This window comes from Pinus tabuliformis, chromosome 5_2 (assembly GCF_031772625.1).
Source record: "Pinus tabuliformis cultivar Carrire ecotype Pingquan chromosome 5_2, CPIR1, whole genome shotgun sequence".
Taxonomy (NCBI): domain Eukaryota; kingdom Viridiplantae; phylum Streptophyta; class Pinopsida; order Pinales; family Pinaceae; genus Pinus; species Pinus tabuliformis.
Window position 1 is genome coordinate 193,149,310 of NC_142306.1, and position 72,089 is coordinate 193,221,398.

A 72,089-nucleotide genomic window follows, 5' to 3' on the forward strand; every position below is an offset into this window, starting at 1 on the left:
CAGTAAGTTGTTTTTCACACCAGTGAATATAAAAAGGATTTTACAGTGGTAAATCTTTGTATCAGGTTTTAATGAATAGAATGTTTTATGGTGGTGAAATATTCTGTCTCTCAGTGAATTTTTTTAAGTCTTCTGTGCACAAAAGGATCATGGAGTAAAGTAAAACAGAGCATTGTCTCTGTGTGTGTTTGAATGTTTGGTTTTTGGTATTTTCCCCATCAAAAAATTCCCAACAGTGGTATCAGAGCCAGGTTTAGGCTCTTTAAAGAAGTTAAAGAAGCTGAAGGGAGAAGGTTGTTGCTGCAGCAAAACTTCTCAGGCAGACAGAAGACTCAGACATCAAAGGATTCAGGTATTTCAAAAGTTTTTTTTGTGTTGCTGAAGAAACAGTCAGCTGTTTTAAACACACAGTCAAGGAATGGCCAGCACAAGCACTGGTATGGGTTTGTTTAACACCCAGCTCCCACAGTTTAATGGGAAGAACTATGACTACTGGTCAATAACTATGACAGCCCTGCTTGCTTCCCAAGATTTATGGGAAATAGTTGAGGAAGGTTTTGAAGAACCAGCAGATGAAACTGAGTTCAATGCATTAACTCAGGGAGAGAAGGATCTGCTGAAGAACAATAGGAAGAAGGACTCAAAAGCCCGTGTGTTGTTGTATCTAGCAGTAGACCAGAGTATGTTTCCAAGGTTAGCAGCAGCTAAGACAGCCAATGAAGCATGGCAAACCCTTAAGACAGCCTATCAAGGCATGGAGAGAGTGAAGACAGCAAAGCTACAATTGCTGAGAAAGGATTTTGAGAACTTGAACATGAAGGAGTCAGATAACATTGACTCATTCTTCACTCATGTGATTGGTGTAATCACACAAATGAGAACTCATGGAGAAACCATTGAAGACAGAAGAATTGTGGAGAAAATATTGAGGGTCTTACCCTCAAGGTTTGATGCCATAGTCACCACCATTGAAGAGACAAAGGATCTCTCAAGCTATTCAGTTGATGAGCTGCATGCATCACTGATAACACATGAGCAGAGGTTGAGTAGGAATGAAAACTCATCTCTTGAGCAAGCCTTCAAGACCCAGATGTCCTTTGGAAGAGGCAGAGGTCAAGGCAGAGGAAACAAAAGAGGAAGAGGCAGAAGCCAGAATAGAGGTGGAAGGAACAACTCATCAAATGCACAAGGAAGAGGCAACAATCCAAATCAGAACCAAGGCCAAGGCAGCAGCCAACAAGGAGGACAACATCATGCTCAAGGACAAAGGTATGATAAATCTAATGTTCAATGCTATTATTGCAAAAAGTATGGACATTATGCTAGTGATTGTAGAAAGAAACAGCATGATATGAACAGTAGACAAAATGCAAATGTTACAAGAGAAAACAGCAGTCAAGAAAATGTCCTGTTAGCTTGTAACATGGCTGAAACACATAGTGAGGACATATGGTTTTTAGACTCAGGTTGCAGCAAGCATATGACCGGAAACATAGCCTTCTTTTCTGCCCTAGATAAAAATGTGAAATCAGAAGTCACACTAGGAACTGATAGTAAAGTGTCTGTTATGGGAAGAGGAGAAATAAAAATACTTTCAAAGCAAGGAGAAAGGAAAACCATAGCAGATGTATACTATGTCCCCGGAATGAGATGTAATCTCTTGAGTATTGGACAGCTTGTCCATAAGGGCTACAATGTTTTCTTTAAAAATGATGTGTGCACCATCATGGATATACCACCCAGCAAAAGATGCATTGCTGAAGTGAAGATGACAAGGAACAGGATGTTCCCTCTCCGGATCAGGGTAGACATGAAGAACAAAAGGGAAATGGCAGCAGTCACCGAAGAGGCCTTCCAAAGCGTGCCAAAGGATGAGAACTGGTTATGGCACTTGAGATTTGGGCATCTAAATTTTGGAGGTCTAAACTTATTGAGCAGAAAAGGAATGGTAAGAGGATTACCATTGATAGAGAAACCGGACAGCCTATGTGAAGGCTGCATTTTGGGAAAACAACATAGAGAAAGTTTTCCATCAGGGAAGAGTATAAGGGCAAAGACACCCTTAGAGATTATCCACTCAGATTTGTGTGGACCAATGCAAGCTCCATCATTAGCAGGCAGCCTATATTTCTTGACATTCATTGATGATTTTACAAGAAAGACTTGGATATATTTCCTCAAGAACAAAAGTGAAGTCTTTGAGAAATTCCAAAACTTCAAAGCATTTGTTGAAAACCAAAGCGGGCTGCACATTAAAGTTTTGAGAACTGATAGAGGAGGTGAATATATCTCCAAGGAATTCCTAAGATTTTGTAGAGAAAATGGAATTCATAAACAGTTTACAGCAAAGTACACTCCGCAGCAAAATGGAGTTGCTGAAAGGAAGAACAGGACCATCATGGATATGGCGAGGAGCATGTTGAAGGCAAAGCATTTGGCAAATGATTATTGGGCTGAAGCTGTACATTGTGCAGTTTATATATTGAACAGGTGTCCTACAAAAGCAGTCATGAACAAGGTGCCAGAAGAGGCATGGAGTGGGAGAAAACAAGGAGTCACCCACATGAGAGTTTTTGGGTGTGTGGCCTATGCACACATTCCGGATTAGCTAAGGAGGAAGTTGGACAGCAAAGGGGAGAAATGCATCTTCATTGGATACAGTGATGAATCCAAAGCCTACAGGCTGTACATTCCATCTACCAAGAAGTTCTTTGTCAGCAGGGATGTTCAATTCATAGAAGAGGAAGCTTGGGATGGAAGCATAGAGAAAACAGTCAATGTCAAGAACTGTTTGTCTCATGATGAAGATGAAGAGGAGGTGGCTGAAATGAATCCCCAAACAACAGCGCCAACACAAGGACAGCAAGGTACACCATTGAGGATCAATGAGAGTGCTTCTCCAAGCACACCACAAGGAGGAAATTCAAGTGCATCTTCAAGCACTTGCACACCAAGTGAACGAGGTAAGAAGTTTAGAAATCTAAGTGAAATTTATGAAGAAGGAATGAATTCCTTATTTGCCTTGTATTGTCATGTTGATGATCCTATTCATTTTGAAGAAGCTATTAAAGATAAGAAATGGATAGAAGCTATGGATGAGGAGATGAATGCCATAGAGAGAAACAAAACATGGGATTTGGTTGAGTTACCAAAAGGCAAAGAAGTCATTGGTGTGAAATGGGTCTACAAGACCAAGAGCAATGCTGAAGGCAAGATTGAAAGGCACAAGGCAAGGCTGGTTGTCAAAGGCTACAAGCAGCAGTATGGGAGAGATTATGAGGAGACTTTCGCCCCGGTTGCAAGAATGGAAACCGTGAGAGCAGTGCTGTCCATAGCAGCTCAAAACAAATGGAAAGTCTACCAAATGGACGTGAAGTCAGCATTCCTAAATGGAGTGTTAATGGAAGAGGTCTATGTGGAACAGCCTCTTGGATATGAGAAGAAAGGTGAAGAGCACAAAGTGTGCAAATTGAAGAAAGCTCTTTATGGGCTGAAGCAAGCGCCAAGAGCATGGTACAGCAGGATAGATTCATATCTATTGGATAATGAATTTGACAAGTGTGAAGGAGAACCCACAGTCTACATCAAGGAAAAGGATGGTAAGATTTTAATTGTTGTTTTGTATGTTGATGATGTGATTTTCACAGGTAATGATGATCAGCTCATTAAAAATTTTAAATCAGTCATGAAGGATGAATTTGAAATGACTGACATGGGTTTCTTGAGATACTTCTTAGGCATAGAAGTAGATCAAAATGAAAAAGGAATTTTTATATCTCAAGCAAGATATGTAAATCAAGTTTTGGACAGATTTAACATGCAAGAATGCAAGGCAGCCATCACTCCCACAGTAATGGGATTAAAACTCAGCAGAGAGGACAGCAGCAAGGATTTTGATCCTAGCTTGTATAAAAGTATTGTGGGCAGCCTTATGTATTTAACAGCAACTAGGCCTGATTTAATGTATGCTGTTAGTTTAATTTCCACGTTCATGGAGAGGCCGAAGGAGGCACATTGGCAGGCAGCAAAGAGAATTTTGAGGTATGTCAAAGGTACCAAAATGTTTGGAATTTTATATCATGCCTCAGAACATTCAGATTTGGTTGGATACACAGATAGCGATTGGGCTGGAAGTGTAGATGATCGGAAGAGCACTTCCGGTTATGTTTTTCATATGGGTTCAGGAGCCATTTCATGGGCTTCTAAGAAGCAGTCCATTGTAGCATTGTCTACAGCAGAGGCTGAATATGTGGCAGCTACAGCAGCAGCATGTCAAGCAGTGTGGATGAGAAGAATGTTGAGAAGCTTAGGCCAAGAGCAGGCAAAAGCGACAGTGATTTTTTGTGACAATAGCTCAGCTATTGCTTTGTCAAAGAATTCAGTGTTTCATAAGAGAACGAAACACATTGATACAAGGTTTCACTACATCAGAGAATTGGTGAACAATGGAGAAATTGTCTTGGAACATTGCAGGACTCAAGAACAGGTTGCGGACATCTTGACAAAGCCGCTGGATCAGAGAAGCTTTGAATTTTTAAGGAAGTGTCTAGGTATGACCGAATGCCCAGCTGTTGAAATTAAAGGGGAGTGTTGAAATCTAATTTCAATGTAGCCGTACGCTCCCCAAAACCGCCAGCAAAAACCACAAACCCGGTTTAAAGATTTCTCGGACCGCCTACCTACAGAGAATGGTTTTCGTACACAAGGGCCCGAGAAAATGTGGAGCCAACACGTGGTTCAGCCCTGACGTAACGCAACGTCATTTTCTCGGGGGTTAATGTTCAGCACTTGTTGGTCTTCCGATATTGCCCTCCACCGTCGGATGTGCTCCACCTTCTTCAACCGTTGATTGCCCGAAGCTGCTCCAAACCTGCATACGACAAACATTAAATTCATAGCGTGGAGTAAATCAAAGTTTTGTTGACCATACGTTTAATTAATGAAATGTCATAGTGGTAGGTAGTATATTGAAGTTTTCATATATTGCAGGTAAATCTTTTTTATGGAGGTATGGGCGCATATGCTCATTAATTAAGTTTCGTATGGGATATGGGCACGTTTTAATATTTTTTTATATTTACATACGGCATGTATTGAATGTAAAAAAAACGTATGTAATAAGTCTTTTATGTTTTGAGTGTTGACTTTTTTTTTGTAAGTGTTGCACACGGGAGGAAAAGAAATTAATTCTTCACAGCAGTGAAAAAGAATAATGGGGGCGGTAAAAGGAAAAACACACAGCAGTGTGTAAAAAGACAAGAACCAGGTGATGTAATTTTTGGAGTAACGAAAAACCATGTGTGGTTTTTTTTGCACAGAAGTGCATAAAGAAAATGTTGCAGTGAATTTTGTAAGCCTGTGTAATTTTGTTTTTCACAGCAGTAAACCTATGTAAATCTTTTTATTACAGCAGTAAGTTGTTTTTCACACCAGTGAATATAAAAAGGATTTTACAGTGGTAAATCTTTGTATCAGGTTTTAATGAATAGAATGTTTTATGGTGGTGAAATACTCTGTCTCTCAGTGAATTTTTTTAAGTCTTCTGTGCACAAAAGGATCATGGAGTAAAGTAAAACAGAGCATTGTCTCTGTGTGTGTTTGAATGTTTGGTTTTTGGTATTTTCCCCATCAAAAAATTCCCAACAAACTCAATATTGAATTGTTCACAACAAGTGAGTTTATTGTTAAACTTGTAACCATGTTATTATTGATTTTGAGTAGCGTGAGCACAATGTTTTTTCTATGAAATTCAAGTAAGAAACCAATAATTTTGGACTCTTTCTATAACCAGTGGAAAAGAAGCATATTAGTAATGGTCTATGGAGTAAAAGAAGGCATATATTATTTTCGTTCTAAAATAGAAAAGTGTGTCATGTTAGTTGATGGTTGGATGAGGGTTTATAACTTTCAATGGTGAGGACATTGTATATGTCAAGAGAGTAATGGGTTTGGCTAATCCATATATGATTCTTACAGAAGGATGGTGAATCATTTCTGAATAAACAATTTGATAGGCATGCATCTAATTACACATAATTTTTAAGATTTGTCTTTGTGTAAAAGATTATAATTTGGAATTGATTGTATGGTGTTTTGAATTTTTACAAGTTAATTTTTTTTTATTTTTTTTTTAAATTATAGTATATTTTTTATATTTTAATTAATAAAATATTATATATTTCTCATTATTTAAAAAAAAAATTATAAGTTTTAATATCTATTATTGAGAAAGCCCTTTGAATACTAAAACTATTCATACAATGATATAATTTTTATACTGAAAGTGAAGGTGTTTCTATGGGGGCTTTGGCCGGACAGATTTGACCAAATAAAACATTCAATTTTCATCCTCCTCCATCAAATCAATTTTTAGCACGTAGTAAGATTTCACCAGTCCCAAATTTCATCTCCGATCCCTGACTTCAGACTTCGGTTGTCTTGGGTTCGAGTCCTAGGATGTGTTCTCAGTCTTTCGTAGATTATCTTGGGTTCGAGTCCCAGGATCTGTTCTCAGTCTTAGTGCAACACCCCGCCGTTGCAGTGCAGCACTAGTGCACCAGATCTCCAGAGCTCCAACTCTGGGAAGAATTCCTTTTAATTGAGAATCTAAGAGAGTGGGAAACTGCTATATGAAAGAGGAATTGGTTTATCCCGAGATAATTTTGTCCTTGATTTTACCACCATTCTTTGAAGACAAAATAATGGCAATTCATTTCGTATTTCTTGTGGAGAAAGGAAGACGGCGTGACTGCATAATATCATGTACTTCTTTCAAGAACACAGAATGAAAATTCTTAACAATAAATCATTAAACCAATCATTGACTTAGTGTATAACCTTATTAATATGCATACCTTACATGGCCATCAAATTTCTGGCCAGGTTCATAGTTTCAACTTTCAGTGGCTCGCTTTAATGGCTCTGATTCACACAGCTCCATAATTCGTACTTCTATCACATCAGGTGTTAATACAGTTTGAATCTCAATGCCACCTCCTCGTTCACTATTTCAAATTGGCAATGGCGCCCAATTTTTTGAAATTAATTGAAATCCTAAACGATTTCAAACTGGCTGCGCAAATATTTTGTTATCACTGCTATGGTATCCGCTCTCATAGCAGCCTGGCCGAGGAGCGGAGCCAGTCCATACCCAGAGGTTTCATCAGCCACTCCCCGGATGGAATTGTCAGTCTCTTGCTTAAATAGCCGACGCCCCGGACTGAGAACACGTCGCCCACTGGCGATGACCAACCATTGACACTTTTGTCGGGATTCACTTCTCGGAGTGGCCCTGATTTCCGGACTTGCTCCTTCCAGTCTGCCCGCACCTTCCCGTCCCCGGACATGACTCTCACAAAGATCTCTGGTTCGAGTGGAGTGACAGGGAATGTATCGTTGCAAGCAAAGTGCGCGTAGAAGAATCGTATAAATGGAAGCAAAGTATAATTGGTACGCTTTCTCCATTTTCTTCTTTTTATAGTTTTAGAAAGGTAAGCGTTCTGCTTCTCTGTCCAGGCCATCATCGTCGGGGGATGCCCACAATTTTGAAAACTATCAACAGTTTGCAGTGTATGAAAATGTCTGTGATGCAAACCAGGATTATATGAATAGAGATTTTGTCAGCCAAGGCCTGCTATCTGACGCAGATTTTTCAAATGCTCAGGTTTTTTTTCTTTTCCTGCAAGCTTTTTGTGAAGGTAATGTAACTTACATGGGACTAGAAAATGTAAAAGACATTACCTTCACCATTAAGTAAGCTATTGTAATTATTGAAAAATGGGCTTTTTAGGTTTGTAGTTTTATATTTGATGGAGTCCCAGAGATTGGAAAACGTCGGTGGGATGTAACTGCTATTTGACGCAGATTTTTCTACTGCCTGAAACTGGAAAACGTAGGTGGGATGTAATTAAGCCCAGCGTTTTTTTATTTATGTATAGCAAGTATCATATTTTTTTATTTTTATTTTGACCAGTTTGGCAAACATTGCAGCATAATTTTCACCATTCTTGTATATTTGGTATATGCAGGTGAACGCCAAGAAACTTGAAAGATTTAGTTTGAAATGATATATCAATTTAATTGAGAATACATGGTACTTCTTTTTCGGAATCTTCGAAGGTGAGACACGAATTTAAAAAATATAATTTTCACCCGAGAATTTTACTTCACTCTTTCGGCGTTCCCTGTTTATCGCGATTCCCTCCCTTTATATTTGTATCCTAATTCTTTATCTCTGTGGATTAGATCATTTGAGTGCAGTCGAGTTTGGAGAATTCATATTAATCATATTCCTTTTAGTTAAGTGATTAAAAGTGAAGTATGTTTTAGTTAGAAAAATATTTTTCGTTTTACTGTTGTTTGTTTTCTTTTTATGGAGTAAAAAGGAAATTCCCAGAGAATGCATATCAAATAAAATAAAATGTCATTTGACTCATTTTATTTAAGTGGAATTTGGAAAATTTTAATGACATCATTTTTAAGTCAAGTAGTTCAAATCAAAGTGGCTATTAGTTTGGCATGCCCAACATAACAGTCTCCTATCATGTGTTTCATGCCATGTCATTTCTAACATGTCCTATAAGACTTTGGCATGCATTGACATACATTAGCACTTGGCACACATTGGAATTTGACATGTATTGGAACCTATTATTAGTGTGTCTAGCATGCCTCTTTTGAAAAATATATAGTGCTGACACCCTACACATCTTAGCATACCTTAGCCCCTTGCATGTCTTCGCATACCTTGGAACTATTTTGCACATGTCAACACACCTTGCAACTCCTTAACACACTTTGGCATCTCTTCGCATGCTCTCATATTCCCCAGCATGCCTTACCAGTGCTTAGCATACCTTGTCACTCCTTCCTTGGCATGACAACTAACACTCATTGACACACCCTAGTACACCCTCATATTCATTCACTTCCATGCATTTTTACCTAGTGTTCCCATGTGTTTTCCTAGTACTCCCAAACACGCCTTAGCATGCATTAGCACTCTCTAGCACACCTTAGCACTCTTCGCATGCCCTGCCACTTCATAGAATGCATAAAACTCCCTTATAAATTATGGCACTTGGAATGTTGATCTCGGTGGATATTGGTGGCCACCCACTTATCCCACCTAGACCTCTAATCCGTTTCATTTGTTTCCCTGTTTATTTCAGCATTTACTATTTCTAGCATTTTTTTCGGGTCCTAAACTTCTAGAGCAGTTTTGACCCCCTAAACGACTTTTTTTTAAGGTTTGTTATAGTCCCCTTGGCTAGGAGTCTATGGAAAATCCTATAGTACTCGAAGAGACCTTTCCAACAAGGTATCATACACGCCAAATCAAGATAATATGACCAAGTTATGAGCACAGGAAGTTGGCTGCCCAACTAACCCCAACAGGGCCTACAAACTCTTGGTCTTACATCTCCTGGGGTTAGGTTTTTGGTTTTTTAGGGTTTTCTCATGTTTTCCAATAATAAATAGGCCATTGAACCCCATTGTAACACATTTGAGAGGGATGTAACCACCACATCTCTTCTCATAGATAAGCTACCATTGCTCGAGCTAGTCTTATTTTCATTCTAATTGTAAGCATATTTTAGTATTTGATATTAATGAAATGAAGTGTTATTTTTGCTACATCTTTGTATTTATGGTTATATCTGTAATTTTTTGTGTTCCTATTTAAATTCGGATGAATGGTATCAGAGCGGTATGCTCTTTCTCTATTTTTCTTTGCATGTCCCCAACGAGATCAGGATATAAGGAGTTAAGGATTGAACTGGTGAAACCTTTGCAAGATGAGCCTCACAAATCCTGACGGCATCCCATGGTGTAAGAAAAGAAAGATAAGGGGGCAAGATATCCTATCAAAATCTTCCTCGAATAAGCCCTCGAGTGTTAGAGGAACTCGATGATACACAACTTTGCTCAGATCCTTCAGCGGCTACCCAAGGGCAACGCATCTACTTCTAGAAGCTACTCTGGAAGTGCCAAACCCTAGAAGGTACACGTTAACTGTGAAATTTCCATATTGAGGGTCAGATACATGTAGATGTTTTAGATAAATGGTTAAATCTGCTAAAAGGACATTTTTCTGTTCATGAATTTTCCGGCCAGGAAAAGATTAGTTTTCCTCTTCTCAAAGTCGCCACCATGTCAAGCACTCGTGGAAAACCTACTGTGAGTAGAAGGATGAAAGTACACCCTCCCTATTTTCATCCACACCCACTTGGGATTCATTTCGGGATGCCATAAGGGAGAAGTAATACCTTGTGGAGAGCTATGAGGAAAAATACATAATGTGGACCTATTGATGCCCCGAAAATCGTTGTATCAACATTGGGGGATGACCACCCGGTCCGGACCTTAATACAGCTCCTTTTCTGTTTGGGATGGTGGCTCTGACTGGATATAATGGGACTAGTTTCCAAGTAATGAATAAAAGGGGATGGATGAGTGATTGGTTTCTAATAAATGATAATGAATAGATGGCTTAATCTATCAGCAAAAATATAAGTGACTATTCTATCCTGGGAGGCTTCTATTCTCTTAATTGCAACTCTTGATGATCTCTGTTCATTGATAGGCATATAGATGACTCTACGCAATAAACATAGACATTCATTTACTTAATGATTACTTTGTTCAAGTAGTTGAACAAAGTGATTAACACAACATTGTTACACTTATCCTTTTATATTATCGATACATGTATGACAAAAGAAAAGCATGCTATAAACATCCAATAGTGGAAATTGTAAAGAATGTTGTTAAAAACACATGCATATATCCGATAATAGCAAGAGCGATCAAACAACAATTCACATAAACAGAATGAACTCAGACATAGATAGTAGTACCATATGAGCTGCAAATCACTCCCACTATCAATCACTATTTGAATTCCTTCTTCCGACGCAGAAATACTTTTAAACAAAAGTTGTAGTGCACATTCACATAAAAGCTTCATTATCAAAATTGGAATAATTGGCCCAGTCTTTATAAAAGAATATGCCTGAAGTACAGTAGTGCAACTTCAGGTTTAAGTCATATAAAAAAACTTACGACTCTTTCCAATGCATTGAAAGGGTCTATAAATACTTGACTAAAACTAACTAACTATGAAATTAAAATCCTACTTAATTGGTACAACTTGATTCGGAATATCTTTCTCTTAGCAATCTGGCAGTCGGTAGCAAGATTCATCACTTAGGCTGTTTGCCTTTAGACCTGAGCTGGCATATTGCAAGCATTGGTTCCACTTCTGGTGGTCGGTTGAGACGAGAATTGAGTTGGGCAGCATAGGTGGCATCTTGTATATCGGGAATGATACACCCGATTGCATCTGTGAGGCACTTGAGGGCGGTTGTCTGGCTATATGGTTTGACTAGGAACAACCAATAGGTGTCCCATGTCAAACTGTTAATTCCTGCAATTAATCTCCCATTTTTCTCCAGCTCTTGATTGTTGTGGGAAAAGTGTCTACTCAGAACGCCCCTATCCCACTAAGGTGTGATAGTGCCTTAGCAACAAACAAGGAAAACTACTTACGTATTCTTCTTTATGAATTGTAAACGAAGAGGAATAGGATGAACCAACCTGTGTCTTTCGCTAGTCCTTTGATCCAATTTCTCTTCTCTTTGACAGCTTCCAGCTACCTGCTCCCTTACTTGCCCAGCTTCACCAAGTTCCTGCAAGATCACAGAAGAGGAAAACTACACAAAGACATAGATTTACATTCATAAATAGCTTAGGATCATATTTAAGCTAAACATGCAAATATAACAAAACATCATTGATACACAAGCATGTAGGAGAAACTCAAATAGTTTTATTGATATAACAAGAAAATCCAAGAGGAGATACAACCAAATGAGTCCCGATCCAGCATCAACCTTCCAGCAAAGGAATCCCTTCTTTACCTCCAACAAAGCATAAATCACCCAATGTACTGATCTCAATCTCAAAACCAACAACAATTCTCTGCAATGTACAAAATTCCGGCCTCCTGGATCTCTGGGATGAGGGATCCATATATAGATGTATGCAGAGAGGATAAGTCAGCTTATGATTTGGCTTGTGGCCTCTCTCTGTCAGTTCTTGCTTCCACTTGGAGACTGAGAGCCCCTTACTCATCCTTGGTCGAACTCAGTGAGGCAAGTGTCATTGAGGAAGATTTTGGAAGCTTCCATTGTTTGTCCACCTCGCGGAATGACACTGCCATTTGTCATTTCCCGCTCTGCACACCTTGGTAGTGCATTTAGGTGCGTTGCAACGTACCTAGCTAGTGTACTTGGGTGCTATGCAACGTAGGTAGCTAGTGGAGCAGCTGAAATGATCCTGATTTGACTGATTCTGAGCAGTTTCTGGTGGAGAACTTCTGGGAGAAGCTGTAATTGGTTGACCTTGTTCCTCTAGGGGTAGGAACAACACTTTTAGGGACTTAGGATCCCTTGGTTTATGGACATTTCATGCTTAGAGCTGTAAGGCACAAAAATGTCTATAACAATTGCCCCCTTAAAATATGAGGCCGTTTATCGGGTGAAATGCTTTATTAGGGGGATCCGAAGTTCTTTCAATGCTGGGAGGAGACCTGTAATAAGATACAATACAATACATTATCTTCATAATGATTTCATGATGTAGCTGAGGCGGGCATTCCCATGCTCAGCTTTATAAATTCATTTTTATGTACACAGGACAGACAATCGTTTGATGGTAGACTGATGATTTTGATGAAGTCATCATCCTTTTGGTAGGATGATTATCCGTGCTGCAATGTTGTACATGTCAATGTTTTTATTTTTCCTGAATATATATCGCAGCTCAGATGGATGAAACTAGATCCGGGGTCTTCAATCTCGTCCGATCTTCACTCGAAGTACAAGTCGATCCATGTGAAAAATGTTTTGAAGTCGAACATGGAAAGACATCGGTTGATTACCAGTCAATGATATAAACTGTTAACAAGCGCGAGAGGAATCACCGATAAGGATGATGACCCTCAAGGTACTGCAGTACAATTCACGTGGTGTGAATAAAGGACTTGGCGTCGAACACCACGCAAAATCTTTCGGTCGAAGGTCATTGATGTATACCTGTCGCCGGAAGTGAGAAACTTGCCATTGAGGCATGCAAGCTTCAAAGTACTGAATGGGGTGTTCCTAGATCAACTTCTTGGATAATGAGCTGGTGTCGACAAGAAGCGATCCGTCAAAGGAGGGCCTTGATGAATCCCACATCAATGACACGGAACGGAGTAAATGATTTTGATGGAGGTGAAAACGATATGATGATATATGGTTCAGGATGGCGGTCATGAAGGAATGAAGTATAATGTATGGTAATGGATGGGACATGGGTGACTTCTCTGGATGACTTCTCTTAAACATGTCGGCGACACTTATGTGATGGATTGGTAGTATTTACCCCAAATGTGGATGGTATGGCGTGACCATGGTGATGTGACCGGTGAATGAAACAACCCAACCCGACTCAGGCACGGAGTGGAAGTGTCATGTTCAAGAGTGACTTGCTACCAATAAAGATTCTTTGAGTTTCTTCCCAATTTTTCCCCAGTCATTACTGACCAGTACCTCTTTATTTTTGTCAAGCTTGAGGAGGATAACATATGCTTGTTCTATAATTTTCCCTTCGGGCAAACCCATCGTTATGTTTTAACGAGCCTAGCGATAGTGAAACTCGTTCTCGTCTAAAGACAAGTTCGTCGCTATTAATATTTTTAACGAGTCTAACGACAAAGATAACTCGGTCCTTTTCATTTTTAGAGAGTCTGAAAAGGTACGTAAAGTTAACTCTGGAATTCCTTTTTCGTCATCTAATCCCTTAAGTCCGAAAAAGTATAAAATGATACAGAAGGGATGGATTTGCGATAGTTTTAACGAGCTGAACAAAACAAGCGCTCGATCTTTTTGTGCAATAATCCCTCAGGTCCAAAAAGATTAAAATCTAGAGGAGGGATAGCACTTCCGGTCGCTTTAACGAGATGGAAGGCCAAAACTCGACAATCTTTTCATATTTTACGATTCAGATGAAAAGAGCTTAAAGAAGACTCGTCTTTTGAGGAACGAGTGATAAAATGGGTAGCAGCTAATTCCATATAAGGGTTGGAATTTTCCAATCACGGCAGTGTCACAAAGATGGCTAGTGAAATCACTCTTCGCAGCTGTTCCTCAAAATGGATAAACAATCAAATGGAGGTGAATGATCGGCCAATGAAAAAGTGGAGGTGATGGTGCAAACATGACCAAGGGTTTAATGGCTGATAATGCTACATTCACGGTGGTTATTTACCGGTGGATAGTTCATTTTTTAACGAGCTTAAACGTGGATTGAAACACTTCCTCGGTCTTATGTTTATTTTTTAACGAGCTTGAACTATGTGCTAAAACTGCTTGATAATCCAGTCATATGATAAGAATGTCTCATATAAAATGGCAACATTTAGATTTTTGCCCCACATCCTTTCTTTATGCAAGTTAGGAATGACTAATCCTACGAGTTTAAAGGGTTAGCCTACAGGTTTAAAGGGAGGACCTAAAAATTTAAAAAATAAATAGCCGCCCCTTGCTTGCACTCCAAAAGGTTTGCATGCCCCCAAGTATAAAATACGATTTCAAGGTTACACCTTAATTTGCAGACAAAACATTTGTTCTATCAGGAAAGGCCTACCTCTTTCAGGTTACCAAAGATTGTCTCATTCACGTTACAAATGAAACACTTCCTCGGCGATGTCTACCGAGATAAACAAAGGTGAGTGACAACGAGCGCCACACACATAACTTTGACAAGAGAATCTTATTCTAGAATAACCCCTCTTCCACTGACGAATGGGGTACAGACTAGTCATATTCTCCCACGGAAACCTACCCTATACCCGAAGTTTTCCTGCCGAAGCAGACCAGGACGCATGCCCCCTGGGTTTCAGTCATATCCCTCCAAATTACTTGCGCTCATCGGGAGGATGGACTGGGGGTTGAGACATTTCTTGCGTGAGGAGACCATTTAGGGATGGTACATGACTATTTGCTATGCGTGATCCGGGAAATGAAAGCTGGTCTACGAGCTTGACCCCTCTTCCTTCATGCGGAAAACACATTACTCTAAAGAGTGAGGAGACGATGGCTCCCATGCAATAAATATAGTCTCGCCCAAGGAGTAGATTGTAATCTAAGGGTCCTTGGACTACCATTACGTTCATTTGAACTGTCTTCCCTCTCAATGTTATGGGCACATTGGGAAGGATCCCTATAGGTCGACTGGTTCCTTTATCAAAGCCTGTCAGATTTCTCATCTCTTGCAAAAGCGATGGCGAACCAAGCGCTTTCCAAGCAGTGGAAGAAAGGATACTCACAGAAGCCCCCTCATCTATGATGGTACCAACCATGACCATTCTGTATATTTGGACGATAATTCTGAATGGTATGCTTGCTGGTAAACGGGGTCTGCCTAGTTGATTCCAGTCGAAGGAGACAACTAGGTTGCTTGGAGGTGGGACCGAGTAGACGGCCGGGTACGGCTCTGACGAACTTCCTTCCTGCGGTAAAGGAATGGGTAGATTGCCCCCGTGTTCATTGGAGTTTGTGTTGATGAAGAGAATTTGGACGGTGTCATCCTTGTTCTCCCCAGTGACTGTGTCATTCGAAGATAAAACCTTTGAAGGCAAGACCAGGACAGCTGTCGCCTCGACCTTTTGACTTTCGTCGGGTATGGATTCAGCTGGTTCATCTTTAATGACAGGTGCTTCAGCTGACCACTTGAGTGGGCCAGCTGGATTCTCAACTAACGAAGGACTCGGCAAGAGTTTTTTATATCCAGGAGGAAGTCGTAATGGTGAAACCGGACGATCATCCAAAACTCTTTTAGCTTCGTCTAAGAAGGGACAACGGTGGATGGCGTGATCGCCTTCGCACAGTTTACAGGGAGATCTAGATCTCCCTTTTTGTCCTGGGGCTTCACTTTCGCTAGTTGACGGTGTGCTTTCAACATGGCCATCAGAGGTTGACTACACCGGATTGTGCAAACGAGGAGACCAGTCCCTTAGTATCTGAGGGATGCAAGGACAATCTCTGTGAAAGTGGTCTCCCTTGCAAATTACACATGGTGATTTAGGCCTGGTCGGTGCAGTGTGTGGATTTTCGTTAGATGACACTCGTTTGCCCCCATTCGCTTTTGGCTTCTTCTTCTTCTTCTCTTTCTTCTTCTTTTCCTTCTTCTCCTTAGGAACTTGAATTTTGGCTTTGACAGCCCCATCAAGCGAAGACGAAGGGGGAGAGGAAGAATTAGAGGAAGTAGAAGGTTGGTGGGAAACTCTAGACTCGTCTAACTGCTGATTCAATTGTTCAGGAATAGTGGTGTTCTGAACGACATTAGTTGAGAAAAGCCATACTGGCAAGCCAATTGTCAGTCCTGGAAGCGACAATGTGGCCATATGGGGTGCACCAACATCTCCCCAAGAGGAGAAGGGACTAGGATTTCCACTAAGGGGAATTCCTTGGTTGGTAGACTCCATTTTCTCAACCTAAGATCAACGTAGGAAAATGGTATGAATATTCCGTTTTAAAATAAATTTTAAGACACTTGGACACAACTTGTTTTTTCAATTTTAAAGAGTCGAGAAAAAACAAAAGATGACTCTAGTCTCCTTCGATTTTTAATGAGCCTGAAGTGACAAGTGCTCAGATGGACCTTTTCCGTTAAGGAGTCTGAAAAGGAACGAAAGGGACTGCTCTTGAGATCTAGGTAGAGGGTGTGCCAAACCAATCACAAAACTGCAGAATACGTTTTACGGTACGGCAGTCAATCTTCCCGAATGCTGTGTTCGGTGCATTGCGATCAGTAGGGCGGCCGACACGGCTTCCTATGGATAAAAGGTTTTAAGCCTATAGGGGTCTCCCAATATATACTCGACGGTACGTGGGAGCACAAGTCCGTACTGGCACTTATCGTCTCACAGTGGAGGAATCACCCAACCATCAGTGAGGACAACAGTTACCAGGCTTTACGACACCGGAACACGTCTCTAGCCTAGACCTCTATGTTGTGCATTAAGTTCCAATGCGTTGTTAGATTCATTCAATTTATTTTAAGTTGATCTTTCTTAGAAGTTTGCCTTTTGGGATCACCACGAGATGTAGATGTAATTCCTAAATGCAATCTAAAGATGATAAGCAAGCTTTTATCTCTTTTCAGCAATGAAAATCCTAGCTACAAGGGGAAAAGAAAGACACAATCTTTTCTCAAAGAGCAAAGAGCACACCGTAAATGGACTTTTCCTAAATCAAGCCATACAAACTATCAATATGCAAATGCACATATGCATGTATTTGTTTTCACTTTCTTAATATTGATGCCTAAAAAGAAAGTTGATGTACAAATCTGAATTTGCTTTCAAGTGAAAAAACACAAACAAGCTTCTTTTCGAAATCAAGAGGTAGAGAAGATTACGACACTCTATGATTTTGAAATAAACACTTGTTTTGACACTAGAAAGTGACAAATTCAAACCAAAGGTAAAAGTAAAAGTATAATCAACTGTCAACAGCAAATAAACTTTCTCCTAAGATCAAAAGCGACACTTACGACAGATCTAAATCTAAGGACGACAGTATGACTATTCTACTCTTTCAATGGAAAACTGTAAATGATGTAAAAAACACATAAAGAACATCTACAGTCTTTTTGTACAAAGGAGGCGGAATTAAGGCAAAGAAAAGGAGTTTTCAGACAGGTACACACACTGATAACAGGCTGCAAAAATCAAATACAAAACTGGACAAAATGAAGCAAAGAACCTCAGCTGCACAGGGCAAAGGCTGATCAACGCACCTGTTGCACAGAGAAACTGAATTGCAGCGCAGGTAGCCCTCTCGAGACCTGTGTTGAAATGCAGAACCTCTTCACAGAGCCTGCACTGGGGCAGAAACGAGACTTCTATTCGGGTTTTGGGTCACGGTTTATAGTTTAATCTATGGTTTTTGGCCGAGTAAAAGCATTCAGTAAGGTACAATCAGAGGGATGATTTAAAGGAGGACTAAGAGCTATCACAAAGGGTAATCAGATCATTTGTGAATCAGTTGTTCAAATCATAAACAAATCCAGTGAGTGGATTGAAGTAGCAGGTGTCTACGTTGCATTTGATAATGGCAAATGTAGTTCGATTGCTACTTCTGTGTTTATGAAACAGACAACAAGAGAAACACAAAAAAACTAACTAGACACGATCCCCAGCGGAGTCGCCATTTTTTTGTTGGGAAAAGTGTCTACTCAGAATGCCCCTATCCCACTAAGGTGTGATAGTGCCTTAGCAACAAACAAGGAAAACTACTTTCGTATTCTTCTTTATGAATTGTAAACAAGACGAATAGGATGAACCAACCTGTTTCTTTCGCTAGTCCTTTGATCCAATTTCTCTTCTCTTTGACAACTTCCAGCTACCTGCTCCCTTACTTTCCCAGCTTCACCAACTTCCTGCAAGATCACAGAAGAGGAAAACTACACAAAGTCATAGATTTACATTCATAAATAGCTTAGGATCAGATTTAAGCTAAACATGCAAATATAACAAAACATCTTTGATACACAAGCAAGTAGGAGAAACTCAAATACTTTTATTGATATAACAAGAAAATCCAGGAGGAGATTCAACCAAATGAGTCCCGATCCAGCATCAACCTCCCAGCAAAGGAATCCCTTCTTCACCTCCAACAAAGCATAAATCACCCAATGCACTGATCTCAATCTCAAAACCAACAACAATTTTCTGCAATGTACAAAATTCCAGCCTCCTGGATCTCTGGGATGAGGGATACATATATAGATGTATGCAGAGAGGATGATTCAGCTTATGATTTGACTTGTGGCTTCTCTCTGTCAGTTCTTGCTTCCACTTGGAGACTGAGAGCCTCTTACTCATCCTTGGTCGAACTCAGTGAGGCAAGTGTCATTGAGGAAGATTCTGGAAGCTTCCATTGTCTGTCCACCTCGCGGAATGACACTTCCATTTGTCATTTCCCACTCAGCGCACCCTGGTAGTGCATTTAGGTGCGTTGCAACGCACCTAGCTAGTGTACTTGGGTGCTATGCAACGCAGATAGCTAGTGGAGCAGCTGAAATGATACTGATTTGACTGATTCTGAGCAGTTTTTGGTGGAGAACTTCTGGGAGAAGCTGTAATTGGTTGACCTTGTTCCTCTAGGGGTAGGAACAACACTTTTAGGGACTTAGGATCCCTTGGTTTATGGACATTTCATGCTTAGAGCTGTAAGGCAGAAAAATGTCTATAACATTGATAACATGACTGCTCCAATGTTTTAGCCGATAACAATTTACCTGGGGTACATTTAGAGATCATGTTAGGTAAGTAGAGAGTATCATTAATCAATTCAACCAAATTACTTGTGGTTAACTTGCATCTAGAAACTGCTCTCTCTGCTTTCATTAACTGGGACTACCATTCCATAAATAGGATCTCTTTATGTGATTCTAGGATTTTTGACAAATTAGCTGCCTGTCCCTCATCAGTGTCTTGCCACTCAAGAAAATTAGTCAAGGTCTCATCAGTCTGCTCCAAGTCTGTTCTAGCATTAGCCGATTTATCACTTATTGATGCTGTTAAGTCACATAAAGTTTCTGCTTGGGCGATTTGTTGACATAACAGCCCTATTTGTGTCACCAATGCTTTGTTAACCTGTAATGCTTCGGCTCTGAATTCAGCTGGCTCTGGAAGATTCTTGGTTTTCTCTATTTGGGTTGATAATTGGGCAATTTTCTCATCTTTAGATTTCCCCGTTTGTTCATGCATCGTTTTCAATTTTGCCAGCGCTTCCGACAACTCCTTCTGCTTTTGAACGGCACTTGAATCAATTCTTTGTTTTTCTTCCTGCAATTGTTTATTCAATTGTTATTTATTTGTTGCTGTGTGTACAATTTCTACTCCAGTTGTTCTGCCTTCTGCTGTGCCTCCGATAACTGTACTTGTAGCGAGGCAATTGATTGGTCTTTTTCTCTTAACAGATTAGTCACTTCTGATGCCTTGTCCATGGTAGCTTTTGAATAGGCTTCAGCGTATTGGGACAATTTAGTAAGGTCATCAAAAGGATTAAATTCCTCTTTCCATACCACATTGGTTGTCACTGTTTGTTCCGGGAATAGGGAAGGTTGATCACTCCTTCTCCTTTTCTGCTGTCGTTTTATTACAGCCCTGTGCTTTGGGCTGTAAAAGAAATTCAATGGAGGTATTTCTTCCACTTGCAAAACAATTTGATCGGAAGGATCCTTAGGAATTATTTCTATTCCTGTAGAACTAGGTAGGCCGCTGGTTCCGCTTGGAACCTGTTTAGATGTTGTCTCATGTGTGTCAGCCACTTTTGATGTTTCAGCTTCCTTTGAGCTCTCAAGATTACTTATGATTGAGTCAAATTGCTGCCATTCCTGGAGCAATTTCGGGTCAATTTGGGAATCTACATTTACCTCTATGCTGCTCTGCTCCTGCTCTTTTCCCTGCACTTCCTCCTACTGTTTTCCCTGCTTTTTTCCCTGCACTTCCTCCTGCTCTTTTGATATTGGAGGTTCCTTAGTAAGTCTCTACTCAGGCTCGCTTGATTTTGTCATTGGGGTCATTGCTAACAGATCTAGAGGCAGAGTTTGCAACCTCTGTTCTCTAAGTCTGTTAAATTCAACTAACCCGTCATCCTGATATTTCATTCTGGCCAGCGATTTAACCTGGAATATTGACTCGGCTGAGGAGAACAAGTCATCAAACATATCTTCTTTATGGTCAAATTTAGTTAATTTTTCCTGTTCAAGTGCATTGTAAGCAACTTTGTTTGGATCAAATCGCCTATTAGGAAGAGTGGCTAGATTTAGTGCCTTGATCTTATCAGCCTCTTTCTTTGCATGTTTAAAGTCATGCAAAGCGTAAACACCGCATCTTAGAGAAAAAGGAGGCCAAACCTGCTTCTTTTTGTTCCTTAGAGTCTATGTAACTCCTTTGGATTTAATCTGATAGGCTACCTCCCGGGCTAACAGTTTATCGGGTATGTACAAAGGGAGGACATGAGGCTTTGCTTGGATCAAAAACTCTTACATAGGTGAATTTTTCTTCTCTGAACCATCTTCCTACGGATGTCAAGTCAACCTTCGCTTGGTAGGAAATCTTAGGAGCTGGTTTATCAAAAATGGAATAGTGAATGGGTAACATAAAACCATTGCAAAGTTGATATAAATGGTGCTTATAGTGGTCTTTCCATAACTTCTGGTGGTATATATGAATGGGCATGGGCTCTTGTGGAGTCCATCTCCATCCAAGCACAGGAAATTCAGAATTAAAACACAGGGTGTCCAAGATATAGGCACTATAGTAGAATGGGGGAATGACCCTTTCAGTAATGCAGGATTTGTTTCTAAATTCAAGGACTGCAGTTGCTAGCTTATCAGACAGTATAGTTCCCCAATCCATTATTTCACTATTACATGCTACCTCCATCAAAGGAACCATCTCTATAGTGAAGTTTACGGAATTATGTAACCCCCACAATCTACACATCATTATCCCGGCATAACAATAAGGAGAACACAAAGAATCGACAAAGTACTTACCCGAAGACTCATGGTTGTGTTTTGTTGGGTTTTGCCTCCAATCCCGAATGGGTTCAGATTCAATTTCGTTTTCATTTATGAATTTCTCCAAGAATTCCTTCTTGTACTTCTTCTCTGGTACAGGCAAATGGTACATTTGCCTCAAATCATTAGGTTGAAATGAACCGAAGACTCTCCCGTCCATGGTGCAAAATGTTCTGTTTTTGATTGGGATTTCTTCAATTGCCCACTTCACCACATCTGTATATGGGAGAATTTGTTCCCGGGCTGCTATCCGATGAAGGAAAGAGTCAGCTAAATCCTTAAGTGTAGCATCAGATTTCTGAGTCGTGTCTGCTGTGGCTTGCACTGTCGTTACCTCAGGCTCTTCGGCCTCAATCAAATTATAGGTGCTTAGCCAAGTAGTTTTGCCGAGTACCAGACATGTAGTGTCGGATATTAGTCCCTTTCTGTTTGTTCCATGATCGCAGTGGGTTGCCATGTAGTTGGCGAAGCGGAAGCTGTTGCCGTTTTCTTAGATTTCTTCCCCATTTTGCTCGAATTTACTGCTTCGGAAGAGCTCTGCACAGGAGTGAAAATGAATGTAATGCGGAGAATTGATAGCGCAAACCAAAGAAGAAGGAGATATATTAATCAATGAATAATGGAGGATTTAAATTAAGGTGGCCATGAATGCAATATTTGAAGAGATTTTAGACTTACTGTTTCATTAAATGGCCATTTAAACTTGTCAATCCTTTAAATGCTCATTATGTCGTTTATTGGCCAAATGATTCATTTAAGCGTAGCTTTGATGTTTTGGCGGTTGAGTGAAAGTGAATCGCTATCGGGAAAAGAAAGGCCATTAATACTAAATAACCATAAAATATCCTGGCTTTATCAATTTTTTTTGAAATCTGTGCTTTTAGCTTTATCGCAATCGGCGATCGGGGGAAAGCTTAAGTTGTTATATTGGTTCCTTTCGGAATCCCTGATTGCCGATAGCGATATCGCCAATTCGCATCGGGAGTTTTGAGCGAGGGCTTTAGATGCAGGCATGGTATATCCTCGATCGTCGATAGCGATATCGCATTGGAGCGAAGAGGGGCCCTTTGCTATGATTGCTTACCTTCCCGATATCCGATAGCCTTTTGTGCATTGTCTCGTCGGGGAAAATCAATTGGTCTTTTAAGTCATGCCTCCCTTGTCATTGGGATATGCGATCTTGCGATCACTTTCTCGCAATGATAAAAAGATTATTTATTTTTATTGTAAGACCGATTAATTGGTTTATCAAAAAGGTTTTATAATGTATTATTTCGTTTCGGACCTTTTTGAGTAATAATAAGTTGATACCAATTTTAAATGAAAAGGGACCCATTTCATATTATAGTTATGGAAATAAAAATTTGTATGAAATGGGGGGTTGTTGTAGAGCACAACAATTGGCGATTTGCTGGAAGAAACAGTTATCTCTGAAAAGTACTGAAATACTTTAACTTTCTCTGAATAGGAATCTTATCAAAGAGGAAAATTCTAATATAACTAGGTATATATGCATTCCAAATAAAATAAAAACTATCTTTGCTGATTCCTTCTCTTGTTAAAATTAGATACATTCTAAGTTTTAAATTGGCTTCTATTGGTTGATAATGATAAAACAGAAAACCTTTGCAAATCAGCTTTTAGAATTAACTCCTTTGTCATAGGTAGAGCCTCTGCTGCCAGCAAATGTTTATAGTTTCGACAGGGATACCTTTTAACCACATTATTGTCCATTATCCCATCCACTTCAGAGTATGATTAACATAATGAATTCAAAACATGCTTTCATATTTTGTATCTCTTTTACTTTTCTGTTATTTTGTAAGATAAAAAGTCATTGTCCTAGTTTGGTGGCCAGCTGAGCGACAATGCCATTCACTGGTAGTAATTTAACCGGACAAGTTGGCTCGTGATGAGACCCCTTGCCTTATAATTCTAAGCCATTACCTTGTTTTGGTATGCAATGTTGGTAATGTCGGTTAAACTATTTCCCGATGATCATGGTAAGCAGGCTTGTAATAAGACCCCTTATCTTTTATATCAAATATTTTAGAATTACACTCTGAGTAATTACAAACTTTGATGAATGGGATGGACAATTTTCTCCTTAAGAGAGAATGGATGACAGGGTAAGAGTTGAAGATGCTGAAATTGGATTAGTTTCTGTTTTGATATTGATAACCTTTTTTGTGACCAATTTTAAAACATAAAATTATTTACAATACTTCTAAATCTTGAGAATAGTTCACAAAAATTGAAATGTGGTTTCAGAATGCAATTACACCTAGTTTCCTAGAAATTGTCCCTTTTGTCTAAGGCTTCTATTATTTTAAAAGAAAATATCAACACTACTTTTTTGAGCAAGTTTTAAATACAGCAAAGGTCAATGGAAGATACCTTACACCTTTATTTCCTAATGGTCCTACAAACTACAAATTTTACTAAACTAAAAAGGAGAAGGGGTTACCTCCTCAATTGAAGAATTTCTTTAAGATAATGCCATTGACAGGGAGAGAATCTCTCAAACCTGATAAATCTTGTAATATGAAGGTCGAATGGCCTATCTTCTCACAGATCTGAAATGGCCCAAGCCACATTTTCTGGAACTTGGTGTGTTTTCTTTTATCCTCATGGGCTTTGTCCCATTTCAGAACTAAATCACCGACTTGCAACTGTTTTGAACCGGATGAAGTTGAATCAAAGGATGAATTTATAATTTGCTAATGTTTTGCATGAGTAGCTTTGGCTTTTTATCTCTCCTCTTCTAATTTTAGGATTTGATCATGTCTAAGTTGAATAGAAGAAGAAGGGCTTTCTTCAATAAACTGAACTAGTGCTAGAGAAGGAAGGACAAGAATTGTTGGTAGCACTGTTTCTTTTCCATACACAAGATTGAATGGAGAAGAACCTATGGAAGCTTTCTGTGTTATCCTATCAGCCCATAGTGCGAATATTAAAGATTTATGCTAGTTTTTATGATTCTATTCGATAGTTCGCTTAATAATCTTGATTAGATTTTTATTGGTAGATTCTGCTAAACCGTTACCTTGGGGATAGTAATTAGTAGAATATTTCAATTTAAATCCTCTTTTAATAGAAAAATCAAACATAGCATTTCCAGAGAAGTAAGATGCATTATAAAAAACAAGAGCATTTGGGACACCAAACCTGGTAATGATGAATTGATCTATGAATTCTATAATTTCCTCAGAGTTTGTTGTCTTTAAAAGAATTTCTTCAACCCACATAGTAAAATAATCCGTGGCAGTAAGGATATACTTATGTTGTTTGGAAGAATGTGGAGCGATTTATTCGATGATGTCCAATCCCCATTGCTCAAATGGTTGTTCAATGTTGTCTGGTTGCAAAGGGAAAGTTGGATTTCTTTGTCTTCCACTAGAAGTTTGACAACTTCGGCATTTCCTTACATATTCACGAGCATCTCGAAACAGAGTGAGCCAATAATATCCAGCATGAATGATTTTTTGGGTTGTTGTGTCAGCTCCAAAATGTCCTCCTACTGGTCCATCATGTAATTACTGCAAAACCTTCTATGCTTCAGGTTTTTCTAGGCATCTTAATAAGATTGAATCATAATTCTGCCTAAAAAGTACATCATCAATAATTGTGAAATTTCTTGCTTTCAATCTAATGGCCCTTTTTCTTTTATAAGACAGGTTAGGAGGTGCATATCCATTTTTCAAATAAAAGATCAAGTCTGCATATTTTGATTCAGAATCAGCAATACTTATCTGGTTGATTTCTTCGATATGTTCTGTATCACCTGGTTGTTGAATGTTGGAAGCTTCTGCCAATAACCTGCAAAAACCTTGGCCTCTAACAATCTTTGCTGGCTTGATTTCCAAGTCATATTCTTGAAGTGTTGTAACCCAGTTTGCCCTTTTTTCACCTAGTTCCTTTTGGATTAATAGTTGCCTTACTGCAGGAAAAGGAACTATGACTTTTGTATCGGCTTTTAAAAGGAAGGGTATGTAATGTTTGACAGCTTTATATACAACAAAGGCTTGTTTTTCTACTTCGGAGTAATTTAGTTCAGCACCTTGCAAGTATGAATTGTAAAATGAAATGGGTGCTTCCAATTTGTGATCATTAATCTGAGTGAGTACTGCTGCATAAGACAAATCGGACGCAATAGTATACAATGTGAAATGATTAGAAAAATTTGGAGTATTTAAAGCAGGGGCATTGATTATTGATTGTTTGATTAAATCAAACGCTTCCTTTTCTGTTGATACCCATCTAAACACTGAATTTTTCTTAATCATAGTTTGTAGTGGAAAAATGATGTGAGAAAAGTCTGGAACAAATCTTTTGACAAAATTGATTTGGCCTAAAAATGACTGCATGGATATTTTATTATGAGGAAAAGGGATTTCAGAGATCTCTTTAATCCTACCTGGATCAATATAAATGCCATCTTTGGACACAATAAATCCCAAGAGCTTTCCTTGATCAAGATCAAAGAAGGATTTTTTGGGATTGAGTGAAATATCGTACCTTCTGCAGCGTTCAAAGATTTGGTTTAAATCATGAAAATGATTGGATCTCTTTTTAGAAAATACAGTAATATCGTCTAAGTAGATAACTACTGTTTTATTCATCAATCCTTTGAAAGCTATATCCATCGCTCTTTGAAACGTGGCTCCTGCATTAATCAGTCCAAAAGGCATTTTCTGATAAGCATAAGTTCCCCACTTTGTTTTGAATGTGGTTTTAAGTCTGTCATCAGGATGGACTAGAACTTGGTTGTATCCTGAAAAACCATCTAAAAAGGACATCAATTCAGAGCCTGCTACTGAATGGAGTATCTGCTCCATAGTAGGTAATGGGAAATTGTCTTTTAGGCTTGCCTTATTCAGATTTATGAAATCTATACAAATCCTGATATCGCCATTTTTCTTCCTAACATGCACCATATTAGAGACCCAGTTTGAGTGCCAAACAGGAAAAATAATCTTAGCCTTTAAGAGTTTATTGAGTTCTGATTTTATTTGATTCTCTAGGTTCGGATGTATTTTTCTGAGCTTTTGTTGAACTGGTTTTTGTTCTGCAAGCATTGGAATGGTATGCTGGATGGTAGATGTATCATATGTCTTTAAATCATCATACTTCCAAGTGAAGACATGTTTATTTTTTCTTAATAGCCTAATAAATGCAGTTTTTTCTTCCAGAGAAAGTCCTAATCCTAGATTAATGTTTTGAGGATTTTGTTCAGTGCCAAGGTTAATCAACTCAAACCTCAAGGTGGAGCTGTGGAGATTTGTATTGATCACAGGTTTAAATCTGTCTTTAATATCATAAATATCCTCGAGCTTCACCACAGGCTTCGGTATTGAGTTTTCCTCACGATTTTCTCTCATCTGAAGATCATGATCGCTTTCCTCTATAATCTGATCATCATAGGACTTTACGGAAGTCAAAAATTGTAAAATTTCTTCATCGTGATTGAATACTCTCCAATTAGTGACATTGTCAGGAATTGATGGCCTAAAAAGCAATTCTACTAAAAATCTATCTGGGCTATAATCTTCAGAAGGTAGGAGTTTGGAAGCAACATTGTCTAGCAAGTCGGCTGCTGAATTTTGAGACCTAGGGATGGAAGAAATATTGAATGCTGAAAAGTGCGAGGTGAGTTCTTGCACCAGCGATTGATAATGCTTGAGGTGATTTGAAAGACAATGAATTGTATTTCTCACCTATTTGATAATAATTTCAGAATCGCCAAACACTTTCAAATATTGCACCTTAAGGCTAATTGCTTTGTACAGTCCTTGGACTAAGGCTTCATACTCGGCTGTGTTGTTTGTGCATTCAAACTCCAACCTACAGGACAGCATTGTTTTTTCTCCTTGCGGGCTAACCAAGATACATCCTGCTCCTGAGCCTTCGTTAGATTTAGAGCCATCAAAATATAAAGACCAAAATAAAGAATTATCAACAATTTTATTTACTGTTTTCTCAGTATCATTAAAACATCTTGACCTATATGTTTGTGAATAATTTTCGATCTGAGATGTAAAATTGTTTACTGAGAAAGGAGATGGTTGGGCTGTGAAGTTGCCAAAGAATGATTCAATAATTCCCTAATATATTGTTATTAAATGTTATGGGTTGATTTTCATGTTTGAACTCTATGACAGTGTGGGTCATGTGCTTTTCCCGATTGATTTTTATTTGATTTGGCTTTCCCTTGTAGGGTAGCCACATGTGGGACCAATCGGTAGAAATATACCCATGGAGCTTCTCGGACCAATCCCTACTTAAGATTAAACCATAAAATTCAGGTATATCGGTGAATAGGATATCAATTCTTTGAACTAATCGCGGATCGGCCGATAACCTGATAGTTACAGAGTTAATTTCTCCTACAACCTGTACCTTGGTTCTATCTAATTGTACAATGTGAATTGCATATTTCTGGGGTTCAATGTTCAGTTTGGAACAAACCAAAGCTGGCATTATATTTGAGGATGCCCCTGAATCAATCAAACAATTGTGTAGATTACGATTATTAATCTCATAGGTTAATAGGAAAGGAGGAGTATGGGAATTGGATCTGTCTCCAATCAAAATCGTATCAGTGGCTTCAATCTTGCTAGAAGGTGGTTGTCCTGAATCATTTGCAGCCTTAGCACTGGGAAGAGGTGAAGAAGGAACAACACTCAATTCTTTAAGAAGCAATTTCTGTTGATGTTTTAGTTTACTAAGTTCAAACATAGTAATGTTTGCCTTAGTTTTCTTCATATCATCAACAATATTGTAATCCATTCAATCGGATACTACCAAAATTTTAGATGTTGAAGGTATATTTGAGTTTGAAGGTTGATTTTGAGGAACTGATGCAGCTGGCTTCCTTGTGGATACCTTTCCCTTTATTGTTGTAGCACCTACACTTCTTTTCTTTGAAGTTGCCTAGACTGGTTTAGCGGCACCTTTACTCCTAGTGGTGACAGGAAAGGCTTCTTGTTCATTTTCTGTATCGGAGTTAGGCAGTATAAAATTCCATATTCCATGGCATTCCACAACTTCCTCTTCTTCATCAATTGGTGAGATTGTTTCCTCTTCTTCTTCTTCCTCAGGATCTGAATCTGCATTAGATATAACATTTGGTGGTTTTGATTCAGTTTTCTTGAAATTTCTAAAGGGCCTTTTAGTTGAGGTTTCTGCTACTTGCTTTTTTATTTCAACCATTTCATTTGACAAAGTCTTAAGGACCTTTTGCAGGCCTTCCATATCATAGGGATCTTTAGGGGTTTTCTTCTTTGAATCATCTTTAAAAGAGACTTTTTTGGCTTTTCTATCTACAAGAGAAGCTTTCTTCTCTAGAGCATTAATACGTTTCTCCACAACAAGTGCTTCTTTCATGTTTTCAGCTAAAGTTGGTTTTCCGGCCCTATCTACAAAAATAGCTATATTGGCAGGTAGGGCAGTTATATACCACTCGCTTCTAATTTGCTCACTTGGTTTGGAGACCATTGGGATTTTATTCAAGAGTTTATTGAATCGCACATTGAATTCTTTAATTGGTTCCCTATGCTCTATTCTAAGATTGGAGAGATCATTTATTAATGTGGCTAAAGATCTATCATCACCATACTTAGTGAGAAACTGATCTTGGCAAATGGCCCAACTGGTAATGGATATAGAGCGCAAGGAAAAATACCATGATCCTGCTGATCCTTGTAAAGTGTAAGGGAAAAGTCTAACGGAAACAACTTCCTCTGTCACTCCTTTCAAGTTAACTGATAGCATGAAGTTATTAATATGTTCCTCAGCCTGTATCCCATCATCTGGGTTAAACTTGGGTAACCATTTTTCAAGAGCATCACGTAATGCATGTAATGGTGCAGGCATATTGACTGCACCAGGTCTATTCCATGGATTTTCCATTAAAACACCAGTAGGGGATGAGATGGCTGATGAGACTGCAGATGTTTGGGAAGGACTTGATATTGAAGACTGAGCAGGTTGGGATGTTGAAGTTCCTAATCCCTGATGAATGACAATATGTAATGAGGGAGTGGATGGTTGACCTTGCACTGGGGAAGATGAGATGGAGGATGTGGATGAAAGCACCTCACTGTCAGATCCTTCAGTGTTCTTCTTTGCCCTTTTTCTTTTAGGTAAGGGGAGCTCGGTGGGTTCAATACCGAGCTTTTCGTTCTGAAGTCTAGTGAGGGGATGAGGTAGATTAAATTGCAAAGTCTCACTCCTTTGAGATACTTCATATTTGATGCCTTGAAGTTTATGGATGAGTAACTGAACTTCAGGGGATTTAGGACTTAATTGTTCTGGAGTGTTATGGATTTGAGCAGTGGTAGTTGATTCCTCTCCTTCTTGCTTGGATACTGGAGAACCAGCATGCAATTGGGAAGTACGAGGTGAGGTGGAGGGAGATTTACTCAAATAATGGTCTATAGATTTGGATTTTTTCACCATTCATAGTTAGGCCCTCCTTCTAGCGCCAGAAATGTTGATGCCCCGAAAATCGTTGTATCAACATTGGGGGATGACCACCCGGTCCAGACCTTAATACAGCTCCTTTTCTGTTTGGGATGGTGGCTCCGACTGGATATAATGGGACCAGTTTCCTAGTAATGAATAAAAGGGGATGGATGAGTGATTGGTTTCTAATAAATGATAATGAATAGATGACTTAATCTGTTAGCAAAAATATAAATGACTATTCTATCCCGGGAGGCTTCTATTCTCTTAAGTGCAACTCTTGATGATCTTTGTTCATTGATAGGCATATAGATGACTCTACACAATAAACATAGACATTTTACTTAATGATTACTTTGTTCAAGTAGTTGAACAAAGTGATTAACGCAACATTGTTACACTTATCATTTTATATTACCGATACATGTATGACAAAAGAAAAGCATGCTATAAACATCCAATAGTGGAAATTGTAAAGAATGATGTTAAAAACACACGCATATATCCGATAATAGCAAGAGCGATAAAACAACAATTCACATAGACAGAATGAACTCAGACATAGATAGTAGTACCATATGAGTTGCAAATCACTCCCAATATCAATCGCTATTTGAATTCCTTCTTCCGACGCAAAAATACTTTTAAACAAAGGCAGTAGTGCACATTCACATAAAAGCTTCGTTATCAAAATTGGAATGATTGGCCCAGTCTTTATAAAAGAATATGCCTAAAGTACAGTAGTGCAACTTCAGGTTTAAGTCATATACAAAAACTTACGACCCTTTCCAATGTATTGAAAGGGTCTATAAATACTTGACTGAAACTAACTAACTATGAAATAAAATCCTACTTAATTGGTACAACTTGATTCAGAATATCTTTCTCTCGCCAATCTGGTGGTCGGCAGCATGATTCATCACTTAGGCTATTTTCCTTTAGACCTCAGCTAGCATATTGCAAGCATTGGTTCCACTTCTGGTGGTCGGTTGAGACGAGAATTGAGTTGGGCAGCATAGGTGGCATCTTGTATATCGGGAATGATACACCCGATTGCATCTGTGAGGCACTTGAGGGCGGCTCTCTGGCTGTATGGTTTGACTAGGAACAACCAATAGGTGTCCCATGTCAAACTGTTAATTCCTATGATTAATCTCCCATTTTTCTGCAACTCTTGATAACATGACTGCTCCAATGTTTTAGCCGATAGCAATTTACCTTGGGTACATTGAGATATCATGTTAGATAAGTAGAGAGTATCATTAATCAATTCAACCAAATTACTTGTGGTTACCTTGCATCTGGAAACTGCTCTCTCTGCTTTCATTAACTGGGACTGCCATTCCATAAATAGGATCTCTTTATGTGATTCTAGGATTTTTGGTAAATTAGCTTCCTGTCCCTCATCAGTGTCTTGCCACTCAAGAAAATTAGTCAAGGTCTCATCGGTCTGCTCCAAGTCTGTTCTAGCATCAGCCGATTTATCACTTATTGATGCTGTTAAGTCACATAAAGGTTCTGCTTGGGCGATTTGTTGACATAACAGCCTTATTTGTGTCACCAATGCTTTGTTAATCTGTAATTCTTCGGCTCTGAATTCAGCTGGCTGTGGAAGATTCTTGGTTTTCTCTATTTGGGCTGATAATTGAGAAATTTGCTCATCTTTAGATTTCCCCATCTGTTCATGCATCATTTTCAATTTTGCCAGCACTTCCGACAGCTCCTTCTGCTTTTGAATGCCGCTTGAATCAATTTTTTGTATTTCTTCCTACAATTGTTTATTCAATTGATTGTTTATTTGTTGTTGTGTGTACAATTGCTGCTCCAGTTGTTCTGCCTTCTGCTGTGCCTCCAATAAATGTACTTGTAGCGAGGAAATTGATTGGACTTTTTCTCTTAACAGGTTAGTCACATCTGATGCCTTGTCCATGGTGGCTGCTGAATAGGCTCCAGCATATTGGGACAATTTAGTAAGGTCATCAGAAGGATTAAATTCCACTTTCCATACCACATTGGCTATCACTGTTTGTTTCGGGAATAGATAAGGTTGATCAATCCTTCTCCTTTTCCGCTTTCGTTTTATTACAGCCCTATGCTTTGGGCTGTAAAAGACATCTAATGGAGGTATTTCTTCCACTTACAAAACAATCTGATTGGAAGGATCCTTAGGAATTATCTCTATTCCTGTAGAACTGGGTAGGCCGTTGGTTCCACTTGGAACCTGTTTAGATGGTGTCTCATGTGCGTCAGCCGCTTTTGATGTTTCGGCTTCCTTTGAGCTCTCAAGATTGCTTATGATTGAGTCGAATTGCTGCCATTCCTGGAGCAATTTCAGGTCAATTTGGGCATCTACATTTACCTTTGTGTTGTTCTGCTCCTGCTCTTTTCCCTTCACTTCCTCCTGCTCTTTTCCATACACTTCCTCCTGCTCTTTTCCCTACTTTTTTCCCTGCACTTCCTCCTGCTCTTTTGATGTAGCAGGAGGTTCCTTAGTAAGTTGCTGCTCAGGCTCGCTTGATTTTGTCATTGGGGTCGTTGCTAATAGATCTAGAGGCAGAGTTTGCAACCTCTGTTCTCTAAGTCTGTTAAATTCAACTAACCTGTCATCCTGATATTTCATTCTGGCCAGCGATTTAACCTGGAATATTGACTCGTTGAGGAGAACAGGTCATCAAACATATCTTCTTTATGGTCAAATTTAGTTAATTTTTCCTGTTCAAGTGCATTTTAGGCGACTTTGTTTGGATCAAATAACCTATTAGGAAGAGTGGCTAGATTTAGTGCCTTGATCTTATCAGCCTCTTTCTCTGCATGTTTAAAGTCATGCAGAGCGTAGACACCGCATATTAGAGGAAAAGGAGGCCAAACCTGCTTCTTTTTGTTCCTTAGAGTTTGTGTAACTCCTTCAGATGTAATCTGATAGGCTACCTCCCGGGATAACAGTTTATCGGGTATGTACAAAGGGCGGACATGAGGCTTGGCTTGGCTACCGAAAACTCTTACATAGGTGAATTTTTCTTCTCCGAACCATCTTCCTATGGATGTCAAATCAACCTCCGCTTGGTAGGAAATCTTAGGAGCAGGTTTATCAAAAATGGAATAGTGAATGGGTAACATAAAACCATTGCAAAGTTGATATAAATGGTGCTTATATTAGGCTTTCCATAACTTCTGGTGGTATATATGAATGGGCATGGGGTCTTGTGGATTCCATCTCCATCCAAGCACAGGAAATTCAGAATTAAAACACAGGGTGTCCAAGATATAGGCACTATAGTAGAATGGGGGAATGACCCTTTCAGTAATGCGGGATTTGTTTCTAAATTCAAGGACTGCGGTTGCTAGCTTATCAGACAGTATAGTTCCCCAATCCATTATTTCACTATTACATGCTGCCTCCATCAAAGGAACCATCTCTATAGTGAAGTTTACGGAATTATGTAACCCCCACAATCTACACATCATTATCCCGGCATAACAATAAGGAGAACACAAAGAATCGACAGAGTACTTACCCGAAGACTCATGCTTGTGTTTTGCCTCCAATCCCGAATGTATTCAAATTCAATTTCGTTTTCGTTTCTTAATTTCTCCAAGAATGCCTTGTTGTACTTCTTCTCCGGTACAGGAAAATGGTACATTTGCCTCAAATCATCAGGTTGAAATGAAACGAAGACTCTCCCGTCCATGGTGCAAAATGTTCTATTTGTGATTGGGATTTCTTCCATTTCCCACTTCACCACATCTGTATATGGGAGAATTTGTTCCCGGGCTACTATCCGATGAAGGACAGAGTCGGATAAATCCTTTAGAGTAGCATCAGATTTCCGAGTCGTGTCTACTGTGGCTTGTGTTGTTGTTACCTCAGGCTCTTCGGCCTCAATCAAATTATAGGTGCTTGGCCAAGTAGTTTTTCCGAGTCCTAGACATGTAGTGTCGGATATCAGTCCCTTTCTGTTTGTTCCTGGATCGGCAGTGGGTTGCCCTGTAGCTGGCGAAGGGGAAGCTGTTGCGGTTTTCTTAGATTTCTTCCCCATTTTTCTTGAATTTACTGCTTCAGAAGAGCTCTGCACAGGAGTGAAAATGAACGTAATGTGGAGAATTGATTGCGCAAATCAAAAGAGAACGAGATATATTAATCAATGAATAATGGAGGATTTAAATTAAGGTGGCCACGAATGCAATCTCTGAGGAGATTTTAGACTTACTGTTTCATTAATGGCCGTTTAAACCTGTCAATCCTGTAAATGCTCATTATGTCGTTTATTGGCCAAATGATTCATTTAGGCGTGGCTTTGATGTTTTGGCGGTTGAGTGCAAGTGAATCGCTATCGGGAAAAGAAAGGCCATTAATACTAAATAACCATAAAATATCTCGGGTTTACCAATCTTTTTTAAAATCTACGCTTTTAGCTTTATCGCAATCGGCGATTGGGGGAAAGCTTAAGTTGTTATATTGGTTCCTTTCGGAATCCCCGATTGCAAATAGCAATATCACCAATTCACATCGAGAGTTTTGAGCGATGGGTTTAGATGCAGGCATGGTATATCCCCGATCGCCAATAGCGATATCGCATCGGAGCGAAGAGGGGCCATTTGCTATGATTGCTTACCTTTCCAATATCCGATAGCCTTTTGTGCATTTTCGTGTCGGGGAAAATCAATGGGTATTTTAAGTCATGCCTCCCTTGTCATTGCGATATGCAATCTTGCGATCGCTTTATCGCAATGATAAAAAGATTATTCATTTTTATTATAAGGTCGATTAATTGGTTTATCAAAAAGGTTTTATAATGTATTATTTCGTTTCGGACCTTTTTGAATAATAATAAGTTGATACCAATTTTAAATGAAAAGGGACCCATTTCATATTATAGTTATGAAAATAAAAATTTGTATGAAATGGGGGGTTGTTGTAGAGCACAACAGGACCACATTGCGACAGAGAAGGGACCAACATTGGCTGAAGTTTACCAATTTTTTTCATACCCTTCACACGAATTTGGGTATAAAGGATTCTAAGAAACAATTGGTACTCAAGTAACGTGACTGCCTACAAAGGTATATCCAGGATGAGATGGAGTTCCTGGACATCTCCTCTCTTGGCATGGCGTATTGATACACTATGAAGATTGACTAGAAGCTTAAACAGAATAAGTGAGACTTTGTATCTGTGAATCCGACGCAAGGGAAATGCGCCTCCAAACCGCAGAGCAAAGGGAAAATTCAATGCAGGATGACTGAGGATAACTCGTCAAAGCCACAAGAAAAGAAAAACACAATGAAGTCAAAGAAGGACATGTGAAAGTGGTGTGAGTTCCATAAGAGATCCACATACAACACAAGTGAGTATCAAGCCAAGCAGTCACTGGTGGCCGAGCTGAAGGCTTCTGAGACCGATGCATGTACTAACTCTGAGTCAGAACCTGGAAAGGGAATGACAAAGGGAAGTGGATAATTGATGTGTAGCCTACTGCCATTGTGGCAACCACCAAGATCTAGAAGATTGAGTCTCAAGATCCAGAAGAAGGGGAGCACCTATTCCACTCACAAATGTGTGTGAAGGGTTCTCTACTGCAGTTCATTATCGATAGAGGGAGCCAAAATAACCTCATTTTTAGCAAAGGTCATGATCATCTAAATATACCAACTATAGTACATCTGCATTCATACACCATTGGGTGGCTTCACCAAGGACAAGATCTCTTCTTTAGCCAGTAGTGTCGCCTTCCCTACAACATCTAGCCCTTCACGGATGAGGTATTCTATGATGTTGCTCCTCAAGTTTGTGATGTATTATTAGGACAACCATACTTATGGAAGCCTCATGTTTTATATTAGTCTAGACCACACTCTGTTATTATTTCTTTTGGTACTAAGTTATAAAGGATACTAGAGGTAGACCCACCTACAACCATCTTTTTGATCTCTACTAAGAAATGCAGTAAGGTCATCTCCTAGGTTGGGAAATTTGTTTCGTTCTCATTCACTCTCAAAGTAAGGGGAAGGTCATAGCCACATCCATGGCCCCTAGAAAGGATCCCTCGAAGTAGCAGAAGTAGGTGGATAAGGTCGTGGAAGAATATAGGGATATCTTCTCCTCACCCACAGGGGTACCTCTACATTTTCAGGTCAAGCATTTAATATATATGACTCCAAGAGCACCTCTACCCAATGGGTCGATATATTGTCGCTCCATTCTGGAAAATGAAGAGATCAAGCAGAAAATATAGGAGTTGCTGCAAAAGGGGAACATGCAACCAAGTTACTCACCTTATGGAATCTCAATTGTACTTGTACAGAAGATGGATGGGACCTGGAGGCTCTGCATTGATTTCTGGGCAATAAACAAAATCATTGTTAGGAACAGGTATCCAATCCCACAGATTAATGACCTGGTGGACCAAATCAAGGGGTCCAAGCATTTCAGCAAGATCAATATGAAGTTTGGTTATCACCAGGTTCTAATAGAGCCCAAAGATGTACGGAAGACCGCCTTTAAATCCAAGGAAGGACTTTTTGAATGGTTGTCTATGCCCTTCAGGTTAACAATTGCCCCTACTACATTTATGAGGCTAATAGATGACATCTTGTGGCCCTTGACCAACTCGTCCTTGGTGGTTTACCTGGATGACATCCTCATCTTCAACGAGAGTTGGGAAGAACACTTGCAACACATTCGACCGGTCCTTCAAACCATTTGGCAACAAAAAATGTGTGCCAACTTAGATAAATTCACCTTTGGCATGAGCCAAGTCCAATACTTGGGTTTCATCATAGATGATTTTGGCATGCATGTGGACCCAACCAAGATCCAAGTCGTTCAGGATTGGCCAGCCCTAACAACTCTAATGGAGCTTCGTAGCATCTAGTCCTTGCAAATTTCTCTCAGAGGTTCGTGTTGGGATTCTCCCATATCACTTGGCCTTTGAATCAGATTGCTAAGGGAGGGGTGAAAGAAATGTTTTCTCGGTTTGAGTGGTAACAGAAGACGTTTGTTGAGTTGAAGCACCCCCTCTTCTCTGCACTGATACTCACACTGCTCGACCTGTAGTAGCCATTTGAAATCGAGACATACACCATAGACTATGCTATTGGTGCACTCGTCACTGAGCACGAGCATCCAGTGGCCTATCATAGTGAGAAACTTTCTGATACAATTTGAATGTAACCCGCCTATGATAAAGAGATGCATTCCATCATGCAGGTTTTTCGACAACAACAACACTACATTCTAGGGAAGGAGACGGTCATCCACACTGATCACCAACCTGTTCAGTTTATACATACATGGGGGAAGTTTCAGAACGATCACCATTAGATGTGGTCTACTTATCTGCAACAATTCCATTTAAATATTAAATACAAAAAGGGCAACACCAATCATGTTGCAAACTGCCTCAGCCAACCCCTAGTTGTAGCACTCACTATTGTTATATTGTTCATATTTTCCAGAGAAATCACATAGAGAACAAAGGGTAGACACATTTCTAACCTAGATCTAGGCTCATCATCAAGACCAGGATGAGAAGCAAGATCAACATACCAAAATATATTAAAATATCAGAGATGCAACTGTAATTTCCAATGGTTAAATATTTCCTTTTTTTTAATTTTTATTTTTATGAACGTTAAATGACCAAAGTCAAATTAGTTAATTTTGAATTTTAATTTAATTTAATTTAATTTTATTTAAAATAATATAAGATATATATCTATATCTATCTATATATATATATATATATATATATATATATATATATATATATATATATATATATATATATATAGTATTTGAATTAGAATTTTCAAGATTCTAATATTTTGTTATTAAGAAATTTTATATTATAATTTATTTATTAAGTTTATAGGATAAAAAAAATTATTATTATTTATTTATATATTATTTGAATTTTTTTTTTTTTTCAACTCTTGTGATCACAAGACCTTTCGATGGTTTCAACTATACAAAAATGGTCTAGAGTTTGCCTCGACATAATAGATGCGAGTAGCTAGAAATAATGTTCCTAATTTCCACCTCCAAGATGCATTATTATGCTACCTTTGCCACCTTTATGTTCCTTCAAGCGAGCATGCTAAGATGATTTGGGAGGCACACTATAGTTGGGTCGCAAGACACTTTGGTGTGGAGAAAACTATAGATTTACTATAAAAGTAATTTTATTGGCCCAAACTCCAAATGGATGTTGGGAAATATACCAAATCTTGCACTGCATCCGCCATTGCCAAGCTAACCATCAAGAAGTAACGCTTTTTCTCTACTCTTCCTACTCCCAGCCAGCCGTGGGAATTTGTCTCCATGGACTATATTTGTGGCCTCCCTTCTACCAAGCATGGTAATGACTATGTATTTTTGGTCGTGGACAAATTTTCTAATATGGCTATATTGGTAGCCTGCAAGAAGAGTATCATAGTAGTGGACACTGCCAAACTCTTCTTTGAATGGGTATGAGTACATTTTGGGATCACATAGACCATTATATTAGATCTAGATAGCAGGTTCCTGAGCAAATTCTAGTCAATCCTCTTGACACTATTCGACACCAAGCTCACTAAATCGAATGCCTTCCATCGCCAGACTATTGGCCAGACAAAGGTCATTAATAAGATGATAGTGCACATACTCCACATGTACAACTCCAAGCATCCTCAAAGCTTAAATGGGAGTCTTTCATGTGTGCAACATAATTATAATAGTGCTCTCCTTAGCTTGACTAGTCACAGTCCCTCTCAAGTGGGTCTAGGATTTCAACCATTATGTCTGGTTGATGTTAACATGCCTCATGCAACTATGCAGACAGAATCCACACATGTACTATTAGAGGTTGATAAAGTGACAAGATTTATTAAATGCCTACAACACATCTGCCAATAGGTCCACAACATCTTGGAGATGTCAACTTCTAAGTATAGGCAGCGACATGATCAACATCAGGTGCCACACAAGTTTCAGGTGGGTGACAAAATCTTGTTGCATTTTCAAAAAGAATGCTTTACCAGAGCCCATTGGAAGCTCTTACCACTTTGATATGGTTTTTACACCATTGCCAAGGTTGTGGGAGACAATGCCATTGAGCTCAGTATTCCCCCATTCCTTGGCCTACACCCAATGTTCAATGTGGAATGCCTTCGACCATACTTCCCACCATTGTTGGACACATCACACATTGCAGAATAGCTCACACCAACAGATTTAAACTGAGACTGCATGGAACAAGCCACAAATGATAGGATTATGGACACTTAGGTCAAGAACACTCGCCAATGAAAGGTCCAACTATATTGGGTTGTCAAATTTGGCCAACTCTTGCACTAAGGCAAGTGGCTCACCAGGGACCAGATTCAACTGAAATTTCCTCACCTCATGGAGGCTTTGCATGTAATGGGTATCATTACTTCCTAATGGGGGAGGAATGATCCAAGTGTATATTGGTGGCCACCCACCAATCCCACCTAGACCTCTAGTCAGTTTCATTTGTTTCCTTGTTTATTTAGCATTTACTATTTTTAGCAGTTTTTCAGGTTTTGAACTTCCGGAGAAGGTTTGACCCCTCTAAATGACATTTTTTTGAGGTCCATTGCAGGCCCCTGTTTTAGGAGTCTATGAAAAACCTAGAGTACTCAGAGAGACCTTTCTAATAAGGTAATGTATGGGCCAAAAAAAGATAATATGACCAACTTATGACTCCAAGAATTTGGTTGCCCAACTAACTCCAACGAGGCCCACAAACTCTTGGCATTACATCTCCTGGGTTTAAGGTTTTGGTTTTTTAGGTTTTTTAATGTTTTCCAATAATAAATAGGCCCTTCAGCCTGATTGTAACACAATTGAGAGGCATGTAGCGAACAAATCTCTTCTCAGATATAAACTACCATTTCCCGAGCTAGTCTTATTTCCATTATGTTTGTAAGCATATTTCAGTATTTTATATTAATGAAATGAAGTGTTATTTCTGTTGCATCTTTGTATTTATGGTTAGATCTATAATTTGTTGCATTCTTGTTTAAATTTAGATCACACGTGTTGGCACTTGGCAGGTCTTATCATGTTTTGCATGCTTTGAGAAGCATTGGTATTCTTTAGCATGGTTTAATATTAAATTTATTTGAGATCAATTATTAGAATATAGATGAGAAGTAATAGGGGAAGATTTGGAACATAGAATGCACTAAGACTTGGCACTTGGCACCTATTGGCATCTAGTGTTGGTGTGCCTATCATGACCCTCTTATAAAAGGTAAATTGATGACTTATTAACCCTCTTATGTGTTCATTTCCTTGTAGTTTAACTTGTTTGTCCCTTTTGTTGTCTTGAAAATCCCTGGAACACATTGTCACGCCCTCACACATCTTGGCATAACTTAGCACTTCACACATCTTAGGGAACATTTTAGCATTTCCCTAGCATTCCATAACACGCATTTGCACTCATGCCCTCACAACTAGCCTTACATTTTTTCATGACTTTGGAACCCAATCAAGTCCTTGGCTACTACAGTTTGTGTGACATTCACCTGCTTCAGCTGCAACAACTTGATCAATTTCACCTACTACAAGTAGATTGTACCCTATGCCCCTAAGAACTACCCATAAATCATCTTAGGCCACTCATGTCCAAGCTATTTATAATGCAACAAGAAATTCCTAATTTAATTTTTCCTTGATTAAATTAGCAGAAAATTCAATTTCAATTTCACTAAAATACTTGGAGGTAGTTAACTAAGGTGACATGAGTCTTGTCACTCAATTAACTCAGTAAATTCAAGTTGGAGACACTTGAGTTTAGATCTAAATGATTGATTGCTAAATTGTAGCAATTTATTTCAGTTAATTTGAGTTATTGTCAGTGTAACTAGCTCTCACTATTAGTAGAACTAGTGGAGGTTCAGTCAAGGGTGTGTACCTTTTTTTACATCGAGTGATCATCTAGTTAAACTAATCAATCAACCTAAATTAACTCATGCATGTAGAGAATTCGAGTTACCCAGTTGATATTTGACTTCAAGGGTAGTGTACTATCAATTGTAAACTATTCCAAGCTGTACAGGTGGTTCATGCAATCAAAGAAGGGCCTAAAGGAATTGCATGATCCAAATTGGTGATTCCTAATTAATAGGGGCCTAATTCCCAAGGAAACTATGCAAGGAAATAGGAGCTTGGCAGACTGAGAGATTGGCTAAGTGTTGGCTTTAGTCAGTTTGTGAGGCAATGAGATAGATTATACTAGTGCTAAGGTTGTTCAAGCTTGAGAGAGCATTGTATTTATTCTCTATTCTTTGATTAATGAAATACAAATAGTAATGGGTTTTAAGAAATTGCTTCCCCCTACATAAATCTTTGTGTATGTGTGTTGAATCTTGATTCATGTTAATGATTTATGTTCTCCATCATGATTTTCTTTCCATAGACCAGTACAATAGCTTTAGGTCTTAAGATATAGTAAATTTCATGAGAAATTTTAAAACTACACATTAAATTTCTACATGGTATCAGAGTAGGAATCACTATAGAGAAGAGAATTTGACATTGCCTTTGCGAGCGAATCAAATTGGTAGGATCAATTCTTTAGAGCTAGCACAATGGATTTCTATGGACTGAGACTCGAGTATGTCGTCAAGGGTAGCTTAAATTATGTTTCTCTAGAGGAAATGATGGAGGTAGAGTTGGAAGATAACGTGTTGAAGGAATTCATAGATAATGATATCTAGAATCCTCCAAGATCGGATGCTCAAGATCTAGCAGAATGCAAAAAGTGTGTAGCAAAGGAGAGGAGGACCATATTGGAGGGTTTTTAAGACCACAATGTCTCAAATATCCATGGGAAAGAGACTCCATATGCAATATGGTAGGCCTTGATAGATTTTTTCGAGAACATATGTGATCATAGGAAGCTTGTAATGAAGGAAAAGCTTCAGAATCTGAAGATGCAGAAGGGAGACACAATTCAATAGTACCTCAAAAGGTTCACACAATGTCGTGATGAACTTGGTCAAGTTGGTGTTACTATATCAGAGGATGATCTAGTAAGCCTAACACTTCTAGGCCTTCACAAGAGTTGGCTCAACTACCAAGATTTGGTAAATGGGAGGGAGAAGCTACAAAATTGGGAATTGCTCTGGTCTGATTTGGTACAAGGGGAGATAAGGCAGAACACCCATGACAAAGCCTCATACAAGGGTGATGATGAGGATAAGGGTGATGATGAGGAATAAATCCCAATCTAAAGTTGAACCAGGTCAACAGGGAAAGAAGAAAGACTTGTCCAAAATCAAGTTCTTTTGTTGTCATGAACTGGGACACTATGCTACAAAATGTCCACATAAGAAAGTAGGCAAGAATATTGCAGAAGGAGCAGTGGCTGAATGTTGAATTTCCTACAAATTCTGTACAAATCTACCTCTGAGATCTATGTAGAAAATCTAATTGTATATTAACTTGATAATGCAATATACCAAAGAAAAATACTATAATCTACTTCTACTATCAAACTTGCAGAAGCTTAAAGATTGAGCTGAATCGGAGCTAAACAAATATAACCATAAGAAGAAGAATCAGTACACATGAAACACATAAAATACTCAGGCAAAAGCCTCAGCTAAAAGCCCCACTATTTGTATTATCATACAAGGTGGAAATACATCAGAATTATACATAGCCTTAGCTCTCACAGCTAGCTAGCTCTTAGCACAATCCTCCTGGATGCTCTTAGGAAATCAAATCTTCTCAGAAGCCTTCTCCTCTGGCCTCCAAGGTCCTATTTCCTTGCGTAGTTTCTCCTGGGTGATCCTCTTGTTACCAAGTGGAAGACTGATCACTCACACTGATCCTACACCCTGTCAAAACTACGTAATCCTTAAGGAACCTTACCTTGACTGCATGCAAGAGTTTCATTTATAGAAGGAAACATGCAACTGATAGTACACTGTCATTGACTTTAGTCTCAGCTCGGCCTTTCTCAGAATAAACATGCATGAGTTACTCATGAGTGAATCTTCAGTTATCCGGAGTAAGACTAGTTGGATGCATGCATGCATCAACTGACTGATAACTCATAATTAGTTCCTCAAACAGTTTGGAACTAATTTAACTGGACTTAACACAGTAAACTGAGCTAACTAATTACAACTCAAATATAACTCAATCTTATCTCCTTAATTAAGGGATAATCTCCTTAATTTAAGGGATAACTGTTGCATGTCTTCAGAAAGACTTCTAACTTGAATTTCACAAACTAATTAATCCATAATGAAATAATTGATTAATTCCAAGTAGCTGGTGAGACTAAATTTGAATTTTAATTAACAATTTTAATTCAAGGACAAATTAAAATTGGAATTTTTGGATTCTATTTTTATCATTTCTTGTTGCTATTTTAAACACTCCTTATCAACAAGAAAGGAATTCAACTCGATCCCAATCGTGAACATTTGTAATGTTTTTCATGCAACACTTCTCTCTAGTGTTGTTGCTCTAGTAACTCCAAAAACAAAAAAACATCCAACCTGAATCAGAATTGTGCCTCTGTCATCAAAGTCTCTGACTATTATTGCCTCTGTCGACTAAAAACTCGGCGCTTCTGTTGACTATGCCTTTCTACACTGTTTTCAATCCCTCTCTGTGCTTTTCAGTAGTTGACTTCTCTAGCCTCTATTACTTTTATCTCTAACTGCATCAATCCCACAGATTCCTCCCACTACTATGTACTTTAGGCTTCTGTAGCATGGTACAATCCACGAGATAAAACCTCTCAATGGACCCTGCCTAATTTCAACCTTCTTGGGACTATCACTTCACATCGCCCCACCTCACACCTGGAGGTATGGCTACATGTGATCCATCTGCAGACTCTAATTGTGTCTCCTCCACAATTGTCAGAGACTTCTTCTGGGACTGCATGTTCATAGGTAATTTACTCTCCCTCTCAACCACCAAGCTTCTATAATTTGCCTTGTTTCTCAAGGCTTTGCATGCATCTTGAACCTTAAGATCATACAGGTTCTTGACACGTGAACCGATCTGTTTCACCTGTCTCTTGGTGACGTTTCTAAGGAAAACCTTTCCCTTACTAAAGACAACATCGTAGCCTTTTTCCTCCAACATCGCGATCGATACCAAGTTCTTCTTTAATCCAGGCACATACTTCACATCTGTCAAGGTGATAGAAGCTCCATGCTCCCTCTTAAAAGCAACCGTGCCCACTCCTGAAACACTAAACTTTTCATTGTCACCCATCTTTATGCGAATCTTGAGGTCTTTATCCTCCAAGGTACTAAATCAACTTTTATCTCCAGTCATGTGGAATGAGTCTCCACTGTCAAGATACCAAGCACAACCCATCATCGATGACACCATGCATGTGATGAGTGTGATGTCCATTTTGAACTGAGAGGATAATGCCTCACCTTCGGATCCATTTGAGGATCCCTTCTTGGACTTCTTCGATGGGAAATTAGTTGCATAATGACCCATCTCGTGACAATTAAAGCATCGCACTTTAGCCTTGTCACCCTTCTTCCCTCCATGACAAGAATTCGATTCAGAATGGGATACCTTCCCCTTCCCTTTCCTTTCCTTACTTGCTAAGGCTAGATTTTCTTCATCATCATCCTTGGATGAAAAGCCATCTTGTGTGCTCCTCCTAATCTCCTTCTGCATGAGATCAGACCACAGTCATTCCCAATCTGATAGTTTCTCCCTCCCATTCACAAAGTCCTGGTAACTATTCTAGCTCTTTGGAAGGCCAAGGAGAGTGAGGCTCACCATATCATCATCAGCAGTAGTTATTCCCACACTAGCAAGCTCATCTCTGCAAGTGGTGAGATTGTTCAGATATGTGGAAATAGTATCACAGTTCTCCATCTTGATTCTTCGAAGTGTATCCTTGAGCGCCAATTTCCTCTGGTTGCTACAATTCTAGTAGAGGTCCTTGAATGTCTTCCACATTGAATATCGAGTATCCATCCCATGGAGACTTGAGACAATATGGTCTTGAACTCCCTCAAGGATGATCTGTCTCACCCTTGCCACAAACTTCTTCCACTCAGCCAACTCTTGTGCGTTAGTTGAACCTGGCTTTCAGATTTCTTGATCAATGAAATCCTTCAAGCCATTATCTTCTAATGCATCCTCCATGCTATGTAATTAGAGTTACCTTCCAAGCCATACTCAAGTCTCAAGCCATAGAATGCCATTGGCCAACCTTGAAGTATGATAAGAATTTGATTTTCACCTGCAACACTGAACTTCAAACTTTGAATTCTCTTCTTTGTATACTATTCACAACTCCGATAAACTAGGCAATGATACCATGTAGAATTTCCTGCAAATTCTCTACAAATCTACCTCTGAGATCTATGTAGAAGATCTAATTGCAGATTAACTTGATAATGCAATATAGCAAAGTAAAATACTATAATCTACTTCTACTATCAAACTTGTGGAAGCTTAAAGATCAAGCTGAATCAAAGCTGAACACACATAACCATAAGAAGAAGAATCAATACACATGAAACACAGAAAATACTCAGGGGAAATCCTTAGCTAAAAGCCACACTATCTATATTATCATTCAAGGTGGAAATACATCAAAATTATACAAAGCCTTAGCTCTCACAGCTAGCTAGTTCTCTGTATAATCCTCCTGGATGACCACAGGAAATCAAAGCTTATCACAAGCCTTCTCCTCTACCCTCCAAGCTCCTATTTCCTTGCGTAGCTTCTCCTGGGTGATCCTCTTGTTACCAAGTGGAAGACTGATCACTCACACTGATCCTACACCCTGTCAGAACTATGCAATCCTCAAGGAACCTTACCTTGAATTCATGCATGAATTTCCTTTATAGGAGAAAGCATGCAATTTATAGTACAGTGTCCTTGACTTTACTCTCAACTAGGCCTTTCCTGGAATAGACATGCATGAGTTACTGATGACTGAATCTTCAGTTATCTGGAGTAGCACTAGTTGGATGCATGCATGCATCCACTGACTGATAACTCACAATTAGTTCCTCAAATAGTTTGGAACTAATTTAACTGGACTTAACACAATAAACTGAGCTAACTAATTAAAACTAAAATATAAATCAATCTCATCTCCTTAATTAAGGGATAATCTCCTTACTTTAAGGGATAACTCTTGCATGACTTCAAAAAGACTTCTAACTTGAATTTCTCCAAGTAATTAATCCATAATGAATTAATTAATTAATTCCAAGTAGCTGGTGAGAATAAATTCGAATTTTAATTCACAATTTTAATTTAAGGAAAAAATAAAATTGGAATTTCTGGATTCTATTTTTATCATTTCTTGTTGCTATTTTCAACAGGGAAGCCTTGGCTTCACAGATTGAAGTTGATTTTACCCTCATTACATGCATGGAAAGCATAGTGATGGGTAGTGTGTGGTATCTCAACAGTGGTGCCTCATTCTACATGTTGTAGACATTTTTGGGCACTGCAACCCCAGTCATACATGTCCATAAACCAAGGGCTCCTAAGTCCCTAAAGTGTTGCTTCACACCCTAAAGGAACAAGGTCAACTGATTATATCATCTCCCAGAAGTTCTCCACGGAAAACTGCTCAGAACTGGTCAAAGCTGGACCATATAGACTGCCCAATGCAGACGGTGCGATGCATCTCACCTGCTCAGTGAAAAGGCTGCGATGAATACTGGAAATCCCTTGTGTAGGGTGCGATGGGCGAGAGTGGAGAAATGGCAGAGACAGTTTGTAAGGTGGATCATCATGGAATCTTCCAGAAACTTCTCCTCTGACACTTGCCTCTCTGAATTCGCCCAGGGATGAGTAAGAGATCATCAATCTCCAAGTGGAATCAAGAACTATCAGAGAGAAGACACTAATCAAAATCCCAGAAGCTGACTCACCCCCATGCAATCATCTATATATGGATCCCTCATCCCAGAGATCCAGAGGCTGGAATTTTGTATCTTGTAAGGAAGTGTTATTGGTTTCTTGGTGGAATATCATAGTGTTGGGTGATCTAAGCTTTTCATGAGGTGAAGAAGGGCTTTCATGCTGGGAGGATGACGTTGGGTCAGAACATTTGGCTGTAATCATCTTTGCTATTATTGATATTAATAAAGCTATTCAAGTTTTCCTCCACATCCTTGTATGTTTGATGATATACGCATTTGTGTGGTTAATATATATCTGGTCCTATATTGTTTATGATTGCATATCTCTGTTCTTCGATAGTATTATGTTACATTGATTCCATAGGTGCTCTTTGAAGCTGGGTAGATGAAGGCAAAGCGGCAAGGATCTGGCAGAAGGGAGAGGAACCAAGCAAAGAACTAAGCGCAAGACTGAGGTTGGTGTCCTGTGTTCCCTTCTTATCTACTTCTCATAAAGGAAAACGAAAGTATTTGTAGTTTGTTTTTTTCTAATATAGCTACCAGTCTTAGTGGGACTAGCAACTCCAAGTGGACACTAGGTTTCCCAATAAAAAAATGGCGACTCCACTGGGGAGTGAATAGATTGTTTGCTTGTCTATATTTGTTTGTTTTATAAACATATAGACGGAGCCTGAAGTCAAGCTAGCTAGCCTTCAAACTGCATTTACTATGCAAGTGCAAAGTAGATCAATGCTAATTCAGTCTATCTCCGAGTTTTGTTATAAACTGAACAATTGATTTTCAAACCTTCTAATTGTCCTAGTGGTGGCTCTAGTAACCTCATTAGATCAGCCCCTGTGATTTCTATTTACTGACTATCATTAGCTCGGCCTAAATCCCTGAACTAAGCTACAAACTGTGACCCGGAAACAAGTTGCAGTCTCGTCCTTGAACCATCGCACTTTCTCCTCTTGGGAATTTGGATGCATCGCACCTCCTATGTGCAATAGGTGCGCTGCATTGCACTTTCCCTGTGTTGTAGGTGCGCTGATCAAACAAGACCTCTTTTGCTCTCAGATTTTGGTTTCTGTGTTCACTCTCTTTAGCTTTATTCAGGTGTTTTGTTGTCTGTGACCTGTATACCACTGTAGAAACTCGCTTCTTTTGCATGATTCCGCCTCCATAGTACAAAGAATTGTGAATGTTTTTATGTATTGTGCACCATTTATAGTTCTGCTTTACAAAAAATTAGAATAATCGAACTATAGGCTTTTGATTTGAAAGTGTCGCAAGTGTCGTTTTCAGTCAAAGAAAAGAATTCTATTGTTCTTGATGGTTGATTATACAGTTACTCTTGGATTTGACTTGAATTAGTAGTTTTTCAAGTGTCAGAAGCAGTTTTCAATTCAAAATCGCATAGTGTCTTCATTATCTTCCTTTCGTTTTTGAAGAGAAATTTGTTAGTAATACCGCTTTGAAAAGATAATTCAGATTTGTACTTAGCATTCTTCTTGTCATTCACACTTTAAGAAAGTTGAAAACAAATACATGCATGTGCATTTGCATTTAGACTGCTTGTTGGTTTGATTTAGGACAATGCATCTAATGTGTGCTCTCTGCTCTATGTTGAAAGAATATCATCTCTCTTTCTTTAGTAGCTAGGATTTTCATTGCAAAAAGAAGATTAAACGATTGTTTATCATCTTAGATTGCATTTTAGGAATTGTATATCTACATCACATGGTGAACTTGAAAGGAAAATTTCTTAAGAAAGATCAACTGTAAAATAAATTCAATGAACATAAAAATTCTTTGGAACCTAACGCACAACATTTAGAAGTCTAGGCTAGAGACGTATTCTAGTGTCGTAAAGCCTGGTAACTATCGCTCTCGTTGTTGGTTGGGTGATTCCTCCTTTTTGAGAAGACAAGTGCTAGTACGAACTTGTGCTCCCACGTACCGTTGAGTATATATTGGGAGACCACAATAGGCTATATCTTTTATCCATAGGAAACCATTTCTACCGCCCTATCGATCGCAATGCACTGAACACAACATTCAGGAAGATTGACTGTCGTACCGTAAAAAGTATTTTGTAGTTTTGTGATTGGTTTGGTAATCCCTCTGTCTAGAATTCCATAGTAGTCTCTTTCGTTCCTTTTCATACTCCTTAAAGGAAAAGGTCCATCTGAGCACTTCTCACTTCAAGCTCATTAAAAATCGAAGGCAACTAGAGTCATCTTTTGTTTTTTCTCGACTCTTAAAAATTGAAAAAACAAGTTGTGTCAAGGCATATAAAATTTATTTTAATCAAAATAATATCACCATTCCCACATTGGTCTTAGGTTGAGAAAAATGGAGTCCACCAACCAAGGATTTCCCCTTGGAGGAAATCCTAGTCCTTTCTCCTCTTGGGGAGATGTTGGTGCACCTCATATGGCCACATTGTCACTTCCAGGATTGACGATTGGCTTGCCAATATCGCTCTTCTCGAACTCCCTCGTTCAGAACACCGTGATTCCTGAATAATCGAGTCAACAACTAGATGATACTAAAGTTACCCCCCAACCTTCTACTTCATCTGATTCTCCCTCTCCTCCTTCCTCTTCACTTGATAAAGCTGGTAAAGCCAAAAGTCAAGTAACTAAGAAGGAGAAGAAGGAGAAGGAGAAGAAAGAGAAGAAGAAGAAGGAGCCAAAGGAAAAAAGGGGTAACCAGGCATCGTCAAGTGAAAATCCGCACACTGCACCATCCAAGCCTAAATCTCCATGTGTCATTTGCAAAGGAGACCACTATCATCGAGATTTTCCTTACATCCTTTGGATCTTAAGGGAGTGGTCTCCTCATTTGCACAATCCGGTGTCATCAACCTCTCAAGATCATGTTAAAAGTACACCATCAACTAGTGAAAGCGAAGCATTTGGACAGAAAAAGAAATGTAAATTTCCTTGTAAACTATGTGAAGGCAATCACGTCGTCCACCGTTGTCCCTTCCTAGATGAAGCTAAAAGTGTCTTGGATAACCGTCCTGCTTCACCGCTACAGTTTCCTCCTGGATACAAGAAACTTTTGCCGAGTCCATCGCTAGTTGAAAATCTGACCGACACGCCATTCTGGTCAGTCGAAGAATCTGTAATTGAAGATAAACCCGCTGAATCCATACCAGATGTAAGTCAAAAGGTTGAGGTGGCAGTCGACCCGGTCTTGTCTTCGGAAGGTCCATATTCAGATGATACAATCACCGAAGAGAATTAGAATGACACCGTTCAAATTCTTTTCGTAAACACAGACTCTGATGAATATGGGGGCAATCTACCCATTCCTTTACCGCAAGAAGAAAGTTTGTCAGAGTCATATCCGGCCATCTATTCGGTCCTACCTCCAAGCAACCTAGCCATTTCCTTCGATTGGAATCTACTAGGCAGACCCCATTTACCGGCTAATGTACCATTCTGAATCATTGTATAAGCTTACAAAATGATCATGGTCGGTACCATCATAGATGAAGGGGCTTCTGTGAGTATCCTTTCCACAATTTCTTGGGAAGCGCTTGGATCACCATCGCTTTTGCTTGAGATGAGAAATCTGACAGGCTTCGACAAAGGAACTAGTTGACCATTAGGGATCCTTCCCAATGTGCCCATAACGTTGAGAAGGAAAACTGTTTATATGAACGTAATGATAGTCCAAGGACCTCTAGATTATAATTTACTCCTTGGGCAGGACTATATTTATAGCATGGGGGCCATTGTCTCCTCACTCTTTAGAGTAATGTGTTTTTCACATGAAGGCTGAGTGGTCTAGCTCGTAGACCAGCTTTCCTTCCCCAGCTCACACATAGCTAATAGTCAAATGCCATCCCTAACTACTCTTTTCATGCAAAGAATGTCTCATCAATCTCCAGTCCGTCCACCTGAACAGTGTGAGTGATTCGGGAGGACATGACTGAAACCTAGGGCGCATGCACCTTGGTTTGTTTTGGCAGGAAAACCTTGGGTATAGGGTAGATTTCCGCGGAGGATATATGACCAGTCTGACACACCCATCCATTTAGGAAAATGGGATTAGAGTGGAATAAGATTCCCTCATCAAAGTTATGTGAATGGAGGTGACCGAGCCACTCACCTTTGTCTATTTTGGTAGACATCACCAAGGAAGTGTTTTGTCTACGATGTGGATGGAGCAATCTTGCAAATGCGAGAGCTTTCATATGGTAACCTGAAAACTCTACTTCGCTATGGCTGGGGGCATGCAAACCTTTTTGCATGGGAGTGTAGAGCAACCATTTATTTTCTTATTTTGTAGTTTCTCAACCCTTTAGACTCGTAGGATTGGTCATTCCTAGCTTGCATAAAGAAAGGATCCAGAGCAAAGTTTCGAGTGGTGCAAGCTCTTTAAAAATTGAACCTATCGATTAGACGTCCTTATTATACGACTGGCATGAGCAGTTTTTATGTGAAGTTCAAGCTCGTTAAAAATTAAACCTTAGAAATCAGTAAACGTTCCCCCAGAGTTTAAGCTCGCTAAAAAATGAACCAATCCCCGGTAAATAGCCATTGTGAATGCATTATCATCAGCTTTTGAGCCCTGGTCATGTTCTTACCATCACCTCCACTCTGTTTTAGCCGATCATTCACCTCCATTTGATTGTTTACCCCTTTTTCTGGAACAACTGCGAAGAGTGATCCTGTTAGCCATCCTTGTGACACTTCTATGATTGGAAAATTCCAAACCTTACCTGGAATCAGCTGCTACTTGAAATTTTCACTTGTTCCTCAAAAAATGAGTCTCCTTTAAGCTCTTTTCATCTGACCTATAAAATATGAAAAGACTACTGAGAAATTGGCCTCTCCAGCTCATTAAAGCTACCAGGAGTGCTATCCCTCCTCTAGATTTTAGTGTTTTTGGACCTAAGGGATTATTACCCAAAAAGATCGAGTTCTTGTTTAGTTCAGCTCGTTAAAATTACCGAAAATTCATCCCTTTCGTATTATTTTATACTTTTTTGGACCTAAGGGATTCTATGACGAAAAAGGATTATTGGAGTTTCCTTTGCGTCCCTTTCAGACTCTCTAAAATTGAAAAGGACCGAGTTATCTTTGTCGTTAAACTCGTTAAAACCAAATAGAGACAAACTTCTCCATATAGACAAGAACGAGTTTCACTATCGCTAAGCTCATTAAAACATAGCGATGGGTTTGCCCAAAGGGAAAATTATAGAACAAGCATATGCTATCCTCCTCAATTTTGATAAAAATAAAGAGGTACTGGTCAGCAATGACTGGGGAAAAATTGGGAAGAAAACTTTAATAAACTTTATTGGTAGCAAGTCGCTCTTGAACATGACACTTTCACTCCACTTCTGAGTCGGTTTGGGTTATTTCGTTCACCGGTCATATCACCATTGGTCCATCACACCATCCATATTTGGGGTTAACGCTACCAATCCATGTCAGTGTCGCTGGTATGTTCAAGAGAAGTCGCTCAGAGAATTCACCTGTGTCTCATCCGCTGCAATACATTCACACTCCATTCTTTCATGACCACCACCCTGAACCCTGTATCATCAGATTGTTTTCACCTCCAAGAACATTTACTCCGTTCCGTGTCGTAGATGTGGGATTCATTAAGGCCCTCCTATGATAGGTTGCTTCTTGTTGACATCAGCTCATTATCCAAGAAAGTTGACTTAGGAACAACCCTTTCAGTACTTTGAAGCTTGCATGCCTCAATGGCAAGTTTCTCACTTCTGGCGACAGGTTTACATCAATGGCCTTCGACCGAAAGATTTTGCGTGGTGTTTGACGCCAAGTCCCTTTTTCACACCACGTGAATTATACTGTAGTACCTTTAGGGTCATCATCATTATCGGTGATTCTTCTTGTGCCTGTTAACAACTTACATCATTGGCTGGCAATTAGGCGATGTCTTTCCATGTTGGACACAGAACATATTTCACATGGATCGACTTGTACTCCGAGTGAAGGTTGGATGATTTTGAAGACCCCGGATCTAGTTTCATCCATTTGGGCTGTGATATACTCAGGAAAATAAAGACATCAAATGTACATCATTACTGCACAAATGATCATCTGAATCAAAGGATGATGGCTCTATCAAAACCATCAGTTTGCCACACAGACGGTTGTCTGTCTTATGTAAATGAAAATGAATTTATAAAGCTGAGCATGGGAATGCCCGCCTCAGCTAGATCATGAAAAATATTATGACGATAATGTATTGTATTGTATCTTATTAGAGGTCACCTTCCAGCTCGAAAAAGCTTAGAATCCTCATGATAAAGCATTTGCTAGCCTTCGAACTGCATTTGCTATGCAAGTGCAAAGTAGATCAATGCCGCTTCAGTCTATCTCTGAATTTTGTTATAAACTGAGCAATCAATTTGCAAACCTTCTAATTTTCCTAGTGGTGGCTCTAGTAACCTCATTATATCAGCCCCTGTGATTTCTATTTACTGACTATCATTAGCTCGGCCCAAATCCCTGAACTAAGCTGCAAAATGTGACCCAGAACTAAGTTGAAGTCTCATCCTTAGACCATCGCACTTTCTCCTCTTGGGAATTTGGATGCATCGCACCTCCCGTGTGCAATAGGTGCGCTACATCGCACTTTCCCTGTGTTGTAGGTGCGCTGATCAAACAAGACCTCTTCTGCTCTCAGATTTTGGTTTCTATGTTCACTCTCTTTAGCTTTATTCAGGAGTTTTGTTGTCTATGATTTGTATATCACTGTAGAAACTCGCTTCTTTTGCATGATTCCACCTCCATAGTACAAAGAATTGTGAATGTTTTTATGTATTGTGCACCATTTACAGTTCTCTTTTACAAAAAAAGTAGCATAATCGAACTGTCGTCTTTTGATTTGAAAGTGTCGCAAGTGTCGTTTTTAGTCAAAGAAAAGAATTCTATTGTTATTGATGGTCCATTATATAGTTACTCTTGGATTTTATCTGAATTAGTATTTTTTCAAGTGTCGAAAGAAGCTTTCAATTCAAAATCGCAAAGTGTCTTCATTATCTTCCTTTCGTTTTTGAAGAGAAAATTGTTAGTACTGCCGCTTTGAAAAGATAATTCAGATTTGTACTTAGCATTCTTCTTGTCATTCACACATTAAGAAAGTTGAAAACAAATACATGCATGTGCATTTGCATTTAGACTGCTTGTTGGTTTGATTTAGGACAGTGCATCTAGGTTGTGCTCTCTGCTCTATGTTGAAAGAATATCATCTCTCTTTCTTTAGTAGCTAGGATTTTCATTGCAAAAAGAAGATTAAACGATTGTTTATCATCTTAGATTGAATTTTAGGAATTGTATATCCACATAATGCGGTGAACTTGAAAGGCAAATTTCTAAAGAAAGATCAACTGTAAAATAAATTCAATGAACATAAAAATTCTTTGGAACCTAACGCACAACATTTAGAAGTCTAGGCTAGAGACGTATTCCAGCGTCGTAAAGCCTGGTAACTATCGCTCTCATTGTTGGTTGGGTGATTCCTCCTTTTTGAGACGACAAGTGCCAGTACAAACTTGTGCTCCCACGTACCATTGAGTATATATTGGGAGACCACAAAAGGCTATATCTTTTATCCATATGAAGCCGTGTCTACCGCCCTATCGATTGCAATGCACTGAACACAACATTCGGGAAGATTGACTGTCGTACCGTAAAAAGTATTCTGCATTTTTGTGATTGGTTTGGTAATCCCTCTGTCTAGATTTCCAGAGTAGTCTCTTTCGTTCCTTTTCAGACTCAAAGGAAAAGGTCCATCTGAGCACTAGTCACTTCAGGCTCATTAAAAATCGAAGGCGACTAGAGTCATCTTTTGTTTTTTCTCGACTCTTAAAAATTGAAAAAACAAGTTGTGTCAAAGCATCTAAAATTTATTTTAATCGGAATAATATCACCATTCCCACATTGGTCTTAGGTTGAGAAAAATGGAGTTCACCAACCAAGGATTTCCCCTTGGAGGAAATCCTAGTCCTTTCTCCTCTTGGGGAGATGTTGGTGCACCTCATATGGCCACATTGTCACTTCCAGGATTGACAATTGGCTTGCCAATATGGCTCTTCTCAACCTCCATTGTTCAGAACACCATGATTCTTGAACAATCGAGTCAACAACTAGATGATACTAAAGTTACCCCCCAACCTTCTACTTCGTCCGATTCTCCCTCTCCTCCTTCCTCTTCGCTTGATAAAGCTGGTAAAGCCAAAAGTCAAGTAACTAAGAAGGAGAAGAAGGAGAAGGAGAAGAAAGAGAAGAAGAAGAAGGAGCCAAAGGCAAAAAGGGGTAACCAGGCATCATCTAGTGAAAATCCGCACACTGCACCATCCAAGCCTAAATCTCAATGTGTCATTTGCAAAGGAGACCACTATCATCGAGATTTTCCTTGCATCCCTCGGATCTTAAGGGACTGGTCTCCTTATTTGCACAATCCGGTGTCATCAACCTCTGAAGATCATGTTAAAAGTACACCATCAACTAGTGAAAGTGAAGCATTTGGATAGAAAAAAAAAAGTAAATTTCCTTGTAAATTGTGTGGAGGCAATCACGTCGTCCACCGTTGTCCCTTCCTAGATGAAGCTAAAAGTGTCTTGGATAACCGTCCTGCTTCACCGCTACGATTTCCTCCTAGATACAAGAAACTCTTGCCGAGTCCATCGCTAGTTGAAAATTCGACCGACACGCCATTGTGGTCGGTCGAAGCATCTGTCATTGAAGATAAACTCGCTGAATCCATGCCAGACAAAAGTCAATAGGGTGAGGTGGCAGTCGACCCAGTCTTGTCTTCGGAAGGTCCATATTCAGATGATACAATCACTGAAGAGAATGAGAATGACACCGTTCAAATTCCTTTCGTAAACACAGACTTCGATGAATATGGGGGAAATCTACCCGTTCCTTTACCGCAGGAAGAAAGTTTGTCAGAGTCATATCCGGCCATCTATTCGGTCCCACCTCCAAGCAACCTAGTCGTTTCCTTCGATTGGAATCTACTAGGCAAACCCTGTTTACCGGCTAATGTACCATTCTGAATCATTGTGCAAGCTTACAAAATGATCATGGTCGGTACCATCATAGATGAAGGGGCTTCTGTGAGTATCCTTTCCTCAATTTCTTGGGAAGCGCTTGGATCACCATCGCTTTTTCTTGAGATGAGAAATCTGACAGGCTTCGACAAAGGAACTAGTTGACCATTAGGGATCCTTCCCAATGTGCCCATAATGTTGAGAAGGAAAACTGTTTATATGAATGTAATGGTAGTCCAATGGCCTCTAGATTATAATCTACTCCTTGGGTGGGACTATATTTATAGCATGCGGGCCACTGTCTCCTCACTCTTTAGAGTAATGTGTTTTCCGCATGAAGGCCGAGTGGTCCAGCTCGTAGACCAGCTTTCGCTCCCTGGCTCACACATAGCTAATAGTCAAATGCCATCCCTAACTAGTCTTTTCACGCAAGGAATGCCTCACCAATCTATAGTCCATCCACTTGAAGAGTGTTAGTGATTCGGGAGGACATGACTGAAACCCAGGGGGCATGCACCTTGGTTTGTTTTAGCAGGAAAACCTTGGGTATAGGGTAGATTTCTGGGGAGGATATATGACTAGTCTAACACACCTGTCCATTTAGGAAAATGTGATTAGACTGGAATAAGATTCCCTCATCAAAGTTATGTGAATGGAGGTGACCGCACCACTCACCTTTGTCTATTTCAGTAGACATCACCAAGGAAGTGTTTTGTCTGCGACGCGGATGGAGGAATCTTGCAAATGCGAGAGCTTTCATATGGTAACCTGAAAACTCTACTTCGCTATGGCTGGGGGCATGCAAACCTTTTTGCATGGAAGTATAGAGCGACCATTTATTTTCTTAGTTTGTAGTTTCTCAACCCTTTAAACTCGCAGGATTGGTCGTTCCTAGCTTGCATAAAGAAAGGATCCGGAGCAAAGTTTTGAATGGTGCAAGCTCCCTAAAAATTGAACCTATCGATTAGACATCCTTATTATATGACTGGCACGAGCAGTTTTTATGTGAAGTTCAAGCTCGTTAAAAATTAAACCTTAGAAATGAGCAAATGTTCCCCCAAAGTTTAAGCTGATTAAAAAATGAACCAATCCCCGGTAAATAGCCATTGTGAATGCATTATCATCAGCTTTTGAGCCCTGGTCGTCTTCTTACCATCACCTCCTCTCTGTTTTAGCTGATCATTCACCTCCATTTGATTGTTTACCCCTTCTTGAGGAACAACTGCGAAGAGTGATCCTATTAGCCATCCTTGTGACACTGCTATGATTGGAAATTTCCAAACCTTACCTGGAATCAGCCGCTACTTGAAATTATCACTTGTTCCTCAAATAATGAGTCTGCTTTAAGCTCTTTTCATCTAACCTGTAAAATATGAAAAGATTGCTGAGAAATTGGCCTCTCCAGCTTGTTAAATCTACTAGGAGTGCTATCCCTCCTCTAGATTTTAATATTTTTGGACCTGAGGGATTATTACACAAAAAGATCGAGTGCTTGTTTAGTTCGGCTCGTTAAAATTACTGAAAATTCATCCCTTTCTTATTATTTTATACTTTTTCAGACCTAAGGGATTCTATGACGAAAAAGGATTATTGGAGTTTCCTTTATGTCCCTTTCAGACTCTCTAAAATTGAAAAGGACCGAGTTATCTTTGTAGTTAAACTTGTTAAAACCAAATAGAGACAAACTTCTCCATCTAGACAAGAACGAGTTTCACTGTTTCCAGGCTAGTTAAAACATAGCGACGGGTTTGCCCAAAGGGAAAATTATAGAACAAGAATATGTTATCCTCCTCAAGCTTATTAAAAATAAAGAAGTACTGGTCAGCAAATGACTGGGGAAAAATTGGGAAGAAAACTTGAAGAAACTTTATTGGTAGCAATTCGCTCTTAAACATGACAGTTTCACTCGACATCCGAGTTGATTTGGGTTATTCTATTCATTGGTCATATCACCGTTGGTCCATCGCACCATCCATATTTGGGGTTAACGCTACCAATCCATTTCAGTGTCGCTGGTATGTTCAAGAGAAGTCGCTCAGAGAATTCACATGTGCCTCATCCGCTGCAATACATTCATGCTCCATTCTTTCATGACCACCACCCTGAACCCTGTATCATCAAATCGTTTTCACCTCCAAGAACATTTACTGCATTCCGTGTCGTAGATGTGGGATTCATTAAGGCCCTCCTACGATGGGTTTCTTCTTGTTGACATCAGCTCATTATCCAAGAAAGTTGACTTAGGAACAACCCTTTCAGTACTTTGAAGCTTGCATGCCTCAATGGCAAGTTTCTCACTTCTGGTGACAGGTTTACATCATTGGCCTTTGACCAAAAGATTTTGCATGGTGTTCGATGCCATGTCCCTTTTTCACACCACGGGAATTGTACTGTAGTACCTTAAGGGTCATCGTCATTATTGGTGATTCCTCTCGCGCTTGTTAACAACTTACATCATTGGCTGGCAATCAGGCGATGTCTTTCCATGTTCGACTCCTAAACATATTTCACATGCATCGACTTGTACTCCGAGTGAAGGTTGGATGAGTTTGAAGACCCCGGATCTAGTTTCATACATCTGGGCTGTGATATATCTAGGAAAATAAAGACATCAAATGTACATCATTACTGCATAGATGATCATCTGAATCAAAGGATGATGGCTCTATCAAAACCATCAGTCTTCCACACAGACGGTTGTCTGTCTTATGTACATGAAAATGAATTTATAAAGCTGAGCATTGGAATGCCCGCCTAACCTAGATCATGAAAATTATTATGAAGATAATGTATTGTATTGTATCTTATTAGAGGTCGCCTTCCAGCTCGAAAAAACTTCGAATCCTCATGATAAAGCATTTCACCCGACATCAAAAGATTAACACCCTCATGCTTTAGGGGGCAATTGTTATAGACATTTTTGGGCACTGCAACCCCAATCATACACGTCCATAAAGCAAGGGCTCTTAAGTCCCTAAAAGTGTTGCTTCACACCCTAAAGGAACAAGGTCAGTTGATTATATCATCTCCCAGAAGTTCTCCACAGAAAACTTCTCAGAACTGGTTAAAGCTGGACCATACAGACTGCCCAGTGTAGAGGGTGTGATGCATCTCACCTACTTAGTGAAAAGGGTGCGATGCATACTGGAAAGCCCTTCTGTAGGGTGCGATGGGTGAGAGTAGACAAATGGCAGAGACAGTTTGCAAGGTGGATCGTCATGGAATCTTCCAGAAACTTCTCCTCTGACACTTGCCTCTCTGAATTCACCTAGGGATGAGTAAGAGATCATCAATCTCCAAGTGGAATCAAGAACTATCAGAGAGAAGACACTAATCAAAATCCTAGAAGCTGACTCACCCCCCTGCAATCATCTATATATGGATCCCTCATCCCAGAGATCCAGAGGCTGGAATTTTGTATCTTGTAAGGAAGTGTTGTTGGTTTCTTGGTGGAATATCATAGTGTTGGGTGATCTAAGCTTTTCATGAGGTGAAGAGGGTTTTCATGCTGGGAGGATGATGTTGGGTCAGAACAATTGGTTTTAATCCTCTTTGCTATTCTTGATATTAATAAAGCTATTCAAGTTTTCCTCCACATCCTTGTATGTTTAATGATATATGCATTTGTGTGGTCAATATATATCTAGTCCTATATTTTTTATGATTGTAGATCTCTGTTCATCGATAGTATTATGCTGCTTTGATTCCACAGGTGCTCTTTGAAGCTGGGTAGACGAAGGCAAAGCGTCAAGGATCTGTCAGAAATGAGAGGAACCAAACAAGGAACTAAGCGCAAGACTGAGGTTGGTGTCCTTTGTTCCCCTCTTATCTACTTCTCATAAAGGAAAACAAAAGTAGTTTTAGTTTGTTTGTTTCTAAGATAGCTACTAGTTTTAGTGGGACTAGCAGCTCCGAGTGGACACTAGATTTCCCGATAACACTACATGACGAGCAACACAGATTTTTTCAGTGCCTTGGAGGACAAGGATCTCTAGATGCACATTAATATGGGAGATGATGGAGGTATAGTGGGATCAACATTGGTACCATTAGTTTTCAAAGGGAGTCTGAATCCCCTCTCAGGCTCAAGGATGTGATTCATGTACGAGGTTTGAAGAAGAATCTATTTTTTATCGTGGTGTTGGAAGAATCTGGCTACGATGTGATATTCAGCAAAAGAAAGGATTTCTTAAGACACATTTCCATGGTACAAGTGAAGCAAATCAGTGTTAAAGTGAAGAATCTCTATAAACTATAATTGGAAGATTATGTAGAATTCAGCACAAAAGTATAGAATTTGTAGAGCCGATATGTCGGCGAATTATGGCATAGAAGACTTTGTCGTTTTCATAATGGTGCTTTAAAGACCATGCAACATATTTTTACAAGCATTCCCAATGGAGCACTAGAGTAGCGAGATACATGCAAAGGGTGTACACTAGCGAAGTACACAAAATCCACCTTCAATGATCAGGACAATAGGGTGCATGCAATCCTTGAAAGGACCCACTCTAATGTATATGGACCTTTCTCAATAGCCTCCATAGCAAAGCACAAGTATTATGTTATCTCTGTGGATGATTTCTCACAGAGGTGTTGTATCTACTTCATGCAGAAGAAAGACTAGACATTCTCCAAATTTATTGAGTTTAAAGCACTTGTTCAGAAAGAGACTAGAAGGAAAGTGAAGGTTGTCAGGAGAGATAATAGTGGTGAGTACGTGTCAAATCAGTATAAAAAAAATTATGCAAAGGAAGGAATTCGATGGGAGTTGACAACACCCCATAACCCACAACATAATGGGGTGTCGAAGAGGAACAACAATAGTATTGTGGGAGCAACATGAACATTGTTGCATGACCAAAGATGACCTCTACACTTGTGGGTTGAAGCATGAAGCACAAATGGTTTATTTGCAGAACAAGAGTCTTGATGGGATTTTGGCATAAGTACACTAAGGGAATCCTTTTCAAGGAAGAAATTAGATGTGTAACACTTCAGGATATTTGGATCATCAGTTTACTATCGCTCTTCCAAGGAAGCAAGAAAAAATCTAGAGCTAAAAATAGAGTTGGGCATATTTGTGGGGTACACTAATACACCTTACAACTATCAGGTGTACTTTCCATCCCTTAGGATGATAATGGTCAAATGGGATGTGAAGTTTGTTGAGGAGAAGGAAATTATGTGTTCTCTTGAGAGGGAGATTTAGTTGCAACCTGATCAAGAGCTTTTGGCTTCAAAGGAAGAACCTCAGGAAGTTGTGGAAAAGCCACAAGAAGAGGAGGAGAGAGTGGAGACATCCACTCAAGCAAAGACATTTGAATAAGGAAGGAAGTGGACAAGGGAAGTTGACAGATAATTGCAAGATGCTATAGAGAATGTGGGAGCACCGACATCACAGTGCAGGTAGAGGAGGTCACCAGATCGGTACACTAGATACATGGCTATGATGAGTGAGCTAGTTGAGACAAAACCATAATCATTCGAGGAAGAAGCGAAAGAACCAGTATGGATTGATGCTATCGTAGAGGAATACGATTCCATTATCAGAAACATTGTTTGGGAAGTGGTCCTAACACCAACAGAAAAATCAGTTATTGGTTCGAGATGGATTTACAAGGTAAATCATGCAACATACGGGATCATAGAGAAATAGAAGGCCATATTTGTGGCGAAGGGGTTCTCTAAGGTATAGGGAATTGATTGTGATGAGACATTTTCTCTAGTAGCAAGGTACTCATCCATCAAGTCAAATCTAGCACTGTCATTGCAGATGGCGTGGAAGATCCACTAGATGGATGTGAAGGCAACATTCCTCAATGGATTTATTGAGGAGGAGGTGTATATTGAGTAGCTGAAGGGGTATGAGACCTTTGATCGAGAGTCACATGTGTGCAGACTCAATCGAGTTTTGTATGGACTCAATCAAGCACTCCGTACTTGGTATAATAGGATCGATAGCTATCTCACTAGTTTGGGATTCACCAAAACTGAATAAAATGCAAACCTTTATCACATTATGGTAGAAGGTATGTTGTTGATTATTGTTTTATATTTTGATGACTTGATCTCTACTAGTGATGAGCAGCTGATCATATCTCGCAAGGAGGAGTTTGCAAGAGAGTTCGAGATAAAGGACATGGGACTCATGCACTATTTCCTTGGTTTGGAAGTATGGTAGCGATATGGGGAACTTTTTTTTATCTCAGGGAAGGTATACCAATGAGATATTTAAATTTTTTTACATGGAGAGTAGCAAACCCATTGACACTCCTCTAGCGGGTAATTAGAGGAAAGAGGATGCCACTTCAGATGAGGAAGTGGAAGATACCATTTACAAGTAGCTTGTGGGTTCACTTATGTATTTGGTAAACACACAACCAAACATGTGTTATGTAATTAACCAGCTTAGTCAAGCCATAATTAAGCCAACCAAACTATATTGGAAGGTAGCAAAGCATGTGTTGAGATACCTCGTAGGCACTACTTTCTTTGGTCATTGGAAAATATGGACAGCGGGAGTGAAGCTGCAAGGCTTCACAAATGCAGATTGGGTGGGGAGTCCATCATATAGGAAGAGCACTTCAGGAGGAATTTTCAGCGTTGGGTCAACAACAGTTTCTTGGTACAATAGAAAGTAGAGATCGGTGGCACTCAGCTCAATGGAAGCAAAATACATGGTTGCAATTCAAGTAACGTCTGAGGCTATCTAAATGAGAAAGATTCTTGTTGGGATATTTATTCAGCAGATGGATCCTACAGTTATTTACTATGACAATCAAAGTTGTATCAAACTCTCTGAGAATCTAGTATTTCATGATCGATCCAAGCATATTTACATTTGATATCACCATCTACGAGATTGTGTGTAGAGGTAGATTATGTTGTTACAGTACATTCCAATAGAGGAACAAGATGCAAATATTTTGACGAATAATTTTTCAAGAGGAAAATTCAAGTTCCATAGAAGCAAGGTTGGGGTATCGAATAATTCCTTTCTTGCCGAGAGGTAGTGTTGAAAATGTAGCAAGATATTCCTAATTTAATTTTGTGTTGATTAAATTAGGAGAAATTCGAATTTCAATTTCAGTAAAATACTTGGAGGTAGTTAATTGAGGTGACATGTGCCTTGTCACTGAGTTAACTCAATAAATTTGAGTTGAAGACACTTGAGTTCAGTTCTACATGATTGATTGCTAATTTGTAGCAATCCATTTATGTTATTTTGAGTTATTATCAATGTAACTAGTTCTCACTATTAGTAGAACTGGTGGAGGTTCAATCAAGGGTGTGTAACTTTTTCACACTAAGTGATCAACCAATTAAACTGATTGACCAACCGAAATTAACTCATGCATGTAGGGAATTCAAGTTAGCCAATTGAGCTTGGAGTTCCATGGCAGTGTACTATCAATTGTAAATTATTCCAAGTTTTACAGGTGGTGCATGTAGTCAAAGAAGTCCTTAAAGGAATTGTGAAATCCAAATTTGTAAATTTCCTAATTAGTAGGGGTCTGATTCCCAAGGTAAAAACACAAGGAAATATGAGCTTGGTAGGCTGAGGAATTGGCTATGTCCTGGCTTGAGTTAGTTTGTGAGGCAGTGAAATAGATTATAATAGTGCAAAGGTTGCTTAGGCTTGAGCAAGTATTGTATTTCTTCTCTATTCTTTGATTAATGCAATACAGATAGTAAGGAGTTTTGAGTAGTTTCTTTCCTCTAGATAAATCTTTGTGAATGTGTGCTGAATCTTGATGCATGTTAATGATTTGTGTTGTCGATCTTGATTTTCCTTTTGTAGATGAATAGAGTAGCTTTAAGGCTTGTGATATAGTAAATTTCATGAGCAATTTTGAATCTACATATTAAATTTATAGACAAGCTCATCTTGTGCCACTTAACTACTTACCAAGTCAAGGATCACATCTAACCATGCCCATAAAACAACTAAGCAACATAGTTTACAGAAGAAATATTTCACATGTATGTCTAGTTCATATAAATACTAGAGCATTAACTAAGAGTTTGTAATAACCATAAGATGCAAAAGACACATAAGATGTAATCCAACATGAGGAGAGTGCCCCAAATGTTATACATGACAATGTACAATATGCAATTATCTAGAATACTTTAAAACATGAGTATGCAACCAAAGTGTGCCAGATCTCATACAAAAAATAATAGCTAAAGGAAAAACAATGGTGTGCCCAGCACAAAGTATCCCTTTACTGAAAACTGCTATGTCTAGCCCCTTATCATAACCGTAGGCTTACCTCCTGCAGATCCTATTCTGAACATCTCCTAGCACACTTCATCCTTGGCACACATGAATTTGCTGACACTCCCTGGCACACACTCTTCTTCGTTCCTTCCCATGCATTTTGACCTAATTCTCCCTTGTGATACCCTAACACTGCTTAACACTCCTCAGCATGCATTGACATTTTCCAACACGTGTTATCACACGTTTTCTTTCCCTAGTATACCTTGACCCTTCTTAGCTATCATGCCCTCAAAACTAGCCTTACTTTACAACTTGAGAACCCAACCAAGTCCTTGTTTGACTACAAGAGCTTGACCAAGTTACAATTACTACAACTAGACTATGTTGTTGAATTGTATATCTTGGGAGGTACTCCACAAGCCTATTGAGATGGGTTTTTGTGAGGTTGGTTACAAAAGGCTTATAAAGAACCTAAAAAAATGGATTTTTGACCCAAGATGGGGTTTAAAATATAAAAGAAAATTAAAAAGGAGAATTAATATTTCCTAAGGTCTAAGTGGATAAAACCTATAAGTTCTAGAGGGTTCTGAAGAGGCCTAGGAAAATCTATTTAAGGATGCCTTAGGATGAAGGAAATAAAATCAAGTGAGAAGGAGATGATTTGATCAAGGATGCCAACAAAAATGTACTCCTAAAGTAGGTCGGGTTAGAGGGTCGAGTAAGGGCTGCTAAAGGGAGGCCATGATCATCCACCAAGAGTAAGATTATGATGTGAGGGTTAAAAACAATGACACATACTTAATGGGTTCAAGGTATGAAGTAGGATGACATATTTTTGGTTCTCTTCTGGAAAATCGAGCACAAGAGTGTCTGCTCATAAGAATATGGCATGTGATTTCTTTGGTGTCATTTTGTGAAGGCTACATGAAATTCTGAAATAGCATAGAGGGTTGAGACCTTGTCTCGTGACGATTAGTAGGCCGCAAGGTCTGTGATAAAGACCAACGCAAATGGAGGAGGGTCTACATTGGAATTTAGGGAAAGAACATAAGTAGTTGTAGGTGTAACATTGACTAAGGTGACCCTAGTTTAACGGTTGTAGAGATCTGAATTTCATGTCAAGATTCAGTCAAAGAAATGTCCAAAATCTATGGATCCATATGAGTTAGGTTGACTCTCTAATGGAGGAAAGAGTTTTTTTATTTTTAATTTTATGGGTGGATAGGGTTTTTGGTAAAGAAATTAGAATAGAAGTATAATTCCCTAGTTATGGTGGTTTCCTAACATGTTTAGTCCATAAAGTATTCCCTTAAGATTGTGACAAATTTGCATAGAAGAAGAGGGGTTGTGACACTTAGGGTAAGGTTTATCTCTGTAATATATGCTACAAGTCTAGAAGATGGTTTACCGAAGTAGGTATGGAGATAAAGGATCTAAATGAGTAAGGAATCTGAGTAGAATATTGAGCAGAAGAAACATGCCATATGAAGAATGTATTGGCATGAAGACTTGATTTTGGTGCACTGTCCAAATTTTTTTGGATAGAGATATGAAGCAACTTATAAACAATTAGTCAATGGATTGTTAGTGGCTGATTTGTGACCGTAGTTCAATAATATACATATTGTTAGAAGAATAATAAGAGGAGTAGCTTGTATTTGTTCATAGATTGGACAACAAAGAAATTACCCCATTCCTCTAATGGTAGCCTGAGGGGTCGAGTATGTTACAAAGTGGTATCAGAGCATCCATGTCCAAAACTAGGCTTGGATGGGCTTATCACAAGTAGGAAGGTAGAGCCATGATTGGACTCTATCATGATCAAGCAACAATACAGACTCCTTGATGACAAAGGTCTAATTGAAAAACACATAATTCCATTAAATATTTGTAGGTTGAGGCAACCACTTCAAGCCCTTAAACTTCAAGATAATCCAATATATACAATTGTTTACAATAATAAGTCCATTATGCACACTCCCCTTCTTAGACTTGGGCAAAGAGGGACAATACTTGACTGATGTGAACCTTGTAAATGAACAACCTTTCCTACTCATTGGTTAGACTCTCCACCACTAGTTGAAAAAGAATGTGTGCCATAAATCAAAGATGATATCTTAACAAAAATTATCGACACTTGAAAATAAATTCCATGGATCTCATGGACAAAAAATGGAGAAACTCTTTGAATCTTAGGAAAATTTTTCTTATAATTTACTTAATCTATAGGTGGTAGGGCTTTATTTTTTTTCCATTCACTGGGAAATCTCACTCAAAATATCAATCAATGAAGAATCAATACTATGCTAAATCACACCTACCTTCTCATTTTTAAGATCTTCGTGACCTTTCGCCTATGACCCTTAAATTGAATGACCTTTAGCACCTTAAATGGTGGAATAGAAGGCGTTGCAATAGGAGGTAAACTCCATTCCCTTCACTTTTTTCAAGGCCTCTAGAGACACCTATAATATGTACCCCTCCTTTGACTCAACACAAAGTTTTGTTTTTTTCCACTCCCTTTACATACCCTCCCTTCAAGTACATCCTCATAGGAAAAACTTGTGGTTGAAATATTATGAGAACAAAATGAGGCACACCATCTCTTATATAGGGTTTCAAGGGAGGGATATTGGAAAATAACCATCTTATCCCCCATAGCCCTTAAAATCTTCTGAACAGATAAATGAAATGACAAACTGATAGCTTGACCTCAAGATAAATCTCAACATTCAAGGCCAAACTCAAATAGAAAGAATCACACCATTGATTAAGCACTGGCATTTAGTTTCAAGGACCTACTTTCAAGATCATGACCTTTTTTTTAGAATTCTCAAATGGAGGGTTTAAAACCCACATTAAAAAGGGAAGATTTGAACCTTAGCATTTGCAACCTTTGCCTAAGACGAATCTATCTAATGGACTAGCTTGGATATATCGGGTCATGGATTTCTATAGTACCCAATCAATCATTTGAGATGAACTCCCTAGCTCTAACTATAATTTAATTCTATTGAAGAGCTAAATTGAAAAATCCTACAAATAGGAGACATTTTTCCTTCCTTTTGATTGATTTACAACAAACCTCAGTGCCTATCCTTTGTTATCTTCCTCTTCCATTCACCAACAAAAAATAATTAATATTATATCATAAACACTTTATATAGGTAGGAATTGCAATCATTTTCCTGAACCCATGGGTTGCCTTTACACCTCAACCCATGCAAGTGGACCTCAATCCATTGTACAACCCATCAAACTTTAATAGGGTTCTAATTGTCTCCTTGAAACTAGGGAATAACACACCTTACAATGCCAAATTATTAAGGAATCTCAAACTTGTGAGTCTTTTACCTTCATGGAACACATTCTAGCTAGTGCTCATCAAACACAATGCACTAACACCACTAACACACACCAAAAGTCCAAGATACTCGTAAGATGTGGCTTGCACCCAAGCGCTTAGGCTACACCTCCATAAAATGAACCTTCGACTTTGTATGTCCAAAAACATTAATATCCTAACCCAATATGGCCTATTTGTTAGATTTGTATAATTCATTCCTTATCAGATCCTTGCACCTCCTTGACACTCCATGACAAATCTACTTCAATGGTTGCCTTCTAAGTTCCAACCCTCCTCTTGCAACACTACAAAACCACCTATATATGTTGCGACAACCTTGCAAACTTCTTTAGTGGGTTGCACATATAGTTCACATTTCTTCCTCATCTTCCAAATTGGTAGTACCAAGGAGAAGGTATCAAATTCAATCAAGGAATGTTCACTTACTACCATTACCAAAGTGTCTTTGTGTAGCTCGTCAAACGTCTTAATTTTGCTTCATTACTTCTCATGGTGCTTAACTTGCTTGTCTACACCTCTAAGTGAGACTACAAACCCCCAACCTTTCTAATGATTCAACCTATTTAACCCTTGTTAAAGTCTTCTTAGACGTGCACTCATGCGTAAATCAGAACATAACACTAGCATCCCTATGTGCATGCTCGTTCCATATTTTAATGCCTCGCTAAAACCACCTCAACTAAACTATGACAACCTAAAATATTTGAGTGACTTGTATAGGACTCCATTTTCTGAAGATGGAAACATAGAGTCTTACATCCCTAGTCACCAAACAGTTCAAATATATTTAGCCTAAATAAGGGTACATACCCTACTCCATCCAAATTTGACATATTATTTTTAAGAAACTAACACTTGTTTTTAACTATTAAATCCACTTACTATATGTTCTCTTTTGTTTGCACCCATGTATTATGCAAGAACACTTAAATGTTTTTAATACAACCAAGTTAAGAGAACATGTTTCCTTCTTACACTTAAATGTTCTCAATAGAACTAAATTAAGAGCACATGTTTCATAAGGATGTGGGTAAAGTATAATATTATTCCCCATATTAGCTCTAATAACATATGGACCACACTTAAGGACTTTTATTTGTCCACAAATAAATAAATAAATAAAAAGTCCTTTTTCTAAAAAAAAAAATTAGTAATCTTGATTCAAGAATTAAAAATTTGAAGGATAAGCTAGGAGACATAGGAGAATTAGCATTTAACATAGATCTTGTAACCATAAAATGGAACGATGAAATGTTATATGAATACTATCTGTTCATTATAAGGCTTGCAACATAAGAGAAATCTCCCATTTTTGATGAATTGGCAAGTATATTGATGTAGCTATATGTTCATTATAACGCTCGCAGCATGAGATAAATCTCCCACTTTTGATGAATTGGAAAGTATATTAATGTAGGAGTAAGAAATGAATGGAAATCTAAGGCTTGAAAATTTATGTTTAGCATTGATGGAGAAGGGAAAACAATATTCGATGGGGAAGCCATGGGAAGGAATCAAAGGAGGAAAGCCACCACAAATAAAGTCATGATTTGGAAAATCATCTTATACGAAGCCTCACACAAGATATGATACCTTCAAATGGTGATGTTAGAATTACATGATATTATTGTGGTAAGCAATGACATCATTCTATATATTTCTTTAAAAGAACATATGATGAATCAAAACATAGAAGTAGAAGGCATACATATCATTTTTTTTAATGGAGGAGAAGATATGAATACTGAATTTGTCAACATTACATTATTTGTTTCAAATGTAGCACTTTATGCTAAGATCAATGATTAAAATGTATGGTTTGCTGATTAATGTAGTAAACATTTATTTAAAATTTTCCATGAAAGCAATAATGGTGCAAACATATATCTTGGGGATGATCATCCACACCAAATTAAAGGGTATGGTGATGTTCTTATAAAATTACCAAATGGCGGTGTTAAACATATTCATAATGTGATCTATGTACTTGGAATTAAGAGAATTTAATCTCTATTTCTACCATAACAAATCAAAATTTGAAGGTAGAGTTTGTGAAGTCACGGTATTTTTCTGAAAGATATGCAAGATGACTTCAAGGTTGTTGCTATGGATGTGAGAGTTATATGGTTATATAAGCTTGAAGTGACAAGAAAAATTCATCAAGCATTGGTATCTAGAACCATGACAACAAAATCTCTTTGTAATCAATGGTATGACCACCTTAATTATCATGACTTGTTACTACTTCAGAAAGAAATAATGGTAGAGTTTCATCCATTGTTAAAGAATAAATGTTCTACATGTGAAGCATTTGCATTAGGGAAAATTCATAGGGCATAGTTCCCTACTAATATAGATAAAAAAGAGGTATTTTTAGAATTTGTGCATACATATGTATGTGGGCCTATGTAGACTAGATCATTATGAGGAGCATATTATTTTTTTGTATTCATTGATGATTGAAAAAAATATACATCGGTTTACTTTATGAGAAAGAAGAGTGATGTATTTGAATATTTTAAAGAGTTTAAAAACATGGTGGAGAAGCAAATAGAAAATACATCAAAATCCTTTGATATGATCATGGGGATGAATATAGATTGGGTGCATTTCTTAAGTAGTGAAAATCTCATGTAATTATAAAATAGTACATGATGCCACATACTCCACAGAAGAATGCAGTAGCTAAAAGGAAGAAGAGTACCTTAGTGGAATGTGTAAGGAGCATGATGAAATGTAAAAAACTTATAATTCCATTACTGTGGGTTCTCCAGTCAAAAATTCAAAAAGCTCAAACCACAGATCTCTGAAATCCAATAACTTATAATTCCTTTTGGGTTAAACCTATTAGTACTATTGTTTATTTAAAAAATAGAATTCCAACAAAGAGTTTAAAAAATAAGAATCCATTTGAAGCTTTTTATGGTTATAAACCAACAATAAACCATTTGAGAATATTTGGAAGAAAAAAAATTTCTCCTGTTCTGAAAGAAGATAGGAGAAAACTTGATGCAAAAGCTATCAATTGTGCTTTTATTGGTTATTGTTATTATCACTGTTAAGAAATCTATAGGGACATGATTAAAGTTTAACGGTTTGTTGCGTCTTTTTACTTATTAGCTTTGTTACTTATTATTGTGTGTGTGTATCATCAAACAAATACCAAAACAAGAATAATAGGAACACATATTATAGGCTACAATCCAGGCCAAAACCTCTCCAATTAAGAGGAAAACCTGTAAATATTTTCTCTTAATTATAGATTCTTCAATTAACAAATTCCAAGATGTTAGGACTGAAACAAACACCCTCCAAGACCAAGACCAACCTTTTTAGATGATATGCTAACCTTTATCCAGTCAAACCCAGACAAATCTCTTCTAGTAGCACTTCTTTGACTTTCAACTACAAAACATCAGACCCCACTATAGAACTAGAATTTTTAGCCACCCCAACAATTGTTGTTTCCACACGTGTGAGCCTTGATTTTCCTTCTAAGCCTTCCTTTTACATTCAATTTCCCTTCTCTGAATTATAGAGCTTGAGAATGACCCTTGTTGACCTTTGCTTAACCTTCTTGCCTTATTTTATCAAAGATCAAACTTATATATAGAAACCCTAGATCTGTTGTAGAAGCCCTAGTCTTCCTTAGCGCATGTGAGAGAGAGAAATAGCCCAAAAAAAAGTCTCCTTCATCATCTTCCTTTGTTGTTTCCTTCTTCTTCCTCTTTCTTTGCTAGAATGGGTGATGGATGAATGTCTCTCAAGGAGGTTGAGTTTCCTCCTATATATAGGCTCTTCAAGGTGGACGTGGCTCTTTCTATTAGGACGACTCGCTAGCTACCACACCATCTTGGTCTTGGAGGGTATTTTGAATCTTTTAATGACAAAAATAATTTTCTTTACAAGTTACAATGTTCCTGAAGGGATCTTCAACTTATGAAAATGACTCTTTTTACTTCTTGACCTAGGAAAAACCCTAGAAGCACTGAATGGGTGCTTAAACTATAAAATAAAAGACCTTGAGCATGAAACCCATGCTCCAAAAATTATAATAATAATTTTATTTTATTTTACAATTTACAAGAATCAAAAGTACACTTCATATTTATGAGGACCGAACCTAGTTACACATTTTTCAACACTCCCTCTTAACTAGGGAGGTATTCATAAATGGCACATGGACATTCTCAAACTAAAGAGATCTCATAAGAAGCGTCAAATTGGTAACCAATATGTTTAGCATGATACCAACTTGCATTGTCACATAGCAAGGACTTGACTAACAAATCTATCTCTCCGTAATATTAGAGCACAGTGCTAGTGAGACCAATTATTTATCAACACCATAATTATTGTATCTCAAGGTACATACTCAACCCGGGTGTTCATAGAGTATGGCCTTCCTTGGACTATTATTATCTTGGATAGCCAGTTCTTAAAGAACTTTGGTCCAT